This window comes from Rhynchophorus ferrugineus, unplaced genomic scaffold (assembly GCF_030347505.1).
Source record: "Rhynchophorus ferrugineus isolate W39M unplaced genomic scaffold, kcgeb_rfMv2 rfM1, whole genome shotgun sequence".
NCBI lineage: Eukaryota > Metazoa > Arthropoda > Insecta > Coleoptera > Curculionidae > Rhynchophorus > Rhynchophorus ferrugineus.
In genome coordinates this window covers 91375257-91447345 of record NW_027472580.1, presented here as the reverse complement: position 1 = coordinate 91447345, position 72089 = coordinate 91375257, and the positions used below count along the sequence as shown (strand labels likewise).

The 72089-nt window shown below is 32.7% G+C and overlaps 6 non-coding genes across 6 annotated transcripts; 1 reads left to right on the top strand and 5 right to left on the bottom strand.

The window, feature by feature from the left end:
• Positions 1 to 38092: 38092 nt before the first annotated feature.
• TRNAL-UAA (transfer RNA leucine (anticodon UAA)) lies at positions 38093 to 38176 on the top strand. Its single transcript has one exon. It is a non-coding gene; the product is annotated as a tRNA-Leu (tRNA).
• Positions 38177 to 52874: 14698 nt separating this feature from the next.
• On the bottom strand, positions 52875 to 52958 carry TRNAL-UAA (transfer RNA leucine (anticodon UAA)). The gene has a single exon. It is a non-coding gene; the product is annotated as a tRNA-Leu (tRNA).
• A 1810-nt stretch (positions 52959 to 54768) lies between these two features.
• On the bottom strand, positions 54769 to 54852 carry TRNAL-UAA (transfer RNA leucine (anticodon UAA)). The gene has a single exon. It is a non-coding gene; the product is annotated as a tRNA-Leu (tRNA).
• Positions 54853 to 55555: 703 nt separating this feature from the next.
• On the bottom strand, positions 55556 to 55639 carry TRNAL-UAA (transfer RNA leucine (anticodon UAA)). The gene has a single exon. It is a non-coding gene; the product is annotated as a tRNA-Leu (tRNA).
• A 702-nt stretch (positions 55640 to 56341) lies between these two features.
• TRNAL-UAA (transfer RNA leucine (anticodon UAA)) lies at positions 56342 to 56425 on the bottom strand. The gene has a single exon. It is a non-coding gene; the product is annotated as a tRNA-Leu (tRNA).
• A 704-nt stretch (positions 56426 to 57129) lies between these two features.
• Positions 57130 to 57213, bottom strand: TRNAL-UAA (transfer RNA leucine (anticodon UAA)). The gene has a single exon. It is a non-coding gene; the product is annotated as a tRNA-Leu (tRNA).
• Positions 57214 to 72089: the final 14876 nt, after the last annotated feature.

The window sequence follows — 72089 nt, the reverse complement described above, 5'->3', positions numbered from 1 at the left end:
TGTCTTCTGCCGCCTTATTTTTCAAATTGAAGAAAAATTAAAAAAATGTGTCCACACTTCGACATAATGATATATTCTAAAAAGTGAAGTCAAAAGAGTCAGCGAGGCTTCAACATGTAAATCCCTTTAGATCAATTTGTAGACCTGATAAAATGTTAGGTGGTTAGATAATATAGTATTATGGATAGGTCCATGAACGTCATGCACGTCAACTATATTATGTCTATCTGTGCCAAAAGAGTCAGCGAGACTTCAACATGGAGTTGGTTATAAATATGTTCATTGCATAATAACAGTAAAATCATGCACAAAAATCAGATCATCTAAGATTATCATCTAAATCTCTTTCGATTAATTTATAGACCTGATAAGATGTTAGGTGGTTAGATAATATAATATTATGGATAGGTCCATGGAAGCCATGCCCGTCAACTATATTATGTCTATCTGTGCCAATTGTGCAAACTGAACGACGTATTGAAGCAGAACACAGCAGTTACAATTCGAATGCATCCTACTTATCAGATATAGCGTCTTCTGACTACAATTTGTTCAGATTGATGTAGTATGGTTTCGTTAGAATACCGTTTTGAAATGCTGAAAAAGTGCTAAAATATCCATCCATGTCTAAACCAACATCCTTCTCTCCACTCGGTATCGGCATATTATCAGAAATATGGAAAGCAGTTGTTGAAAATGTATATTAGTTGACGAATATTTTGTTTGCAATAAATTTTTTTTGAAAGCTAAAGTATGATCAGAATACACGCAAGCACGTAATATATATGTATATGTATATATATATATATATATATATATATATATATATATATATATATATATATATATATATATATAATGTTAGCAGATACAATGGTAATATAAAAAAGCTCAAATAAATGAGTTAATATTGTCGGATTGTAGATAACGAAAACATCAAAGAAAAAATAACGAAAATACAAGATAACAAACCCGAATAATAGCAGTGATAAACTAACAAAATAAAAGTCAAAAAAGATACGGATTTATTACTCCGAGGTTTATTTATATGTTCCTAGGATTTTGTTAAAAAATAAGCTGAACCGAAATAGATTTAAGAGCGGTTTAGGCAAAAGAGATAAACATTGGCAAAGATAACAGATTACCTATCTAAAATAAATAAAGATCTTGAAAAGAACGTAAAGCTCTGTGATTTTTGAAAAAAAAAACCCAACTGAAAATCTTATTATGTACTTATGTACTTATTTTAATGTCGAAATTTTATGAGATTAATAGAATAGTATAAAAATAAAGATAAGTATTTGTGATAAAGGGGAATAAATTAGCACACAATAATAAGATAATTTCTTTTCGAGCATATCAAAAATTTCTATAAAGTTTTCGTAGGATTGACACTTTATATAATATTTGTATCCTAAAGAGGAATTTGTAAAGTTACTGCAATATTATTACTGATTATATTGTTATCAAATTTTCGTCTCTATATACAATGGTTTAATTGTTAATCAACATTTTCAACCAAATATATGGATTATATAGAGATGTAAAAATAAAGAATTTGTTAACTGGTCTAGTATATACTAGTATTAGTATGTATAATCTATTGTAATTCAATATGCAAATACAAATAGTAATATCACATCAGAAAGCTATGTAAGAAGAAAACCAGGTAAGAACATAAAAGATTCTGATGTACATAAATCCAAATATTATGTATTTAAAGAATACCCAGTCAAAATGAATACAGCATACAGAAAAAAAAGTAAAAACTATTTGTAAAAAATGTTCGTTTTTGAAAAATGTTTGGTGCTTTAGGATTTTTTTGAGTCTTTATGGGGTTACAGTTCATCCAAAAGCTATAAGTATGAATTCTGAAAAAATATATTTGCAGTACTGTTTCCTTGTTACTTTTAATGCAATAAATATGTTTCTATAAATTTCTGTGACTCATTTATATATTTTGGTAGTATTTTATAAAACGTAAAACAAAACCTTAGCCGTTAAAGAACATATATTAGGCTTAGGAGTTTTTAAAAACTTAGTTTAAGAGGCAACATGACACTCACTCTTAGTTTTTCTTCAATTTCCCAAATAAAATATACGAAACGCTTAAAATAATAACTTTCCTATTTATTTTGTTGACTACTAAAACAAAAAAAAAGTTTTTTAAGCACTTTAATTAGAATGGTATTTAATAGATTCTAAATTGATACAGAAGTTCCTAATTATTATAGCATAGAAGAGAGATAAGAAATTGGAGGTTTTAAATATGTAAAATCATCGTAGGATCATAGCCATATTAAAACTAGGATCCTGAACAAACTGCTAAATGTTAATAATTTTAAAACTAATTCTCATTCACATAGTTTAGATGAAGGTATAGTGCTTAATTTAAATAATTTTGTATTGTAAACATTCTTATACTTCCAGTCTGTGAAGAGTATGTTCTTCAACTAATAGCCAAAAAACCTCTGTGTAAACCTTTTGGTCTTGTATTAAAATGCAACTTCTTCTCCCAACTCCTAATCTTTAGTAAATCAGTATTGCTACTATATCAAAGTACTACTGCTTTACATAATACTATTATCTTAAAATATTTGAATATATTGAGTCCTGATGCCATATAGCTATAAAGGATTTTGCACTTGATTTTACAACAAATTTTAAACTTTTTTGAAGAAGTCAATACAGCGCTTTATAATTTATATTTATTCAGGTTATTATTTTTAGCTGAAGACGTTCTTTATATCTCATTTTTAAATCTAATATCATGCCTACATAATGGCATTATTTTTGTTTTATATATAAAAGACTTATTTGAGATTAGGCTTTTTAGAATTTGTATTTTACCAAACCTTCTCCAGGTTACCGAGGCTTGAACACTGTTAGAGTGGGACATTTATAATATTGACGTCTTTCAGATGCTTTGCTCAAGGCAACCTCTAGATATTTATCTCCAAGATCACGATCGAATATTGTCCTATACACCATTTGTAAAGGTCTGTAGACTGCTTGCCAAGCTTATGGACATATGTGAACGAATTTTTCACATACTTCTTGGACTAATATTTAGATAAAACAAGCGCTAATAGGCGACTGATATTGTTTGAGACCAAAAAAATTACGACAGGCGGTCAACAGTGATTTGATGAAGAATTCCTGCGATAATGATGTCAGTGAATTCGTTAAGTAAGGAGGCTGTAGTAGAGATTGAGGAGGTATCATTATACACACATATATCATCATGCTGATGAGTACCATAGCATAAACTTGATTGGAGATTAGTTTGTTTAATCTAGTTTTATCGGTTGCGCGACGTAAAACTAGTCCCTCCTTTACATTACTATCGAATAAACTAGACAGGTATATTAAAATGACATCACTTTTTTCAATCAAAATTCTCAGAAATCTGCATGGAAACGATTCTCCAGGTATATCCTCTTCCTATTACCACTTATTAATACCTGAATATAATCTACCTGAACAACAATTAAAAGAGTCTCAAAAGATATTCTTTTAAGCAGGTATAATTAAGAGTGTACCAGAAATTATAAAACAATGTATGGAATTTTTCACACCAAGAATTGTTTTAAATTATCTTTCAACATTAATTCACATTATTACATACTGATATAAATTCTGAGAACTATTTTAAAACCATTAGTATTTTCATGGGGCAATAACATCATCTATATAATACTAAATATATTACTTTAGAAAAATAATTAACCAAAGGAAAGAAAAAGATCTGTTTCATCTGTTTCACTGGTGTTTGGTAAATATTTTCAAGATGCATATACAAGGACTACTTCAAACTGTTCTCGGGTTTGCAGTGCATGATTTCTTGGGCTTTGTGGACGTACCGGCGTAACATATTTCACTTAACGCGCGTTACCCGGTTCCGAAAATTCATCGATAGCTCAATAGTTGTTTCTTCACGGGTTACCGAGTCGTAAGACCCATCCACGCTATTTTCGGGCTCCCGTTTTATGACAGTTCCGAAATTTGTTCCACTTATAAATAATCGTCGATTTTACAAGCGATATCGTACGGCCATTTTACAATTTTCACCGCAACCGACTGATTTACGAGCGACACCGCATAGTCGTAAACCCATTTCCCTTGATTACTTGTTACTGTATGGTCTAGGATGTTTAGTGAATGGTTTTTTCTTCATGATGATTTCTGGAAGACGACACAAAAGATCGTTGAGCATCGGGACAGATGCTGTGATACTTTGACGATATCAAACCGTTCAAGGAGATAAGTTTCACTTTTAACAAGAAATTCTATTGTTTGGTGACATTTTTTCAGGTATATTACAGCATTATCTTCCCAGAATATATGTCTGAACTAATTTATGAGTTAGCCATTTCTTGCTTAGATAGCTGAATTTTTATTAATTGGTCTATGTCAAATTTATTAAGTATACACTTATTTATTTGTAATGATTCAGCTTACCTTGTTGATACTTTTAAAATAAGTACACTATTCTTATTTTTTTTTAAATTAATTACATCTTTCATTAGGTATATTTAGTACAATATTAATTTACAAATCAATTTATAGTTACTAAATCTATATATAACTAACTATAAAAGTTAACTAAAAAGTTAATAATACACCTATACCTACACACTTTGTTTGGTTCGCTTCAATCTTCTTACTTTCTGCGTATGGTCCAGTTGCTATGTTACCTCTACGCTGCTGTAATTTAGCGACCTTATTTCGTATTTTTAGGTAAAATTTGGATCACTTAGTATATTTTAGTGCAACTCCATATACATGTAATTGAAATTGACATAACAGGTCAATTGAAAAGTTCCCGACCTACCAAAGTAAAATATTTTTTGGAAAAATTAGTTTTTTTTCTCAACATTATTCCCTTCAAGGGTCATGCACTGATTCTAGAGACCCTCCAACTTTTCGATACCATTTTTATAATACGATTTGTCCTTTGCTTCAAAATAGGCCTCAGTTTCGGCTATCACCTTTTCATTTGATGAAAGTTTCTTCCCAGCGAGCATTCTGTTTATATCTGAGAACAGGAAATAGTCACTGGGGTCCAGATCTGGAGAATACGATGAATGAGGAATCAATTCGAAGCGCAATTCAGGGATTGTTGCCATCGTTTTCACTGACTTATGAGACGGTACAGTGTCTTGGTGAAGCAGGATTCCCTTTTTCTTCAAATGCGGCCGTTTTTCGGCGATTTCGTCCTTCAAACGGTCCAATAACGCTATGTAATATTCGCTGTTGATGGTCTTCCCTTTTTCAAGGTAGCCGATGAAAATTATTCCATGAGCATCCCAAAATACAGTCGCCATAACCTTGCTATCTGACTGTTGCGTTTTTCCATGCTTTGGAGGGGTTCATCGTATGACTCTCGATTGGACTTCGGAGTGGAGCCATGTGTTGCCCATTGTCACATATCGACGCAAAAACTAGGGTTTATTACGCTTGATTATTTTCAAACACTGCTCCAAATCATCAACTCGTCGTTGCTTTTGGTCAAAAGTGAACTCGCGCCGCACCCACTTTGCACGGAGCTTTCTCATACCCAAATATTTGTGAATGATATGATGTACACAGTCAGGTGATATATTTAGTGTGTCTGCTACTTCATTCAATTTTAATTTACGGTCATTCAAAATCATTTTGTGGATTTTTTAAATGTTTTTTTCTGTAACAACGTCTTTTGGACCTCCACTGCTTTCACCGTCTTCGGTGATCGTTGCGTCATGTCTAAACTTAGCATACCAACACTTGACGGTTGATTTTTCTGGGACAGTGTCCGAAAACTCGGCATCAAGGCAAGTTTTTGGTTCAATTAAATTTTTTCCCTTCAAAAAGCAATATTTTATCAACAGGCGAAATTCCTTTTTATCAATTTTTTTTCACAATAACAAAGGTTGCTTTACTCAAAATGCTATATTTCACAAACTAATGATCCGACAGCTGTCAAATTTATACACTCATCTTTTGCGGGTTAGTGCTAACTAAAAAGATATGGATTTAATTCTTGTAGCGCCATCTATGTGTCATGTCGGAGACTTTTCAATTGACCTGTTATTTAAAGAATAATTTATCTCATTCATCGTAATATTCATGTAAAATCAACCTTGTTAAATTAATTTAACATATATGATCAGTTATAGTCTAATTTATGTTTGCCTTAATTTATAAAATTTTTTGAAAAATATTTTATTTATTAAAATGTTAAAATGTTACGTTGGCCAAAAAGGTGTTCTTGAAAGGCAAGGCTAATATGCAAATGCTGTTTACGCCTACATCTTCATGTTTTTTAATCTCTTTTAAATCATTCGTTTTAAAAATAGAAATAAATACATTTAGAAATATAATAAATTATTTTTAATAACTTAGTATTTTATATAAAAAAGACAACGAGTGTGCCACCACATGTTTGAATATCCGGGTTAAAATAGTTTTTTCTGTTACTCGTAGGCGTTTTTTAAAAATATTTTAAGCTATATTGTCAAAAGATATTGGAGTGAATTATTTTAAGTGATATCATCAAGATAGGGCTGCATAACGAGATGTTTTTTTTAGATTTTAAAAATTCATTTCGATAGATTCATGTTGGAAGATCGGCAAGATGTTCACGGATGGGAACAAAAAGAAGTCATTGGGTGCCAAATCAGGGATGATCCATCAATTTGATGTTTTGAGTGCTCAAATAGTCTCTTGTTTGAGCCGACGTGTGAGAGCTCGCATTGTCATGATGAAGAACAATCCGGCGTTTCTTGCTTGTTTTCCTTATTTCACAGAAGACTTCTGGAACACAAATGGTTGTGTACCAATTAGAATTTACTGTTCTACGATCCTCTAGAGGCACTGTTGCAATATGACCAGTTTTCCCGAAGGAACATGCCACCATTTTCTTTGAAGTGCTTCGTGCGCGAACAACTTTTGTTGGATTTGGTTCATCTTGGAACACCCATACAGTCGATTGTTGCTTACTTTCGGGCTCATACGAATATATCCATGATTCGTCACCTGTCACGATTTTATAAACGTCTTTCGAAGCACCGCGATTGAATTTCTTAAGCATTTCTTTGAACCAATCGACACGAGCCTTTTTTGTGTGATTGTCAAATTGTGTAAGTTCAACGCGAACATAACTTTCGCAAAGCTAAGTGTTAATCTAACATAGCATATATGCTGGTGGTACTAATGCGTGGGGATGCCTCAATCTCACAATAGGTGACATGATGATCTTGTTTAATTATTTCGTACACAGCATCGATGTTTTCTGGCACAACAGCCGACTTTGGACGACCTTCACGAAACTCGTCGGACAGCGAACTACGACCACGATTTAGTTCACTAAACCACCGATAAACGGTGGTTTTTGATGGAGATTCATCGCCAAAAGTCAAATTAAGTTGATTGATGCACTCTTGCTGTGATAGTCCACGTCGAAAATTGTAAAAAATCATCGCACGAAAATGTTCACGATTTAGGTCCATTTTTTGCCGAGACGAAACTTTCAACTAAATATAAAATAAACAAACAGCGTCCGTGCGACAAAATGTTCTGAGAATGTATATCCTCAAAAATGTCAAACTTTACGATGGAACCGTCAGATGGACTCACATGACAACAGTGTTGCCAATTCCTGAAATATAAATAGTGACCCTCATAATTAACGTATTTTTTTAGCGAAAACAAGCATAGAATGTTAACAATAATGATATTTTTTATAGAATGTGTTTAATTTGAATGAAGAGCAGTTGATCGGCCTTAGATTTTCCTTATTCTAACAATCTTTGAACTACGAACAACGACGTCGGTTCAAATCCTTGCGGTACAAAGAAGCCAACCGCTGGCAAGTAGTTAATGATGTCCCCACACGTGAGAATTTGTCGTACAGATTCGAACGCGATTCTGCAATTTTACAATGGGGCGACCGTATTCGAGTTGCGTTCGGTCCGCGGTCGCGAAGGGAATAAACTAGACTCGGTATCGGGCGATCAAAAAATTGGTTATTGGATGCTGGACACGTTTTTCGTTCACCTGTGCGTTGGTATTGTCTCGGTTATAAGCGGAGTGTTTTAGCGTGTACCAATTATCGACAGAATTGAAACTTATTGCGATTCACCATGCGCCGCAATCATTTTTATATTATATCGAATAAATATTCATTAAAACTCAATAGTACTATTAATTATATTTACTTGTGGGTATATTTATGGTTTAAAAATATCTGGGCTGACTATTAAATAATAATTTTTTAAACTGTGACGAGAATTTATTTGTTAATAAAGTTTCATTCAGTGATTTTTTATATTAAAAATAGGTACTTGTTCTATTTCTGGACATATAATATTATGAAGCTAATTAACGATTATGAGAACTTGTTGTATGTTTCATGAATATTACAGTAGTTTTTGAACCATTATTTAACATATTTTTATATCACTTTTTTTAAAACTAATTTCCGTGCTATTTCGTGAACAGATAAAAAATATTAAAGAAAACTTTGATACCTGAGAAGACGAACATTTTGCATAAAACTTTAGTAGATTCCAGAAAGATTTTTTACCGACACCATATATGAGGTTGGTCTTAGTAAAACAAAAGATTGTAAAAGCTTTTCATAGAGATAAAGTGCCTAGGAATGAATTTTGGTGTAAAACTTCGTTGGAAAGGGTATAATAAAAATAAAAATGACTTGAATTAAATTACAAAAAAATTTTGGTTATTTTGAAGAACTACCTGTTCAGAATGACTTGCTGCCTTACAAGCAAATTCTAAAACTTATTTGGACCTATATTATAGGGATGTTCTGTGATAGGTTATATCAATATAATACAAATATTTCAGAATAAAGTCCTAAGAGGATGTAGCTAGATACTATCAGAACAAATACTTGCACCGAGACTTTACGATTACAATTAACATAGAGGAAATCAAGAAACTCGCAACTTTTATCATCAAAGCGGTTGCATCATCTTGGATAACGTTGAACTATGTCTCAGACTCAAAAGAACCAAACCGGTTGATTTTATGTGATTGTATACTAAATGGTAAAATCTCTGAAAACTGCTACTAACTTTTCTTTTATTAGAGACCAGGTAAAGGCCAATGATATATCCTAGATAAGTACTTAGTTTTAAGTCAGTGTAGATTATAATAGTATCTTGTAGATACATTCTAAGTTAGCCGACAACTTGTAATAATATATTAATAAAAATTGTGAAAACTAGACTAAAGGAAAATATTCTTCATTTGAACACCAAAGCAGCAATGAATGAAGAAGAAGCATAGATATCATTGACAGAACTTTTTCAACATTCTTAATTACCTGGCGATCCTTAAATTGTACTTTCTTCACGGCCACCTTCACTTTTTTCCTGAAAACATATGTGATGTGAGGGAAGTGCAAGGGAGAATGGTTTAATCATAACACAAAAGAGATAAGAAAGTGATACCAGGGCCATAAAAAATTAATATCAAGTACGCTTTGTGTATCAAATGAAACATGAGATTTAGGTAAATTTCACTCAAAAGCTCGTGATGATTTTATTCAAATATGAATAGCCGAATTATTTATTATGCTGTTGATTTTGGTCGATTCCAAAAAAAAAACAATATTTACTTTGAACCAACTATTCTCATAAGTTTGCATGATACATTTATCTATTAAAATTTTGTTTATGATTTTTTAGAATTATAATGCTATGGGTATCATAACCATAATATCGATTGTCCTCCGGCAATATCACTATAATAATCATCAAGCATAAATAAGTAATATTTATTTAACACACAAAAGTTTCCTTTTAAATGGATCAAAAATCGGGATCGAAAATATCAAAAATCGGAAATACTAAGAGAAATATCAAATGACCTTTCCTTCATATTGACCTGTAAGTTGTATTGTCTCCAGGTTGATGTAACATTTCTTCATGTTTTATAGACGAAAGAGTAAGTTAATATAGTAGTTAATCTCTTTGAGCATGGATATATTACGATATTAAGTTTTATTTTTTAAGCTTTAGTTCTTTTATGGTCTTGTTGACTCCCATATCTGTTTTTTTTTTCTGTAGTTGTGTACAGAGATCATCATATATAAAGGAGTAGTCCTGGAACGCTATAATGCGAAGCTCCAACGACATCTAAATTCATATTATATTCTATTCATATATTTGAATTCGGGTAAAACTTTTAGGTAAGAGTTTTTATGCTTTCATTTTCTTTTTTTAATAAACATGATTTACTTTTAATTAAGAACCGCGCAGCTTTACTAATGTGATCAAAAACTAGAAATACCATATTTGGTTAGTATTTGAACTAATTTAAATTGAATTTGAAAAATACTATTTTCGTTTCAATTTCGTCCCTTTCATGGTATTTCCTCATGGATTCAAAGTACTTGTACCAACATTTTTATTGGTCTTCGAGAACAGTAACAGTAGTTAAAGTTAGTTTCTAAAATAACCTGAAGAGTCTTCAGTGATTCAGTTTCAATAATTTTTAAATTAATTCTAAAACTATGTCCTCAAACCGATTTTTTTAGTTATAAAAAGTAGATGGGTTAGAAACGTAGGGCCAAAGGAAGCTATTGGTTTTGGTATATATTTGGAAAGAAGTATGCTGTTCTGCTGTTCTGTTTATTATGTATTATTGGAGTTTCAAGAATCAAACTGACTACTAATCCAACGCTGTTAAAATAAACTTCCTCAATTAATTACCAACGAAAAATGAGAATTATATAACCAACGAAGAGTTGCACGAATTTGTCCAAAATTTCCCCTCAAAACATGAAATAAGGTTGTTAAATTACAGAAACGTAGAAGCAAAGTAAATTACAGCTACTGGACGACATATGGGAAGTAAAAAGATTGAAGCGAACCAAACCATACGAACTTGTGCATAAGGGTTACCCTTGACTTTATTTTTAACCGACTTCGAAAATGAAGGAGGTTCTATGTTTAGCTGTATATTTTTTTTAATTTAGCTTATTTTAATATATTTGTATATCTTATTTTAATTTTTTTATTGATACGTGTTGGTAACGTATAAGAAAACAATAATAATATATTAGTTTGTAAATTAAGACTGTACTATGATATAAGATTGTACAAAGAGGTAATAAAAAAAATGTTTGGAATATAAGAAATTTAGAGAATTTTAATAAGGTAAACCCTATAGTTTTATGAATAATTGTTTATTCCATTGTGGAATGTAAATCATCTTTATTTTTCTTCAGTTTATTGACTCTAAGCTTGTTTTCGTCTTGGCTATACTACAGTACAGCTTTATTTCATATGTATTAACCAAATGCCGGATGTCGAGAAGAATAACGTGGGTATTGCTAAAATGCCGACCGTGATTCAATCTCTTGTTACGTCTTTTAAATCGGTGCTTCGACTATGAGGTATAATTTGCTCGGAATACCGTCCGGAGATATATAATTTGCTTCTTTCATTGTCCAGATAGTAAACAATTAGAACTGGCCAGTTCTGAACCTGATTTCTTGTTTGTTTATTTTACTAATCTTCCTTTTGTCAATTATATAAATCTGTGTTTTTTTCTTGTTTGCATTCTCTAATTTTTTCAATTATTTGTTCATAAATAAACGGTTTTTACAAATCTGCTCCAATGTTATGTTTTTAAACGCTTATATAAATGTATTTTTAAGAAATTAATACTAACAAATAACTAAAAGGATTAAAACGTTTTTTAGTTTTTAATTTACACTTTTCTATTGTTTTGAAAATGAATTATATTTACTAAAATGTTGAATATTATAAGTTTGATAACTTTTTGGAGTCCTACAACTTGTTATGGATCCAATGAAGCAATGTGTGCCATCTCATGTAGTTGGTATGTGTCGGGTGCTTCTTTTATTGTTAATATGTTTCCCTGATTCAGATGATTTGTTAAAGTGTTAATTATCTTGTAGTACCAGAACGCTAGACTTTTAGGAATACTAGTGTACAAAAAAAAATCACCAGTTATTTGGTCATGGAAAAGCAGATCAATGTTTTACACATTTTTGTTTGTTTACAAGAAGATATCTTATAGCAATTACAATGTAATAAAGATTTTACAGAAAATAGAGAAAAAGTAATGCTTTTCTTCCTGTATATTTACTATGATAAGCTTATGTAATGTTATTAAAGATGTAAAGGAGGAATTATATTTTTTCTTTATAGAATATGTTGTTTTCGTATCAGTCTTAACAAGTTCATGTCATGCTAATGATAAAATAATCTATATTTTATTATCTTTATATTAATGGTATATAAATATTGCTTCAATTATTTTTAGGGGCAATCCAGATCAGAGCAACCGCGCTCTGTTTACAAGGTGTTTAGATTTTCCTAAGTAGCTTTTTCTGACTCATAATATAACTATGAATCATTCCATTTTTAATTTTAAGAACTTCAATTATTTGATATTTGGCGAACTCAGAACAAGTAAGAAAAATAGTTCTATTGTTTTGAACTGCTAGTAATTATAAGGTTTTGAAGACATAGCATCATTATATTAGAGGTGATTCTGTAGATTTTATTGACATTAGCTTCTAATCAATTTCATTATGCACTTTTCATTAGTAAATATATTTCGTAACAAAGCTTCAATCGTTTGTTGTATTTCAAATAATAAATGTATTAATTTAGGCGTTAATAGTAAAATTTAATATTTAATTCCTTATTTGTTGGTGAGTATTTTGTCCTCATATGAAATATAAGGCAAATTAGAAAGCAGTAGATTAATGAACGCCACGGTAGACAAATTAAATATGATCTATGTGTAATGGTGAGATTCCAAAATATTGCATATAATCATAATTTGAAATAAATAAATTTACTGATAGGACAATTGATAAGACAATTACTGTTTTTAAGATTAAATAAGTAAAGGAATAAATAAGTAAAGAACCATGCATCTTTATTTAAAAATGTAGGTAAAGGAATTATTATTTTTTCATATAAGACTAATATTTTATTATGATTTATTATTATGTATATTTTAGCTGACAAATATATATCAGATAAAAATTATATTATTACATAAATTAAATCACGAAAATATGTAGATAAAGAAACTAACTACATAATTATCCTAGATGGAACAAATAACATAGAAGAAATTTTGAATTATTGAGGTTAATTTGGTAAATATTGTTAATTACTGATAAATATTAAGAGGTTTAACGATTAATGAAATAATTTATGTAACTATATATCAACTTATTCTATGAATCTTTTATCCATTATTTTAGTTATTTACTTTATAGTCCTAAGTTTTGTGTTTTGTGAAATCAGTAGTTATAATATAATCAGTAGCATATTGTAATAAATAAAGTGCCCAATTGTGTTCGTTACTGTTTTAGTTAATTTACAAATATGTATTACATGATTTAATATTCCATGTTTAGGATCGTAAAATAGAAATAAATAAAAATCATATATACTTTGAAGTTGTTTCAGTTGTGAAAATAAACTTACTCATGATACTTTTGTTATAATGTTCAGTGATGTAGTAATTTAAACTATAAATTTTTTCTAGTTTATTAAAACGTAATGGAAATTAGATTTAATTAAATGCCACTTAATAAAGGTTACTGAGTGTTAGTTCTTGAGATAGTTAGCACGTATTTTAATATACAGACATTTGTTAATGTAATTAATGTTGTATATCAAATATCTTATATTCAAAATATCGTCAAAATAAGTTTCAGTAGTATTAACATAACATTTTTTAGTTATTCTTCTTACTCTATTGTGTGAGAAACATGATTAGCTTTATAAATTTCGATCACAGGTCGATCACTAGTAATTAATTAGTAGAATACTTCAAACATTATTTTTGCATTTTGCCCAATTCATTATTTTCCTTCCCATTCAGTCGAATCGAATTTTTATGGACTTCAACAGAATTACCTCGTATTAACCGAGCTTTTTTTCTGTGTGTTTTTTTTGGCCCATTTCGAACTGGACGCGTTTACGATGCACATTTGGTTCGGGATAACATAACGCTCCACTATTTTCCCGCAGGATTTTGCATAGTAAATAAACTTTTATCGATTTGGGCGTTATTGGATGAATATTTTGATTAACAGATGGGTGCAGAGACACGCAGAAAATTTTAGTATAAACTGTAAAAATGTAGGTGAGTGCGACCGTGGCGTCATCAGTTGATAGTACATTTTATAACATATTAACATATAGTTAAATTGTTTATATAAAGCCATCTGATTTTTTTTCTTGTTTGTTATTACACTGTGTGCTCTGTTAATACCAGGTATGCTTTTGACATTGGTAGGTATGATGATATTAAACCACTGTACAAAATTAATTATTTGAAACCTTCTATGATACAGGAAGATTACATCGATTTTAACACCATATATTTTCACCCAACGTTTTAGAATTAGTGCCAAAGTTTCTATCAAATATGGAATTTAGTATTCTTCATTTTCATTGCAAGAATGAGTATTTAGTGTCGGTTTCGGAATGCGATTTTGTAAATTAAAATGGAGCATTATGAAGAATAATTAATTGAATTTTGTGAAGTTGGTTTGAAGCAACTCTTGTATGTTTTAAATTAGCGTTGTTTCAACAATATAAACAAAATCGTTTTACTTAAAGAAAATGTCCATCGAGATATTAGAGATAACCTATAACCAAAAGCTAAATTTAATTATTTTGTGTAAAAGAGCATTGTGCTTTAAACTGCCAAAAAGCTGATTAAATATGAGTAGAAAATATGAAATGGTAAGGTAAAAATAAAAAACTAAAAATGTGTTGATAGCGAGTTTCAGTTATAATATTTCAGTAACAGTAGAGGCTGAGGATTCAATTAAATATTTATAAAAATAATATGGCATTTTCAACACGAAATGTTCTTAAGAAATTATCATTAACTTTTAGTTCAACTTCTATGATGTTGCCTCTTCTTAAATTTTTCAGTAATTGAATATTTAATCTGAATGAACATGAACAGAATGATTCTATTCCTTGTATGCATATAACATAGTGTATGCTTTGTGTAGTTCTCATTCTTATTCTCAATTTGTTTAATGCTCCTTTTCGCAAAAGATTGGATTAATCTTTTTCAAATGAAGTTTCATTCTATGTAAACAAATCACTCATTAATGAAACTTCTACTGATTTTTGGTAAATTAATAGATAGAAATCATACAGTACGGCTAAGCTGAGATTGATGAGGACATAGATCGAGTCGAAACTTTCTTTTCTTTGCCTGTCAAACAGTGAATTCGTAATATTGAAATGGGATATTCAGTTAATTTGTGTAGTATATTTTCCCCTCTTTCTCTATCGCTGTTATGGCATGTAAATGTCTGGAAACTGTTGATTCATGAACTGCTAAGCTATCTGGAAATTCTTTGAGAGTTTTTGTCTAATAAGTATTGAAACTTCTGTGGTAGTTTAGGTCGTTCTTTGTCAATGATATCACTTTTAAATGATTGAAACCAAAGCCAATGAGAGCGATATGATGGAATAGCATCACCACACTTTTTCAAAAGTATTTTCGATGGAGATTCACAGCAAATTTATTATGCAGCAAATGTAATTTCGAGCAAACCATAACTGAAACACTGTTCATTTATATACAGAGAGATTTTATTAATTATTAACAGACAAATATCTAAACCATTGAATTGAAATGTTGGGTTAGGCTGTCGCTGATAGTTGTTTAAGAAGAGCATTAATGTTTCGAATTTTTACCGGTAGATCTCGCTGATCAACGTACATTTAAGCAAATAATAACTCCTATTTAGTTTTAAGGGGGACTTTAGTAACTTTCGATGAACATAAATATCACTATTATTGGAACCGAGCTATTCTATCTCCGTTTCTTGTTAATTAGAACGCATTAAGAGAAGGAACTTTTCTTGGGTCATGTTTCTAAGTATATAGTTAGCTGGTGAGTATATAGATACAAAAGCAAATGCATATTTGAAAATAAAATCAATCGTTTTGAAACTAAAGAATAGATATCTTATTGATACAACAATTTGCTCAATAGATAGACATAGTGTATAGTTTACGTAGAAGTACATATTTTAGTTAGTGAGTATATAGATACAAAAGTAAATTAATATTTTAAAATAATATCAATCGTTTTAAACGAAACACATATATCTTCGTGGTTCAACAATTAGCCCCGTAAGCAAATAAATGTTTTTATGATAATTATAAACAAAATTCTATAACTAATGATATTTCATCAATTAACCTAGCCGTACTACGTTACATCAATAAATTCTCATCGATAATTTGTCAGCAACTATCGGTCCCGACCTCAAAACCTTTTTACGAGTGACCATTTGCGTATAGATCGAACAAATAATCAACAATAAAAAAAATACCACCGCCGGCCTCGAATCCGAACTATTGGCGAACGCCGGTGGTAGTTACGGAAATGGGTCTGAGTAACAGGAGCAAAATGACCTCCCGAAAACAAAACACGTACACACACACATACACATCTAAGCGCGCGCGGAAAAAACGGAAAATTTAAACCTTTCGAGCCGGGCCGGAGTAATTAACGTACAGCCGAATGACGGTAACGAGGAACAAATATGTTTAAAAGTGGGCGAAAAGAACAATGCCCGACGAATGGCGGGAAATTGTCGGTCAGCGGAAACCGTGAAAAGAAAAATGGTGTTCCGGTGCTTTTCGATGCGCCGCTTTTGCCAATTAAATTGTGAAACAACGGTGGAGCTCTCGAGTTTGAATTTGCACACTGAACTAGTTTAGCAACCGAGTATCTCCGATGACTGTTCTTCGAATTGTAATTTCTGTAGGGTCGATAACTTTTATGGATCTCTCTATGTATAGGCATATGTAAATTGAGTTGTTTATAGATTTTACCATTTTTAAAAATTTGCACTAACACTGCTGTTACTTTTTTTACGAAGGTTTATATACCCTGAAACATGCTTTGATCTGTCACCTGATTACTCACCAAATATTATAAGTCAACTCAAATATTGTCAACAGAACTAAACCACCTTCTTTGTATAACACCAAAACTAACTGACCATTATTTGGAGAAAAACTAGACAGTTTAATTTCCTTAAATTTACTTCGCGAAACAGAAATAGATATAGAAATAGCAGCAAAAAATATAACAAAATCTATACAAGAGGCCGCATGGGACGGAACACCTAATAACGTGACATATCAAAAGTTTAATTATATTTCATCTACAATTGAACAAAAAATTGCTGAAAAGAGAAAACTGCGAAAAACCTGTCAACGTATCAGAACAGAAGAAATCAAGACAGACTTCAACAAGGCAACAGAAGAGCTGACTAACTATATAGCAAGCTTAACGCCAACTGATGCAATGGAATATTCTCTCTGGAAACTAACAAAAAGAAATTAAAAAACCATAATCCACCTATTATATTTTTTTTACATGTTTTAAGGTCTCCTTTTACCAACTATGGGTTTATCTGGACTGGACCTACAATCTAACGTGGGTTCCGAACTACGGTCCTCGGCATTAAGTCTACCGACTGGCGAGTGAACTGATGATTTCTAATCCCAGATGACATCCGGTCTTACCCAGCCTGGTTACTGGCGTGACTGCGATCATTTTTCTTGTCGAATTTTACACTCTTGCGTGGGACAATCACAAATATTAAACAATCACAAACATAAATTTATGCAGCTATAGCAACAGTAGGAGGATGGTCCTGTTGCCTTTACTACTGCACCATCAAGCCGGCTCCTATTGAAATTGACAACAATACCTGGATTAGAAATGATAAAGATAAAGCAGAAGTTTTCTCTAAATATTTAAAGACAATACTTAATCCGTAACAGAAGAAAATAACTTAGTTGACTTTCTTAACACTCCGTTTTAAATGGATCTGTCACATAAGAAATTTGCTGTTAAGGAAATAAAACAAACAATTGTTAAAGAAATCAATGCTAAAATAGCTCTTGGTTTTGACCTAATAACTGGAAGAATCTTAAAAAGCTATCAGAAAAGTGCATCAAATTCATAACATTCATATGTAATGCCATGTTAGGACTTAATTACTTTCCTAGCACTTGGAAAGTGGCTCAAATCATAATGATTCTTAAACCTAGGAAAAAAATCAGTATACGTCTCCTCCTATCGTCCCATAAGCCTGTCACCTGTGTTCTCTAAACATTTTGAAAAACTATACATTAAAAGACTCAAAATAATCACAGAAGAGAAGAAATATTATTCCCGATCATCAATTTGGCTTCCTTAATAAACACGTAACAACAGAACAAATACACAGATTAGTCAACCAAATTAACAAAATCTTAAACGATAAACAATATTGTTCGGCTGCATTTCTCGATATATCTCAGGCCTTCGACAAGGTGTGGCACACTGAATAACATGCTAAATTGAAAAAGCTTTTGCCCCATACGCACTTTCAACTGCTGAACACAGACATTTTATTGTCAGACAGGATGACGAATACACTGACTTACACCCAATATATTCCGCTGTTCCACAGGGCAGTTTTCTTGGCCTATTGTTAAATCTATTGTATACAGCCGACCTCAAGAAACACTACTGTTGCATATGCTGACGGTACAGCAATTTTATCATCACAAGAGAATCCAATCCAAAACGCAACAGCTTGGGCTTAAACTAAACCAAATGTATTGGCTGTTAGGGCGTAAATCTCAATTATTAGATAACAGGGTTTTGCTGTATAAGTCAATAGTTAACCTATTTGGACCTATGGTATTGAACTGTGGGGTGTAACTAGAAAATCTAACATGGCTATCCTCCAGATGTTCCAAAATAAAGTGTTACGAGCTCTCGTTAATGCGCCATATTACCTTTCCAACATACTGATTCAGCGCGATATCCTCTTAAAACCTATAATTAGTGTGATTCAAAGTGTTTCAGTTAAAGTGTGTGAAGTACTCTGAAAGACTATTAGTGCATCCCAATGCACTCGCTATTATACTATTATGATGCGCGTAGTAATCCATCTCTTTCTTACGTTATTCTTACCAGTCCTTGTGTTTATCTCCGGTAATTGTACACTGCTACAAGCTGATATCTGAAAGCTTGAGGTCCTTCAAGTACGCAAAGGTATTTGATTAAGATGTGACAATAATTGTTCAGTTGAGGAACTAATCGAAAGACCGAGATTATAGTGATTTGAACAATGAGTTGGTGAAAGATTTGTTTAAAATATATTTAATACAATGTTCTTAGTCGTTGCGGACTAACTTCTAACTTGTCTTTATAATAGCTTAACATAAATCTAGGTATATAGGAGGACTCATCGGTCCTAACTTAGTCTATAGTCTAATGATGTTGATGCATTAGCATTGCTATTTCTTTTTTTCGATTAAATAAATCGTTGCACTACACTAGACAATATTAAATGTTTTAATACTTTTGAGCCTATTCCTATCTTGGTGCTATTTAAAAGTTGCAAACTTCAATATTTTCATGATAATGAGGGACTTCTCGCGCTTCCCAGTGATTCTTTTGATTTCCTGAGTGATAATCGGTATTTGAAGGTCTCTGTGTAAGAAATCCGTCCTATGGAATCTGGGAGAATTTATTGTGCTTCTTAGGACTTTGTTTTGGAAAACGTGTATTATATATACATTTATTTTCACGGAATATACCCATAATTCAATTTCGCAGGTCCATATAGGTTCTAATAGTTACTTGTATAATGGTAATTTATTACATACTGAAAACATGTTGCAGCTTTATGTAGAAGCGAAAGCTGTGACAACGATAGCCGTAGATACTCCTTTCATCTGCAGTATTACTCATTCCAAATACTTGGACTTCTGCTCTTGTTCTGAGTAGATCTCGTTGAGATTTACAATTGCAAGCGATCCATCAATTCATCGTCAACTTTTTCTCATTAATTTACAGAATATATGTTTCTACAATGTGAACTCAAGAATCCTCCTCAAGAATGCTGAATATAGGTATCAGAGAATATTATTAATAGATCACACTAGCATCTGACTCATCGCACCAGAGCTCTTTTAATATGTTTTTCTAATAGTTGCAATATTATGCCTTAGATCTTAAACGAATTCGTCAAATTGTTCTGTACTCACGCATAGCTTATGGAAAGACTTATTACTTATGTAATATTCTTGACGAAGTCAAAGCTGCTCAAAGTGGGAGTCTATATACGCAGTCAATAAAAGCGATAATTGTACGCTTCTCACATTTATTACATTCCTCCGTAAACTGATGCGAAAATTTTATGTGTGGAACCGCGATTTGGTCTAAATATTCCTCCAGCCCAAATAGGCTTCAAACGCTCATTATCAATTTAGAGGAAAAATCTTCAATTTCTGCGGCACTGGACGATTCTGGTTGTTTTTGTGGCGTATATTTATCCATGATAAAATTTGGACGTCTACACAATCTAACGGTTAAAGCGACACTGAGATAAACGTCACATAATCGAGATGGGGCGCAATCAAAATGGCAGCGGGACTTTTACCTCAGCTGTTGCAATAACTGTCTTTGCTTGGTTTAAATTTCATGAGTATATATTTATCAGCATGAGCATCCAAGGAGGGGGGGGGAGAATTAATTTAATTAAAGAAAGCGACCAGAAAAATTTGTAGAAGTGAATAGTCATATTTAAATAAAAAAATATAATTAGCGAAGTTAAGTAGAATTTTATTAAATTTTTCTTCTCTGTTTACTATTATTATGGTAGCCCATTACAAGATAGTTTCTTATGGGAACCAAATGGATTTCACAGACTTATTTTTTATTAATTCATCTTATCTATACATTTTTTTTCTATTTCAAATACGGTCCTCGCCTTTTTTCCTCAATACCATAGTAGCGTAGCTGCACACCATCGACGCAACTACTACATCCAAATAGATACCTGCTTTGAGCGCGGCCCGATACCATCTCTAATTTATTTCGAATAAAATTATTCTTTGTGTCAGCAGCGGGTACGTACCAATACGAGAAACGAATTGTTCTCCTTTTCCGTTCTTTCTTATTTTTTTAATCTCGAACAGTCCATCTAGAAGGCTTTGTGTTATTTCAGGGCAAATGGCATCGAGTGGGACCTTTGCCGTTTATATTTTCTTAGGGCGGAATTGATTTTTCTCGTCGATTGAATGGGAACGAATCAATCGGAAATCGGTCGCGTTTTTTCTTTCTGTCCTCGGTCGGAAGGCGATCGAACCGGAGATACTCTTGTCTTTTCGGGGGGTAGATTGTATCGTTACATATTAAATGGCTATTTGGGGGCAATTTTTTCGGGGCGGTTTTTTTCTCGGATTGCAAAGCGACTAGACGATGGCTCGGGATGACTTACAAGGGTCATACGTTCCCCATTACAAGAATTGGTTAGATGATTGATAACGTTTTTGAATTGAGCTTTTAACAGTTTGTGTTATTATTAGCGTTGGTTGGTTGGTAGCGCTTGGTTAGCAATTGACTGTTTCAGTCGCTATTTTTGGTCCGGCTGATTTTGTTACTATTTACTATCGACTGCTTCAGTCGTGTACTTTCAGTTATTATTTTTGGTTCTACTAGTTTCATTCGACAGCTTTTTAACGTACTGGCTCTGTCATCATAGCCGCGACCTTGACAAAAATGTACCCAATTTATGTTCTCATATATTTATATGCTATATTATACATAATTTTATGATTTTTTGGCAGTTTGCTTGTAAATAACAGAAAATGGTATATTAATATAGCAGTATATGGAACTATATTTCTCAATATTATAATATTGTTAAATGTAATATGGTAAAAATGGTATATGATGGATTAAACACACACAGAACTTTTGAATATAAAAGTACTTATACTTTGTTTAAAATGAAATTATTAATTGCATGTTAGTAGTTTTCAGTAATTATTTCTTTCCGTTTTTTTTTAAAGTTAGTATGTGAAGGAATATGTACATCTTCGTATCATATAATATTAACTGCTCCTAGCAATTATCTCCGTCCATTCCTCTCTCACAATTTATACAGGAAAGGGTTCCTGTCTACATCTTCGTCTGACATCACGAATTGAAAAAAAAAACAGTCGAACTGCTCATTTGACTGAAAATAGTAATTACTATTTTCAGTCGCTATTTTTTTGACTATCGACTGTTTCAGTCGTGTAGTTTTAGTTATTATTTTTGGTACCACTAGTTTCATTCGACATATTTTTAACGTACTGGCTCTGTTATCATAGCCGCAACCTTGACAAAAATGTACCCAATTTATGTTCACATAGATTTATATGTAGTATTATATATAATTTTATGATTTTTTGTAGTTTGCTTGTAAATAACAGTATATTGTATATTAATATAGCAGTATTTGGAACGATATTTCTCAATATTATAATATTGTTAAATGTAATATGGTAAAAAGATTAAACACACACATAACTTTCGAACATAAAAGTAATTATACTTTGTTTAAAATGAAATTATTTATTGCATGTTAATAGTTTTCAGTAATTATTTCTTTCCTTTTTGTTTAAGTTAGTTTGTGAAGGAATATGTACATCTCCGTCTCATATAAAATTAACTGCTCCTAGAAATTATCTCAGTCCATTCCTCTCTCACAATTTATACAGGAAAGGGTTCCTGTCTACATCTTCGTCTGATATCACGAATTGAAAAAAAAACAGTCGAACTGCTCATTTGACTAAAAATAGTAATTACTATTTTCACTCGCTAGTTTTTTGACTATAGACTGTTTCGAGTTTTTTCTGTTTTGTGACTATCGACTGTTTCGACCGTTTTCAGTCGATAGTTCCCAACGCTAGTTATAATACACTTTACACTTTACAAAGTGGGAATTTAAAGGGAAAGGTAGACTATTATCAGATATTATTTTTGAGAAATCTAGTGTAAGTAGAGGGATAAGTTACACCAGTAAATTTAATAGACATTTATGAAAAAATAAATGGATTTGTGGATGTACCAATAAAAATGCATTGTACGGTTCTCTTTACTTACTTTTTGGTGGCGATAAAGTTTGGATGGGAATAGAGGTCACCGAATAGAGCACTTATGTTTGAATATAAAAGGACATGAATACTCTAAAATTAATTTTCTTAATCGTATGGAATTTGCTAACTGCTAACGTCAACAAACACTATGGCTCTATTAGGTTCTGAAAATTGGATATACAGAGACATTGTGAAAATGTGTCGAAGAATAGGTATGTTTTATCAAAAATTATCAATTTAATTATATTTTCTTCGGAGCTTCTGAATTGGTCTCTCGGGGGTATGATGATAGTGATACTTTCTAAAACACGTGGATATTTCATGAACATATAAATTTTTCGGCTGAACTAGATGCAACTCTAAGTGAGCACCTAAAGTATGCTTTAGTATTTAAAGACACCTCCTCAGACATACGAAAGACAGAGCGATGTGTTACAGTGTGTGCTTGAAGTTTGTCATTGAGGAAATAAATGATTCTTCATTTTTGGCGATCATGGCAAATGAAACAACTGATGTTGCTGCAAAATTATAATTCGTAGTTATTTTTATACGTGTTGGCATAGGTAAACCTATTGAGTACTTTATCAACTACTTAATTCCTAAACTATGTCATGCAAAAACACATTTTCATACAATTCTAAGCGTTATAGGTACTTTAATTAAAATTTCTTTCAAAAAACTCATCGCACATAGCTATGATAGAGCAGTGATGATTAGCAGCCAACATGCAGGCGTTCAAGCATTAATTTAAGAAAATTATCTCCTTGCTCACTATGTAAGCTGTTATTCGCACCAATTAAATTTGAATATATCTAAAGCTGCTTCCACATATAATCCATTATGTGTATTTTTTTGGCAATCTATAAGACATTTCTCGCTTTTTTATTAATTAATGTTTTAATAAATAATTCACCACGACGAGTAGAAGTATTAAACAAAACTGTGAACAGAAGAATCATCCACGGCGCTGCAACCCGTTGGAACTTTAATACACGACTACTAATGTTGTGTACGAAAATAGAAACCATCTCATTGGGTGTATAGATGAAACAGAAGATCAATTCTGCAGCAACACAATTTGTAATGCGGCAGCCTCTATTCGCCGTACATTATATGATTCAATTTTCAATTTTTGGCTAAGTTTATTCCATCATGTGATGCCCCACGTAGATATCCTTTTTAACCAACTGCAACAAAGAAATATCGAACCTACTGGAATAAGACACACTATTTATACTTTTGAACGCAGTATTATGCAAGTTCGGAATAATAGTTGACAACATCATATATGAAGCATCAGATATAATAAGTCAAGAGCCACCAGAGAATAAACGCAACCGTCCAGGCAACAGTAAATATTATCACCGAATGTTTGCTTTAGTGGTGTGTGATGTTATAATATACTGTGTAAAAGATCGATTTCATTTTAAAGAGAATCTAGTAGTTCCATCACTTCTCTTTTCGGCATACTTTGGAGAGAATATTGCGGTAAATTTCCCTGGATAAACCCACTTGCGTGTGTTCTTTTTATTCCACAGCTGGTAAAGACCGATTACGAACTGAAATGTCAGTTATTTATTCAAGATATGATTGCAGAACATTAAATGATACAACACTTCTTCTAACATTTTTAATAGCAAATAATGAAGGAGACAGATAATTATTAGAAATCGTGGTAACAACTGCCATGACAACGTCAGAGGCGAAAAGGTGTTTCTGAACACTAAATCCCATCAAAACTTTTCTCAACAGAAATTCATTGGTCGAAGATCGTTTATCATCTAATTCCATGCTATATACTGAAAAACAGTTTATCTCTGAAATAGATAATTTTAATGATAAAGTGATTACCAAAATTGTGAATAGAAAGTAACCTATGATGGACTTAATTTATAAAAAATAGGTAACTGAACCTTAAAATGATTATGAGGAGCTGGACTGATTATTATGATGTATTAAGATTATTCCGATTATATTTCGATTTTTCTATATAGATTTGAGCATTGCTTCTTATGTGCGAGGCCCGAGAAACATTGTGGATGTTTCTCTTTTTTTACGTTTTTTCTCTTACATCTTAGGAACTAATGTATCCCGTTGGATTTTGATTAAGTTCATTGTTAATGAATAAAATTACTTGGAGTTATTTGTTAATGACAACTCAATCAGTTCTTCGCATTTTTCTTTACTAAACCCAGCCTTTAGCTAGGACGACCAAGGAAGATGAAAATGGAAGAAAGACAATCGATTCTGATTCTTTGAGACGAGATTAAATGTTCCCAGATCGTTGGAAATTGAGTTGAACAACAAAACAAAATTCCAATTCGAAAAGGGTAATTTTTATTTCGACAGGCCCCGTAATTTATCTCCCAACAATTTCATCACGAACCATTGAAACTAATTCGTTTATTTCGCGAGAGTCGTCGAAAAACTGATTTAATAAAGTCGAGCATTGTTTAATAATTCAAAAGACGGCTCGTGAATATAATTAAAACATATCACCTGTTGGAACGGGATTAATATAAATTATTTTCGCTCTTGGAGAGTGGCGGCAGGCGGGGCGCGGGGGATGTCCTCGGGGGGCGGAAGGTGTGCAGTTTGTTCGTCGCGTGATTGATGATGCGAAAATGACCCTTTTGGGATCGAAAAAGAGGTATGAAAGTATATATATTATATTTATCGGCGTATGTTCACTATTAGGATTGCGAAAGAGTAATCCACATTTTCAATGGGTGAATGTAAAATATTCATAGTGATCTCTAAAGGATGCTGTAAACCAAACTTCTATAGGTCATAACAATCCATAATATTCGAAATTTTTATATCCAAAATGGTTTTGTCAATTAACAATATGATAGTTATATTAATAATTTAAAAATTTTACATCATGTGCAATTAATATTCTTCTCTTTCTTCATGTATAAAGTAGCTCCTCAGTCTTCTTGATTCGGTAGTGGGTTTTCCCCTCATCTTACGTATTTTTTTGATGTCCATTTCTTCTCTCTGTCCTTCCCATCTAATTCCCTTTTTCTCTAAATGTTATCCGTGTAATGCGCTATAAGTGCCCCAATTGCATGCTTTCTATGAATATTCCACATATTCAATATACTTATATCTTACTTTTATCTCTCTTTGTCTGTAAATTACTTTGTACACTTTTTGTAATTTTCCAAGTAAAAATTCATGTTTTCTTAAATTTGGTATTCATTTCCATCTTTTGGTTTGTTCTATTTTTACATTTTGTTCAATTTGAATATTTATTACTTCTGGCTCATAGACCATGACTTTCTTTGTACTTTTATTCCTTATCATTCCATATTCTCTTAAACACATACTCTATCCATCACTTGTTATTATTACATCATCTGCAATAGCTCCTCCCTAAACTTCTAGTTTTGCATGCCCGTTAGGTAGTCCTGTTTTACTTCTTTAAAATTTCTTTAAACAATACAAACAACAACTATGAATTTTATTGCATCTGTTTCCGCTGTTCATATCATTCATTGTTCATTCGGTAAAGTCTCAATGGTTCTCCAAAATTTTAATATTAGGGTATCACGGTATAACATTAATAACCCGCGAGAGGGTAGGTTCAAATAATACACATGGAGTGACACTAATTGCCAAAATAGTGGCGACAATTGCAGGTAATAGTACTCTAAACTCTATTAGCCCACCTCTACTTTGTATATTTATTCACTAATATCATAAAATATTGAGAACTTACAATGTTATATTATATGGGCGCTTGTGAAATAGTATTTTAGTTTGTTCATTTGGTCTGGATGGCTAGAACTTTAAATTTGGTAGAAAAGCTAAATTCAAAGTAAGCTTTCAGAAGACTGTTCTAGAAGATAAAAAATCGTAGAGGACGTGTGTTTATATTTGGTGGAAATAGTCAAGAAGTTACTGGATATTTTGGACTTTTTGGTACTTATGTACTTCCTATAAAAATAATTTGATTTATATAAAAATAGTTTCTCTTAATTTTTTTTTGACAAAGCTTTTCGTGAATTTATGGTTCTTTTTTAGTTAAAATGGTTTGTTTAAATCTGAAGACATCTCTGGTTTTGCTTTTCAGGATGAAGTACCGTTTCAAATAGAATGCACAACTTTCCTGGGGATCCTGCTCCATGTTAGAAATGGATTTTAGCAATAAATAATGAAAAATTGATGGGAATCTCTTGTGAGGTCTTAAGTAAGGACAAACGGGTTTGTAGTGTACATATTACCCAGGCTGATTACAAACCGAGAGGTGGAAGAGCATTGCCTAACAGGGATGCGGTTCCCAGTCTTTTCTTTCCAAGTCTTTTATAATGTTAACTATATAACTGATTTGAAAAATATAACATGCCCCCATTTTAGCAGTGGTATAGGAAAAGGAAAACTTTAATACAAATATTTCAGGAAACGTTATTGAGTTGTACAATGGAGTTGAACTTGAGTATCGCTGCAATATGATAGATGTAATGTAATTTAACAAAGCCAGGGACTTTTTTTACGTTGTCGGTAAATGATGTCTCGAGTGTTCTATCTAATTCCTTGATTATGAATAAAACAACAAGAAGTCGGTCCAATATTTTATAACAGTAAATGTTAGTACTTTTCAGCACGATCAACTGCACTGAGCATTCTCAACGAGACGTGACTAGAAATATAATAATTAGGTGTTGTTTGTTTTGGTGGATGAGAAAATTGAATAGAATAGCAAACGGCAAAAATGAAACACCTTTTATTGCAACATCTAAATATAACACAGCTTATATGACTTACTTACAATTATATACTCACAATAAATATTTGTCAAAAAAAAAGATTTAAAAAGAGATTACAAGGTAAATAGTCTTCCACATATATATTGTACTGTACTCTATATTTGGCTCAGTTATATTTAAGATAAAAATCTTCCATATACAATATTTTGTAAAACTTTGTATATTTAAAAGTATAAATTGTTTTTGTCAATTTTTGTATATTACGTTTTAAAATATTGTTGGTATAATATATTGTCATTAAACATAAAATATTCTATTTATTTCTACTATTATTACTTTTGTTATTATTACTTATATTATTGTTATTAAAATATTTTGAATTTCCCGCTACTCATATTATCAGTATGGTTGCAAATAAGCGCTACACTTGTTCACAGTTAATACATAGGAGATTCCCTTCTAATATCTCTATATTTTCTGACTAATATCTTGCATCAAAATATGTTCTTCACAGCGTTGTTTTCTTTAAAAAGTACTTACATATTTTCTATTATTGCTTTTTCTTCGTATTTTATCAATTTCTTATTTTGCTTTTGTTAATGAGTGTAAATCGGCGTATATTGTATTCACATGCAACCTGTTCATATACCAACAAATATTTTTTTATAACATCTTTATTAGATACGCTTAGTACAATCTTAATTATTATTATTATTACAATTAATTTATTACTACTTTTCCTATGTGCTTGGATTAATTAACAAGCAAGACGAGTGCGAGAAAATACATCAGTATGTATTCCTCAATTATAAAATTATAATTATTTATTAATTGTTAACTTATAGCTATAATTTACACTAATAATACACACTAAATGTTCACACAAGTTCGTATGGTTTTGTTGGTTTCAATCTCCTGACATCCTGCGCGCTGTCCAGCAGTTGTATAGCTTCCACGTTAGTATGATTTAGTAATCTTCTTTCGTGTTTCAATTGATTTCCAGGTCATCGTGCAGTTCTTCATTGGTTACATAGCGATAGGCATTAGTAATCAATCGAAGAACCTTGTTTTGACAGCGCTGTATAACTAACTGATTTGGATTTTTAGTGCAACCCCATATTTGCACCCCATAGGTCCAAATTGGCTTTATAATTGTATTATAGATCAACCTCTTTGATTTTAGATCAAGATGGGAGTATCTTCCGACTAACCAGTATAGTTGTTTTATTTTGGTTCTAATGTGTTTTACTTTTTGTCTAACGTGATGCTTCCAATAAATATATTCAACAAATATGAATAAAATTATTATGCCGTAGAGCAATAATCCGAAGTACCTTGGGATTAATTTTGATTTTAACTTTGTTCTAAGGAGGATGTTCTGTGAGAACATAACACAACTTACAATTTACATCAACATAATACAAGTATTTCAGAATAAGGTCCTGAGAGGTATTATTGGTATACCCAGATACTACAAGAACTAATTACTTACATTACTTTGGATTATCTATTATATTCTCATTCAATTATATTTCCTCTGCTGTACCTTATTTTTCATAAATTTTATTATCATCACTCTACTGTACATTTGCCCGAACATATGGGTCATGTTCTCTTTTATATTATACATAAAACTATTAGTTATAATTTACAAATAATGTCTATTGAGAATAATAAATAATATTTTAAAAAAATTAAAAGCTTAAAAGAATATTTAGAAACGTGAATACTCATACATCAAATAGTTGGTTCTAATAATTTTATTGGGACGTCGAAAAACGGGATTTTTGTTGAAACTTCTTGGAATAGCTAATAGGAAATTATTACAGGCGCTTATAATCTGATTCGGTAATTGGTTTAACGGTTAACGACCGGGATATTATGAATTTATTTACTGGTCTGAACATATGGCGCTATTAAGATAGAACCAGAACAGACAGATCTGGACTAGTGCTCGACGGTTTCATGAGACTCCGTGCACAATTAAAAACTTCGAATTACTTAAAAGACATAAACGATTGGAGGATATCTGAAGGGGGGCCTCGGAGCCGTCAAGTGCCAACGGAAAAAATATTTTTTTATGTTAACGTTGAAGTTATGGGCTATTATATCATATCTGTGGCTCTATTTTTCTTTTAATTTTTTTCAGGTACTTATTGGTGGCCTGTTGATAGATACATCCGATATTTTTGGACTTGATGCTTGTTCTTCCTTTCGGATACATTTTTTATTATAATAAAAACTTTTTTTTTAATTGATGCGCTTATTCAGCCTTTTACACATAATTTTTTTAAAATGTTTTACATCATTATTGTTTTTATTATATTTTTAACATATAAGGTTTTAAGCTCTCGGTAAATGTGTTTTAATTGTTCTAATTTGATGGATAACTACTTTATAGAACCCTAGTTTAAGTTAGTTTTTTAACCTGATTTTAAATATCATCATTTCCTTTTAAAAAGGAATTTATTGGGTATCAAAATTGGGTAATAGAATGAAATTGAGGTGATTTTTGGACAATGTCTTAAATAGGACAAACAATTTTTAATTAATATAAAAATATATAAGTATTTTATAGATTAACATTTTATTTACAAGTACATCATATTTTCATCTTTTATTTCATATAATCAGAATTAACTTTCTTTTAATTTCTTATGGATATTGGCTAATTTCTACTATCTAAATAGTGAATAAATATTATAAGTGAATGAAACATTATAAAAAAAATAAAACGTGACTTTTCAAGGAATCTTAAAAAGGTTCGATGAGATTTTTAGGATCAAGGGTCAAATAAACGACGTAAACAAAACGTTTTTGATTATGGGACTATGGTGGATTTTGTTAAAAATGAGCTAGAACGAATTCCTCAATTTTGTTGTAAATATTTCCAACAGAAAAAATAAATGTAAATACTATTGAGATCTATAAATTATGTAGGTTTTGATACTAGGACATTATGATTAAACAAATTCCAAATGGTTACAAAGAAATTGTTATAATATTTAAAATGCATGTAAAAAATTACAGAAAGTGTATGAAACCGAAATTTTTAAATGTTGCACTAAAAAGTTATATTTTAATGTTTGACATGAGAAATTATGGTACTGACATTATACACACATTCTCCTAAGCCAAAGAAATTATTTCAACAAGGAATTTAGTAATATATATTTGTATGTAGCTGCTGTAACTGAATCAATTAACATATTGGTGAAAAGGCAAACTATCAATGTAAGTAACTCTTAAACAATCTAAAGTGTTACATACGATAATTTTCTTTCTCTATATCAAATAGTATTTTACCATTTAGTATTATTTCGTTAGAATTTACGACACTCATTACTTTTACTCTTTACACAGAATAAATCTGCTCTCGAAGTCTATCAAACACTGTGGCGATTTTGATGTCAATTACAAAGAATGTCCTGGAGGAGCAAAACAAATTGGAAGACTATGAGTTGGACGTAATTTATTTTAGAAAAACCTTAGTGATTTTACTCTAGTAGTTTCGGAACAACTAAGGAAATATTAATTATTTCAAGTTCTCAACATGACACTTATGAGTTACAACTTAGTTATGGCACATTAATATTTTCTATTAACAGTAGACTCATAACACCAAAGTCTAAAAAATCGTACTTCTTAAGATTAACGTGGGATTGTACAAGTTTTCCTAATTAACTTAAATCCCATTCCATATTTCTTCACTATCAGTTCAACCAGGACATTAACTTCGACATACATATCGGTGTAAAATATTGTTATATATATAATCATTTACGTGCATCCACCTCTACCACAATGATAAACAAGCCGATAACCACCGGCGTGTATTTTCTTCTTTCATTAATCTCCCTAGCTCGTAACTATTCCCTCCTTAACGATACCAAATTAACTGGAATATTTCAGCATACGCATTCTTCGATTGCCTCCCGACAATAACACGATTCGGACTCTTGTAATTTCAGCCGTCAATACCGAAAAAGGACTCTAATTAGCCGCCTATCGACAATCTTTCTATTTGCCTCCACGTCGAAAACCCTCGTTTCCATTCGGCCGAATTAAAAATTCAAAATAAGAAATCAATCCTAATTGCTTCAACTTGCCGGTTAAGACGACGCTAATGGTCCCGACTGAAAGAGTAATCGCTTTCTTGTCTTAAATTGATGCTGAAAAAATATTTTTAATTATTTATTGTCATATATTGTGATGCGTTTTGATCTAATCTGTTTTAACATAATGTCTTAAAACTATTAGTCATGTATATATTTTCGATGTCTATAATGTTGTTTCCTTGACCTAAAATATTCGGTTCCATTTAGGTTTCAGATTAATGCGAGGGTATTTGGCATTGAGCCCGCAAAATTATTGCCACTGACTTGCTGTAGTTGTTTTTCACATATATGGATATATACTAGTCAATATAGTTTATAGTGTCTGTTCTTGGGCTACTAATGCCATACAAAATCATATACCTATTAATTACCTACTCTATATTTGTAAAATATTAAAGAAAATGTGTCGATAGTGTATTTGCTAACAATATTGTGATCATTATAGCAGGCAATAACGAAGAAGCAACTGGAAATTTGTAAATGCAACTAACAATTAGGCACTAGGTGTACAGGAAAGTCGTTACCGGTTTTGACAAATATGTAATTCTATTCCACTGACATCAAGCTTCCAAGGTATATATGTTATATTTTGTGAAAGTAACACCATCTCTTTGAAAATGTAAAGTTTAGTGGCTGAAAACGTGCATTTTCTGCACGCTCTACTTAACTTTAAAAGTGTTAATTTTACTCTGTTAACTTTAAAAACATTAGAGGCTTGGTTTCGAAAATTCAAAAGTAGTGATTTAGATATGAAAGACAAATAACGTTCGGGTAGACCTAAAAAGTTTGAAGACGCGAAACTGCAACATTTATTGGATGAACACCTAACCCAAGCTCATAAACAATTGATAAAAGCGTTAAATGTGGTCTAAAAAAGGATTAGCCACCGCTTACAACCAATGGGGAAAATCTAAATGATGGGAGGATTGGTGCCACACTAATTGATTGACAGGCAAATATAAAATCCAAAGTCATCGAAAAGTGACAGTTGTTAGAAACTGATTTATTTTGAAAACCCCGAGTGCAAAAAGCTATGGCTATCACCTCGCGAAGTCAGCCGATCAACTTCAAGGCCAATTCCTTTTGAACGCAAGACAATGCTCTGTGTTTGGTGGGACCAGAGTGGCGTGGTGAACTGTGATCGCTACCGACAATACATAGTTAATTTGATTGATTCATTGATTGAAAAGCGTCCAAAATCTTGAAGATCAAGCACATTTTTTCGATTATGTTCATTAATTTCTCATATCCTTCAACTCAACTTGGAACATCTCTTCGAAAAGTCAGAGCTAACAAGTTGTGCTCATTTGATAAAAACCCAAAATACTTACGTGCATCTCAAATCAATGATGTTGCTGTAGATATTGTTAGGAAGAAGGCGGGGAAGATGGACTCAGCAAGCGTTTCATATAGTATTACCTTAATTGTGCAAGCAGTATTGAGTTCCAAATGCAGTTATCTAGACGGATCTATAGATGTCACAACATCAAAATTGTTATATTCATATCAGATGGAATCGACATTTGAATGAAATCAATTAAAATCTTTGACTAGGACCAATAAATAATTGCTCCTTGAAACAGTTAAGTTCTTCTTTACTGTTCTGATATTTGCTAATAATAGCCTTATATTCTCTTATACATATATATTGAGGCTTCAAGTAACCTTCATACATAGGTAATAAAGAAAAGGCTAAAATATTAACAACTGATGAATGCTCGATTTAGCTCAAGCAGGTACACGAATTTAAGTACTTGATATCAGTAATTGGCCAAGCTGTTATTTCTCTAAAATGACGCAAGCAAAAAAAAAACAGATATATTACAATAGATAATAAAATCGGTCTCTGTTGAACGCTTATTTTGCCAATCATATATAGCTCTGAGACATGGACACTCTCATAGTCTGTATAAGTCTGCAAGTCTGCATAAAGTCTTTTATACATAATGTATAACACTAATTATACATGTTTATCTTCGAGATCATATTAGAAATGAAGAAATTTGTATAAGATATATACTAAATAGCTGTGCAATTCAGACATTCAGAGACACACAAATTCAGAGACGCAGCTTATAATCGTATGGTCTGTAATTTATTAATTGCACATCGTTGGTTTTAAATTTTAATATAAATGTAATTTAATAAGTCTTTCTATGTTTTATTTTCAGCACAGCATTCTATACGTCAGTATTCATATATTCTATTCAGTATTCATTCTATATCAGAATGCCCTTGCTTATTAAATATTCATTAACCTTAAGTTAATGCCTAATTATAAATAAAAAGTTGCATTTTCATGTACTATACATACATTAAATAAAGCAGTGTTCAGTGGCGAAAATCATATTAATGTATAAAGTTAGAAAAACAAGCTAAACAACACTCAAAAGAGATACTTCAAAGGGAATTCGAGAGTCCAAATATAACTGTTTAGTATGCTTTACGTTAGAGGTGTGTTTAAAAATTTTATACAAAAAATTAAACCCACTGAAATTAGGACGAATTTTATATATAAATATGTATCAACACTTTTAAACTTGAACTGTCCTACTGAACGTAGTCTACATGGATGAACAGAATATTATTCAGTACCCTGGTTTGCTGAAATCACAACTATTATCCCCCCTAGTAACTATAAATAAAATCGAACGTAATTTTTTGTTTGGCTCACCCTATAGACGTGTCGTGCGTAGCGAATTAGCATGTTCAAGACCGCATCTACTTCAGACAGGGGTGAGCGCTATATCCCGTATTTTTATTCCGGCGCTGGGGTGTCCTTTATCTCGTATAGAGTGGGGCTTACGAGAGGGTTTAAATAGCACCATTAATTTTTTATAGAAACCGAGATTTGGTACCTCGCCGAACAAAACAATTCGTTTTTGGTCTATGTGGGGTCGTGATGTTTTGTCAATTCAGTCAGATGAGTTTTATATAAACTATTCTCGAATCACTGTAGGATTTAGTGTGTCTCTAAATGTAATCTGGACGTTTTTTTTTGGTGGATAATAAGGCTAGGCTGATAGAAATTTAAAATTTAGACTTTTTAAAATATTTGGTTAACTAATTAAAAATAATTTTAAATATTATACATTCATATATATTCATATATATATATATATATATATATATATATATATATATATATATATATATATATATATATATATATATATAATTTAATATAATTTAACAGGCCTCTGAGTGAGTTTTTAGGTTTTTTTTTTGGAACTGTGAAGTAAAACTTCAGAGAAATTGGCTTATGTATTTTAATCAAAATAGTGTTCATAGTTATGGTAGTTACAATCGGCTTTTGGGGCAGTTCAAGGATGGACTTAATTTTTTTGCTTATTCTTAGGAAATAAATGTTTCTCATCACTAACATCGTCATCATTATCAATCTACAGTGGGCTTTTGTGGAGAGTGTTTACATCTTAGCTAATATTCTGCTGTTCACTTTCATTAATATAGTAATTTAAATCAGCAGCAAGTGGGCCAACGTTGCTTTATCAACAGTATATCTAAAATTGTCGCAATAATAATTCGGGAGCTTACTCTCAGAAAATCATAGAATCTTAACGATATAACTTCTTAACTAAATAACTTTTAAAGCATCCGAAACTTCAAAATTTCCGAATGCTGCACATGAAGCAATGCAGCACATTGAGTTAACAAACAATGAATTCCATCATTAATTTACAACAATCTGAAAACGCGCCTATATTGCTGTTAATCTGATAAAGGGAGAAAAATCAACAGATTTCAAATATCAACAAATTAGTTTTCTGAGCTCATTATCAGAAATAGTTGAAATATTATTTCTCTTGAGTCTCACTGAAGCTGCAAAAATGGAAAACATCATTCAAGCTCCATATCGTCTAAACATATTCACATCAAACTCCAAGAGGATTTAAGTATAATAATGAGAGAGTATTTATATCTTAACTAATATTCTCCTATTCACTCTCATTAATATCGTAATTTAAATCAGCAGCAAGTGGGCCAACGTTGCTTTATCAACAATATATCTAAAATTGTCGCAATAATAATTCGGGAGCTTACTCTCAGAAAACCATAGAATCTTAACGATATAACTTCTTAACTAAATAACTTTGAAGCATCCGAAACTTCAAAATTTCCGAATGCTAAGAAGCAGCTCCTTGAGTTAACAAACAATGAATTCCATCATTAATTTACAACAATATGAAAACGCGCCTATATTGCTGTTAATCTGAAAAAGGGAGAAAAATCAACAGATTTCAAATATCAACAAATTAGTTTTCTGAGCTTATTATCAGAAATAGTTGAAGTATTATTTCTAGAGTCTCACTGAAACTGCAAAAATGGAAAACATCATTCAAGCCGAGCTGTTTGGTGTTTAAGTCAAGCTCTGAGGATATCAGGCGATATAAACCCACTTTGACATAACAAGAACACTATGGGAGTAGTCTTCTTGGCCCACAGTAGGACCTGTGACAAAATGTGGCGTCATGAACTAAATTTTTAGGCCTTAAACTTTAATATTTCTAGACACAACAACATCGTTATTATCAATCCATAGTCGGTTTTTGGGAAGAATTTTAGTGCCGCAGATATTCGAATATTCCTCATGAAATTTCGCTACATAAATTCGTTTTTTTATGGTGATTGCTGCAGATTGTAGAGTTGTACGAATGTATTTGATCTGGCCTCGGACAATGTCAGTGTCCTATTTTGATCGCTTTTTATGATCTTGGTGTCATTTTTGGAGCTGTTCGTTGCGTCTTGCACCCAAAATGTCGATTTCGCACAGAACTATGGGAGGAATTCACTTTTCCTTCAAGAGATATGCCTAAACCACTATACGGAAAATTTGCAGTGGTTGTCGCATTTTGAACGACTGACTTCATTTCTGATACGATGTCGGTTCAACACTGCTGTTTTTCTAACACATGTAAGGTTTGCCTTAGGCAAGAAATCCTTGAGCTTACAGACGTTGTAGTGAATGTAACATGCTTGTTCCACTTTCCAAAGCTACACAGATGAATTGGCAACAAGAGGCGGATTTTGGTCCTGATTGTAATAGTTCCTGGAAGAGTTCACATGCACCATCTTAGAAAAGTAAACCCTCGGCTTGGCTTATTACTTCATCGGTAGATGCTACTTTCTTCTGTTGTATTTCAGATCATAAATACTTAATGAACTGCACTTGCTCTAACTCGATACCATTGAGGTTTATAATTGCAGGGGATAGTCAGTAGTTAATACTATAGTCTTTTTCATTATCTGCAGTGCGAATTATATCATGGAAAATGCTACAAGCCTCAACGCCCGTATCACAGAATATAGTGTTTGCATTAGCGAACATTGCATCGCTGGAACAATTTAAGGCATTGTATTTGTTTTTATGTATGTTTTTAAAAGTTTTTCACACAATAGCGTCCATTGATATGATGAAAAATTAATACCTCAAATGGATTTGACAAATCACTTTTAATTATTCGGAATGAACCTCGATGCAGAACTTCGCTGGAACGAACATATAAAGAAGAAAAGGAAAGAACTGGAATTGAAATATAGGAAAATGTACTGGGTAATTGGAAGAAAATTATCAGTATATAATAAATTGCTATTATATAAGCAAATACTAAAACCTATATGGACAAATGGAATTCAATTATGGGGATGTTCTGCAAAGAGTAACATAAATCAAACACAAATTTTTCAGAACAAAGTCCTGAGAGGTATTGTGGGTGCACCCAAATACCATAGGACTGATTACCTATATAAGAGACCTTCAGATAGCCACAGTAAGTCAAGAAATCAAGAGAATTGCAAGGGGGCATGAGGCAAGACTCCATTCTCAAACGAATAATGAAATATTACAACTACTGGGTACCACCAGAACAGGACACAGACTCAAAAGAATCAAACCATCTGATCTTGTGTAGTGTTGTGTAGTGAGGTGCATATATTAAAAACTTCAGCAGTAACATGTATAAACATTATTTCGCCAGAGACTAAGATAGTGCCGATGGGTCCTCCTAGTTATATACCTAGATTTAAGTTACCATAAAGACAAATTGTAGGTTAGGCGGAAACGACCAGTAACAATATATTAATTAAATAATAAAGAAAGAAAAACTTTTAATTATCATCTTGACCAATGAATTCTGCTTTGTTATCAATTTAAGTTCTTAAAGTTCGTACACTTTCAAATAATTTTATTTTTAATGAACTCTTAATTAAGTAATGAAGTAACTGTCAACAGTCGGGTAATAATCTTGGAGACCTTAAAAACACATTCAGGTTGGCCGAGCGGTCTAAGGCGCCAGATTTAAGCTCTGGTTCTCGAAAGGGAGCGTGGGTTCGAACCCCACACCTAAATAAAAATATTCAAAAAAAAGTGGATAAGGAATAAGCAATCCTATAGCATGTCCTGTTGGTTAGAAACATTATCTATACACAAATATTAAATATTTTAATGAAATTATGTAAAAACAACAAACATTGATGGGAAAAGGTAAATTACAATAGCATTTGATTAGGCTTGTTGTTTGTAAGTCATACTATTTATTAATAATTAATTGCAGTTTTATTATAATTAATAACTGTTTCAAATTGTTACTAGGTAAATATAAATGAAGTGTTTCGTTGCTTTTTTTTGCAATTTACTCTTTTCAGAAATTAGCTAGAAAAAAGAACAGTAGATCAGATGGCTGATCAATATGGTCACATACTATTACCATTTCCTCCCTATCACTGTATGTTTAATCCAATCTGGTTGGGGGGTCCATATCTATATGGGGGGTAAGACGTTAAATAATAATTATTATAATAGACATCAAGAACTGTTTGGATATGTGGAAGGAAGCATTGTCGACCATAACATCATCTGTTTGGATGAACTCGATAAGACATTCAGATGAAGTAGTTGATAAATGGTGAAATCATGAACAGGTTTTAGACATATTAGAAATTAACACTTTAGTGATTGAATGGGATAGTGACTCGGAAAGTGAAAGTGACTGAAGGAAATTTAGAGGATACCTGATAAAACTGTGCGATGCTGGAAGTTCCTAAGAAAGAGTGATGATAGTGGAAACAACTAAAGGTGTGCACACAATTAATAGAAACTGTAAAAAATGGTATTCTAGGGCGTGAAAGATTTGTGTGCACAGTTATGATTGTAATTGTTCAGAATTAAACATGAGCTTTAGGTTAGAATGTATGGGGAGATGATGAATACTAACTATTTTGTAGATATGGCATTAGGCAAAATTCAGTAATTAAATTTATCAAAAATTGTGTACACAGGTAGTAACAGAAGAAATAAAAAATACAGCCACATCAAGATGACTTGACAAGTAAACACAACATCGAAGGACACAAGAATTAGATGCAAAAAGGTCTCGAATGAGAGTAACATACATTACTTTGATATACAATTTTTAATTAAGTGGATAAGGCTTCAGGGGGATACCACTTAAAAAACGCGCCTAGAACTCATGGGTGAAGTGAAAAAAAGTTCAATGTAAATATAATAAAACAACTCTAACCTACAACTATTATATCTAATGTCTGGTAACATTTTTGTTCATTTATTTTATAATTATTTTATAAAAACTTATAATAAACGAACTTGTATACTCACATCATAACTATGTCTTTATATACTTAAATACTAATTATACCGACAAAATTCAACATAATTATATTTGTTACATATTTGAGAGATTAATTTTATGACTGAAAAATATATCCGACCATTAAAACGCGTAAATGTTCAAGATAAAATAATAATTAAGTCTATCGGGCAGACGACCAAAAGAAGGTATTTTAATGCAATTTTAATTAACTCTCTCTCCGAGGCCCATCCGAAAACGGCCAGGTCATCGTCCTAAAATCGGTTTAGGCAGAAATTATAGCTTAGAAAAAAATAACAATAACAAAACCACACCCCACTAAAACAGCCCCAAAACTGATACCTTTGTAAGCCATCGTGGGCTAGCATATATGTAGGAGATCAAATTAAAAATCTATTCATACTACATGCCCCCCCATTGATCCCATCATAGTGTGTTAAATTAAAAAAACTGCCACTTTCGATATTGTTACCGTATCTATTGCGTCGAGTACTCTTCGAGCGAGGCCCTCATAGTCACGGGGATTGCTACCCCTTTATTTAGTCCACTCAGGGGTTGATACGTACCACGAGGTGCGTATATCAATAGAACGCAGCTGCAAATTCATGTATGTAATGAGTTGCGTGATATTTAATTTAGTAGATACTCATTTTTTTATAGGCAACATTAAAAAACAGTACACTATAAACTACATATGGGAGAATAATTAAAATAGTTATAAGTTAATTTATTCAATATATTGGATGGTGTTCATAAATGTCTGACTAAAATATTGTTTAGAACATATTCTTGTGTAATCAATATATGACAGATTCAGTCAAAATTCATTCAAGTCAAAAACCTTAAATTACTATTCAGTCGGCCTTCATTAGCAAAAGTTGTTTGGAAAGTAATTATTTAGGCTGTCGCTGAAGCAGTGATAATAGAAAACGGTATCCAAGAAGAGGTTTTTGGATGTCGATCCTTTCAGTTATGTTGACTAGCAGTATATTTGAAACAGTCAAAAATTCATTTCGCACAAAATACAGATGGCGGCGTATTCTCTGCTCTATATCGTCCAAATATATTCATGTCAAATTCCAAGAGCAGCTAAGTGTAATAATCGAATGAGTATATTTTGGAAGTTGTAAATTAATTCCCAAAAATTCTTTCGTAAATGTTCCCAAACTGAAACCAATTTACTGATTTGGACATTTCCCATTAAGTGGCTACAAAAAGTTATACATACATTGAGATTCATTATGACTGTCTAAAACTATCGATCCAATCCAGCAAGATACTGGCACTCTTCCCTCTTATAATCAGATTAAATAAATCGCCAGTCTCATTAAAATCACTGTGTTTCCCAGAAAACATTCTTCTAGCATCAACAATATTTTTATTATTTCAATTTTTCTTTTGTCATCGTACTATTATATTGTACAATTTGCATATTACATATATATAACAGTAAAGCAGTTCCTTCTATCTATCTGTACCTATAACTATACAGACTCAAATATCGCTTAGTTAAAATTAGTTATATTAAAATGTATGTTTGACTGTAAGATATAGTTAGCTTATGCTGGTCAAATGGTTGCTAATTTTTTGGGGTTTTTGAAGCCTATCCACTCTTATACCATTCGAATTTAACTTGTAGATCAAATGAAATGAGAAAATGTATCTTCTTTTGAGACTATTCAGGAATCTATACGTTTTCAAATGTCTTGTCAGTAGGAAATAGAATCAATAGTCAATCCAGATGGTTAATCGATTTAGAAAATCTACTAGGATTGGATGACTTATATAATAAAATTCTTGTAGATGCTCGCTGAATTTAGACAACTGTTTTCAGTTTTTTTTTTAAATCATTACAACCCAACACTTTCACCATGATGTTTATAGAATAAATAGAGGATAAATAAAGTCGAAGAAGTTTCCGATGCTTCGTAAGTTTGGCACAATGGCCTGAACTCTTTTGGGAAACATCCTAACCTTCGTAAGTTCGTTGCAAGAATGGTATTAGTAACGATAAATAATCTCAATAATTTTTCATCACGCAGCTGAACAGCTGAAGGCTGCTTCAAATTTGATCTATAGTACTCCTCTTTGAATTCTGATCTTGCATGATGAGGAAGCTGTTGAAATATTCCAAAGTTAAAATGACAAATTGAATACTTAGTCTGAAGCTTGGCGTATCAACCTCAACAAAAGTACGGTTGTACATGTAAGTTTGATCAATAATCAGAAGCAATGCTTACCACGTAGAATAATCTATCCATTTTGCTGATTCAGTTAGTATTTCAGAATGATCTTAGATAGACTCTACTGGAAAGTTGATGTTAAAATGAAACGAGAAGAGCCTAACGTTAAACTGAAGATAATGTATTGGATACTTGACATCCCAAGTTGTCCGCGTATAATAAGCTGCCCCTATATAAGCAAATCATGAAACTCATTTAAGCCTACAGCATTCAACTCTGGGGTTGTGCTAACAAGAGCAATATCCAAGTGATCCAGTGTTTCCAGAATAAAGTACTAAGGAACATCGTTAATACTAATCCTAGTACGAGTCTTTCACATGGATATTGTTGACTAAACTCCAGCCATATTTTCCACGAATAAATATTACTAAGCCTCGTGAACGTTGATGCTATCCAGCTCTTGGACAACATAAACCTAACAAGAAGACGCAAGAGGATGAAGCCTCAAGAGTGCTAAGTGGATTATTGCGTGTGTTCTGCCACATGTTAACTTAAGGTACTTAGAGTACTAGAATACAAGGCGAAATAGTTAATAATCTACTAGTAGGAAGTAGTGATATTTCAGTTTAAGTATCACGTAATAATTTAAGTTAGAATAAAATTGCTCATTAATCTATTCAAAAGATCGGATTTTAATTGGACTATAGAACTTGAAATGATAGCTGTAAGTTAATAATTTAAACAAATCGTTTACTTAATCAAAAGTTGTGTTACAAATATATATTACAGAATTTTCATGATATTTTGCTTTTTTAATATTATTGTTCAGAATGGAATTAGAGATTATTGTAGATATATCAAAACAATATTTACAAATGTAGAAATTTGTTTTTAAATTTAATTTATTGAATTTATAGAGCCCTTGACATATCTTGTGTTAATATTTTAAATTTTATATTAGCTTTAATATAAATTAATATTTTATATTAGTCAATATTGTAAACAAAAAAAATTCAAATCAATTGGTAACCAACGCTGTCAACACAAAATTCTTGGATTAATTACCAATGCCTATCGCTACGTAACAAACGAAACACTGCACGATGACCTGGAAATCAAATGGATCCAAGATTTTGCCTTAAAATACGAAAAAAGATTATTACTAAATCATACTAACGTGGAAGCAATACAACTACTGGAAAACACGCAGGATATCAGAAGATTGAAGCTAACCAAATCATACGAACTTATATAAAGTGTATTCCTTTAGTGTACATATTAATGTATTTATCTGGCACTCGTCTTACTTGTGAATTAATTGAAGTACAAATGAAATGTAGTAATAAATTAATTTATAATTAAGATTGAACTAAGCATACCTAATAAAGATGTTATCAAAAAAAACTGTTTCTTACTTTACTGAAGATTATATAACTGTTAATTAAATCTAAATAACCATAATCTTTAAGCTGCTTCTTGATGTATAACGCCGGTGAAATCGGCGCCCCATATTAGTTTATATGGAATATCACTTGAACTATTAGACATCGAACGTATGTCATTTAAATCGATCATTTATAACCACTTTACGCGTTTTGTTATCTCGTAAGAGTATATGATTAATTTCCACCTTATTTAACACAAGAGCTATTAAAAGATTATGTCACACTTATCGCTATTTGGAACTAACCGAAGACGCTCGATTCGGTCGACAATTTCTGGGTCAGTTCTGTTATTCTACATGCGAAAAAGTCGAGTGATTTATTTCAATTTTATGTCAATGTACCCTGGCTTCGAGGGAACAAACGCGGAATCCACATTGCATCATTGAATTTATCGTTTTGAACGACCTACTGAAACCACAATCGAACTGGTTCTGTTTCACAATTTTATTAATTGATGATTTAGATAACAAATTGCGCACTAATTAAATTCGTTTCTGTGACTGTCTAGAAATGTCCTCGACTTGACGCTGTTTCTGTGGTCGATACGCTCAGATAACGGTTTCCGTTGAAGTCGTTTGTCCGAAGTGGTTACCAGTATTACTTAATCCACTAGATTTCTGACATATATACTATACATATATACATATATCCTCTGATATATACAGTTTGTCTAAAATATTGTAAATTTGTATTTACCAACTAATATTTATAATTTATAATATATATATATATATATATATATATATATATATATATATATATATATATATATATAGTAGTTGCATGTCAAAAATCAAATGTTCTGTTGTTTTGGTATACCAGTTCTTAGTATTATGTCATGAGAACGATACCACTTTCCTGAATTTATAACTGAGGATATATTTTAACAATTACTATATTAATTAGCACTAATATTTAGCACTTTATTATTTAGCATTTATTATTATTAGCACTTATCTAGCAATTACACAACTACATGACTATGTGTCCTATTTAACATAGCAGTGGAGTCTTTCCTCATATCTTATTGTTGATTTCTTAATTTCCACAATGTCAGTTCGAATTTTCTATTTGGAGATCTTGCTGTAATTTTTCTTGTGGTACCATTTTTTGGTACTTCTCAGGGCTTTATTTTGAAGTACATATGGTTTAGTAACATGCTGTTGTGCACAGATAATCATTTCAGAATAATTTTTTGCATTTCAAACCTAATTATGGAACTCTGTGTCAATATTAACCTCAAAATACGTAGAATATTATGCATTATTATTCACTGTTGTTCATCAGGCGTTTAATTGTATGCGTTCATCTATAACTTTGATTTTTTCTCTATGTTTGCACTCAAACTGAAGGCATTCAAATACACTCGTTTAGGTTTACTATTTACAAAGCTCTGCTAGTTATCCAATGTAGCAATATTGAACTACAACAGACTGTCTCGATAAAGTGATATTCACTGAAAATTTATATTATGAATAAATATGAATTGTTGAATATGAATCAATGCTTAATTGAAATTTTATTACGATAATATAATTTTAAATTAAGCGTAGTAAAAAGGTAACATCTTCATGGATTTGTCGCTAGAATCTGGTGTTACAAAGTTCGCTGGGTCAGTTAGTGTTGAATAATGAATATTCCATTTTCAAAATCAAAACGTAATTTCTCTGAGCCCCTGCCCTGTTCAATATTTACATGGCTGATTTCCTTTCCGAGCTTTTTTCACACCCTGTTACAATCCCAACGCTATTCGCGAGAGACAAGTCCAACTGAACCAGGCGATTGCGTGATACAAATGTTGGCGGCTGCAGATAAAGCCGTGCAAAATTCAAGCTATTCTGTTCCAACGCAAGAAGGAGTTCCGCGCCTCTCGCCTACAAAATCGATAAAATTCCTAACCACTGGCTCCAGAAGGTATCATAACTCGGTTTTCAGTGCGACCACAGGTTTCAATGGTCAGCCCGAATCCAGCACGCTATTTGCAAAGGCAATGGCGTGTACAATCTACTCTTCCCACTCTTCTGCAGAAAGAATAAACTCCCAATCCTCCAGAAAGCGACTTTGTACAAAATGATAACGTATAGTCTACCTCTTCGGAGCACAGGTATGGTATGGGTACGTCTTTGAGAGACAACTTGCACTACTTCAAGTGTTCCAATTCAAAAAAGGCCGCGCGTTACTCAATGCCCCATGGTTTTGAGGGCCGCCAACGCTCACCTGGAATTAGGCATCTCGTTCGTGAAGAGTTTCATGAATATGCTCGATGTAATGTCCTCCCTAGGGGCCTTAGAATACGATAACATTTTGTTAAAATCCCTAGCCATCCACAAATCTCAGTAGATAACCAACTACGACAATCTCAGTCGTAACCCACGGTCTCTGTCGCCCGCAAAACACCACACTATCCCGAACCTGAAGCGACATCAGCAAAAGACCATTTGGCACTTACCAGATTAAATTTTGTATGATCTAGGACCCTAGGACAGGCTGTACAAAGACAGACCCAATTGTTGTGGCATTCTTTATCACTTAAAATTAATTAAATGTTCAATAACACCTCGATCGGTGTCAGATCATTTATTAAGATAATAGCGATACGGCGGAATGAAATACGACCGTTGATCTACAAATGCCAAAACGTTTCTTTGACATTTTCGGTCAAAATCTCGTTAGAGACTTTTACTTTTCGCGCGGCATCGGCCCATGTAACTATTGCGGCATTTAATAGCCGGTTAGGAATAATCGACGTCGCAGTGACGGCGACGTGAGGTAACCAGAATGCCGACTTCGGCCCGAGTTTTCGTTGCGAAAGCTATTTTCGTTCGGTTTCCCCTTTTGCGGTCGTGATTTTGTTTAACGCTAATTGGACGCTGGCGTTACCCCATATAAAGTCACTGACAGCGCTTTAACTATGAGGAAATCCATGGGGCGAGTCAAATTTTGTCTTCGGCATAGTATAATTACGTTGGATTCAGTTCGTGCGAAATGGTCATAGTAAAACACATTTTTATGGTAAAATTAGTTTTTTTTATTCAACATAATTCAAGGATGATACACTGATTATCCCTCCAACCCCAACTCCAATCCTCCAACTTCTCGATACCATTTTGGTAGTACTATTTGTCCTTTGCTTCAAAATATGCCTCAGTTTCGGCGATCACCTCTTCATTCGACCAAAAATTGTTCCTAGCGAGCATTCTTTTGAGAACTGAGAACAAAAATAGTCGCCGGGGGAAGCAAATCTGGAGAGTACGGAGATTAGGAAGCAATTCGAAGCCCAATTCATGAATTTTTGCCTTCGTTTTCACTGACTTGTGACATGGTACATTGTCTTGGTGAAGCACCACTTTCTGTTTCTTCACATGCGGCCGTTTTTCGACGATTTCGTCCTTCAAGCGGTCCAATAATCGTATGTAGTAATCGCCGTTGATGGTCCTTTCTTTTTCAAGGTAGTTAATGAAAATTATTTCATGTGCATCCCAAATTACAGACACCATAACCCTGCCAGCCGCCTGTTACGTTTTCCCACTGTGTGGAGCGTGTTCATCATGTGTAGTCCACTCAGATAACTGTCGATTGGACTTGGGAGTGAAATGATGGAGCCATGTTTCATCCGTTGTCACATATCGATGCAAAAACACGGGTTTATTACGCTTGATCATCTTCAAACACCTCTCCGAATCATCAACTCGTCATTATTTTTGGTTAAAAGCATGCTCCCGCGGCACTTTGCAGAGAGCTTTTAAATACCCAAATATTGGTGAATGATATGATGTACACGTTCAGTTGATAGTTTTAGAGTGTCTGCTGTTTCATTTAATTTGAATTTACAGTAATTCAAAATCATTTTGTGTATTTTTTAAACGCTTTCGTTGGTAATAACCTTTTTAGGGTATCCACTGCGTTCACGATCTTTGGTACTCATTTCACCATGTCTAAACTTAACATACCAAACCTTGGCGGTTGATTTTCCTGAGGCAGTGCCCGGAAACTCGGCAACAAGCCAAGTTTCTGCTTCAAATATAGTTTGCCCCTCAAAGAGCAATATTTTATCAACACGTAAAATTCCTTTTTATCATTTTTTTTTCACAATAACAAAAGTTGCTTCACTCAAAGCGTTATAATTCACATACTAATGATCCGACAGCTGTCAAATTTATACACGCATCTTTTGAGGGTTAGGGCTAACTAAAAAACATATGAATTTAAGTCTAGTAGCGCCATTTATGTGTCTGGCTCCGGACTTTTCAAATGACCTGTTATTGGAGCCAATCCACATTTATTAAGTAATAATTTTGATAAATTATTTTAAATACATTTTCATTTAATAATTATCGGTTTTTTTCTTTAATTGATTTTATGTATTCATTATTCTAACATTAAAACCCATTTTGATAGCATTTAAAACTACTAAATATACAGTCATCGCCAATGCGGTAGGCCGCCTCAAGCTCATTTTTTTGTCAGCCGCAGTTGTGATCGCCACATCCTTTTTATTGGATTTGCTTCTATTTTGTTCGCGACCACCGCCAGATCAGTCTAATACAGATTTACGATCTATTTTGACACTAATTCTCGCTTTTTGTGCCACGTCCCCTGGACCCCCGTCGAACAGCCAGCCACCACCCCTGCCCCAGGTCGGAATAAAATTTCCATAACAGATCCGGCGGCTTTCATCGTTTACATATGATTTGTGTCAGTTTTTTAAAGGATCGGACGGCTTAAACATGGTTGTTCGGTGTGCGTGTATTTTGATTGGGTCTGAACATTGTTAAATACATCATTAGAAAGACATATATTAGGTACGTGGAAACGTATAGTCTGCGACAAAATTTTAGCACACTACAAAATATTCATTACAACTTTTAATAAAAACTAGACATTCCACCACAATTTATAAAGTTAATCATTATTCTCTAATAATAGAGCATAGGGAGCAACTTAACTAAGTTTTAACAATCAGTAAAGTATTAATAAGTTTAAATTACTACATCACTCTGCTTTACAACCAAAGTATCATGATTAAGATCATTTTCGGAACTACAACAACTTCAGAGCATTAAATAAAAGTACATATGAATTTTATTTACTTTTATGTTATAATCATAAACATGGAATATTAAATGAAGTAGTACATATTTGATTTCAGTTTATCCTATATATTCCATCTCTAGGCAAATTAAGTAGTTAGTTTCGTATTATTTATATATTTTCATTACCGCATTTATGTTTTAATATAATTATTATCTTTTGTGCATATTTTTCACCTAAAATACACGTTGAAAAGCAATAAATTGAATAAAAGACCAGGTTTATTTGATAAAAGAATAATATCTTGACTTACTTAAATATCTAAAATGAAATAATAATAAACCGGCTTGGTGGCGCAGTGGTTAAAGGAACACGGCCCTCCTACTCTTGCCATAGTTGTGGGCTCGAATTCTACTGGGGCATAGATGTACTTTGTGGTTATGATTGTAACTGTAAAATTGCTTCCTCATCCACCGTATTTTCCAGATATGACCACCAACGACTATTTCCTGTTCACAGATCTCAAAAGAATGTTAGCTAGCAAGAGATTTTCGTCGAATGAACAGGTGATCGCCGAAACTATCGATCGCCGAGGTCTATTTTGAAGCAAAGGACAAATCGTACTACACAAATGGTATAGAAAATTTGGAGGGTCGCTATAATCACTGTATCACCCTTGGAGGGAATTATGTTGAAAAAAAAACTAATTTTGCCCAAAATATGTATTTTACTATGGTAGGCCGGGGACTTTTCAATTGACCTGTTATATATAATAGGTAGCAATAAAGCCCTTTTTTTTGGAAAAATAAAACCTTAAAATTATATCCCACTGGTCCCTAGTTTTTTTAAAAGAACCTAGAAAATATATAAAATCAAGCACTTCTCCATTGTAACAATGTTGAGAACGAGCGCAGATCTAATGAGATAATTAACATGACAATGTTTAAAAAATAATTAGGTTAAGTAAACAAAACTGCTAAATAAACACGGCGACATCTAATGTAATTACGGCGCTTTAAAAAGTTGTTACATATACGACAGGCGGCCGTTCGTCAGTTGTTCTTTTTTCCCTCTTATGAAAAATCCGTGGAATGCCTCCCGAACGACGCATTTTTCATGAAAAAGACGTTTTTATTGTTATTCCGCAACATAAAGAACTAGCGAGAAAAGATGAAAGGGACATTCCTCTGTCAGCTTTAGACCGTTTTCGAGCTGTTTATAATGTAAATTTTTCGACTTGGAGAACGACGAGATGAAGAGGAGAAAAAACAACATTAACTATGCACTTTTCCGTTAATACGACAACAATGTTGGAACTTTTACCAGATGTTTTACATATTTTTAATATCATATTCCTTTTAGATATAATGATTAAGGCATTCTAGTGGGCCCGATGTGTCTATACAGCTCTATTACTGAATACTTTAGAAAATAATTGAAGATTCTCCGATATAATGTATGTTTTGAAATGTTACTTTTTATGTTAATCAGATACAAAACTACCTTCTTCATTGTTTTTGAAAATAGTTTAATTTCAAACACCAACAGCTTTTGTTAGACTATTAAATTGCTACAAACTAAGTTAGACAAAAGTAAGACAAAAAACAACATCAACATCAAAAAACAATGAGAGATTGGTATATATAACTATATACATATGTTTAATATCATATTCCATTTGGATATAATGATTAAGGCATTCTAGTGGGTGAGATGTGTCTATACAGCTCTATTACTGACCATTTTCTATAAAACTATAGTGAGACATCGTTTTTCCACTAGTTCAAATCTATTTCGTACATTTCCTTGAAAGTCCCTTACCGTCGTTCTCTAATTTCTTCTGCCGACTGAAAACCCGTACGAAAAGACAAGACTTAAGAGAATGAGACGTATACGAATGGCAAGATGTATTACAGCGATGCAAGGATTCTGATTCAGAGTAACATAACATAATTTTTTTTACGAAAGTAGCAATATTAAAACGTTGGTTGCATCACACAGAACTATGATATTGATAAGTCTCTGTTACTTCAATTAAAAATGATATAGATAGGTATAGCAGTGGGAAAAACACTGCAGAACTCAAATGATTATATTAATAGTTAGCAAACGCTTGAGATACACGAGCGGGAATAAAAAATAAAGGTATATAACAATAATTTTGTAAATTAAATTTATTGATCAATAGTGTACACAAGCTAAACATTTAACATTTTTCAATGTACTCACCTCCGTGCTCTACACACTTTTGCCACCGATTTTGGATGCTTGATATGCTTCATAAAAAGTTTGCGAGCATATTCCTCTAGTTCTCCATTGCGTTCAAATAATTTGCATGATAACCATGATTTCTTTCAGTCAGGGTTTCCAAAATAGGATTTCCAAAATCTCTTTTTTTCCTCATACTGAAAAAAGCTGTGTTTGTTAATATTTTATTCACTCGTTCAAAATGTATTCAGACAAGATATAATTATTACTACAATATAATTGTGAAAATTAAGGAACTAATAATTAAAACAGTTCAGTCAGTATTCGTCAGAATGGAGAAATATACCAAAAAGCAATACTTAACAATAAATTAAAATGTATGATATAGATAAAAATTATTGCTGTGCCCTTATTATGGTAAAATCGAGTTCAAAAGGTAGCTTAAACATCCATTATTAACAATAAAATAAAACATCCATGATAATCTCTTATCTACAAAATCAAGCTTATCTTGTTGGTCTACAAATTGTATTATATTATTTTGTATTAATGTATTTTCTTAACATCCTTGTTGAAAAGGTTATCTTGGTTAAGAAGCCTTAAGCCAAAAACCATTGTGTCAATTAAATGGAGCCCTTCAAAATAATTATGTTTTTTTATTGATGGCACTTTACAAACAGATTTTTAAAGGTTAACAAAATATTTTCCTGTAGTATAATCACATTTACCTTCAAGCTAATTTTGCCATCGCCCCATTTGAACACAATTTGTGTTTAAACTGTGGACAATATTTTCATGATTTCTTCTGTTGTATTCATGTAAATAATAATATATATGAACACAAAGGCTTTATATAAATAATTGTATACGTACCAGCTAAAAACAATATTTTTATATCCGCACATACACTAGTGTAACACTTTTAAGGACGAAGATACATTATAATCAAATAATAGTGATTATAGTTAAGACACAAAAATGTTAATTGTATTTTATCAGGCACACAAAAATTGCCACGTAGGCAAATTGAGACAAACCATGGCGTTATAGAAATGAGCCAATCAAATGCCTTTGTAAGCCAATTCTAATGAACCAATAAAAAAAGTGGTCTCAGAGTCGCCATTGAATGGACCACGCAAACCATTTCCTTGGTATCGCCTAATTAAGTAAAACCTTTATATATACTTTATGGCATGTATATCTTTGAGGCTTGAGATGGCTGTTGAATAAAATGACATGTGTCAAATCATATTGCATTAGCAACATCTCTTAGCAAAACCGGTGATGACTTTTCGATACACCTGGTGATTCGCAAAGTATATCACTTTTTGAAGTGATCTTCTATATCTATATAGAAGAAATACTTATTGTCCACTAGGCTTGTTTAATCACTGGCCTGGTTGCTGGAGGTTATATACTTGACTATGGGGAATCACAGTATATTTTATCATTTTTGATATAATGAAAAATATGTTATGCAGAGAATGTAACAGGAACTGTAACCTCATATCCATTGTTCTCTCGAAATTATTGTCATACAGAATACAAATAGAGTAGATAACATATCCGTAACAATTAGTCCTGTTATACATTTTCCGAAATAAATATTTGATATCCTTGCAACCTAATATCTTTATAATAACTATATAACGTATCAAAAGGACAAAATTAATTATATTGTCGAGATCAGCGAAGCAAATTGTTTCTAAAACACTAAAAACCAAACCGAACAGCTCACTAATTTATTCTGGTAGTCGAAAACGCAGAACCATAAATCAGTTTCGATGGTCTATAATTAAATAATGGTAATAAAAAAAGCGGTTAACAGTACAACGGACAAGGTGATGGCCAAAAATTACTTTATCCTGTGCATAATCATCAATTTCTCTTGCCAATGATTGAGTGATTGATTGATGTATCGATTGATAGACTGATTACTTTGTAACGTAACGAGTATATCTCCCGTACTCCGGGAACCTTTTATACATCTTAAATGTATGTTTTGATTTTTTCAATTTGTTTTTTTCTATTATTATTCTTGAGCCGTCAGATTAGGCTTCTCTTAAATCATTTTTCTTTAATCATTCTACAACACATTTAAGAAAATATGTTGCTTATTATTATGGCTTTAGTTATTACATCTCACCAGTCATTTTTCAGTAGAGAAATTTATGTTATTTCTAATGAGAAATAAGATTCTTCGACGTTGAATCTAAAGTTGAGGAAAATTGAATTTAATAATCGTTGTGGACAATTTTTTTTCATAATTCTATTTAGATTTTGTGACCAAAATAGAATATTACTGTAATATTCCGATGTTCTTTTATGTTGTTGAGGCAACAAATAGTTTTTATCATTTTTCTAGATTTAAAGTTAAATTCAAACAGAATAAAATCTGGATTGACGTAGTTATGTATCCATGAAATAAAACAAAAAAAGCTGCTTTTCATGTACAAATTGTGAAGATAACAGGATAGCAGTGAACATAATTATCTTTTGTTTTAATCTCTTGATATCAACTATTAATATATTAAACTTTTGAAGGTTTTCATTTTAAAAAAATTGCGCAAACTTGTCAGGTGTGGGGTTCGAACCCACGCTCTCTTTCGAGAACCAGAGCTTAAATCTGGCGCCTTAGACCGCTCGGCCAACCTGACTGCATTTGAAGGGCTTGAAGTAAACTAGAGTTAGTCCTTTTCAGCAAATTAAATTACGTACACAGGGGAAAGAAAAATTTACATAAACATTATACAATATAGTATTTCTTGTTGTATGTAGACAACACTGCTTCCGTGTAAATACTATGAGGCTGTAGGTTATGTTTTAGTATTGTACGCTTTGTTCTACAATTTTTGATACAAATGATCAATGATATATGAGATCTCTTAGACTTTGAGAGTTAGTTAGTGAGAGCATCCGTGACTAAAACGGCTGAATTGTTTCAAATTTCGGGAGAGATAATATCCACTGTACTGGCAGCATATACAAAGCATGACAAAACACCATAAAAGAAGAGAAATAATAAGCGAAACTCAAAGCTAACTGACAGAGACCGACTAACATAAAAACGGATTGTGGTGAAATAACATAAAATTGCCGTGACAGCAGAACCGAACACTCTTTTTGGTAATATTATTTTGTCGAAAACAGAACGATGGGAGCACCACAAAGCTGACGGTGATGAAAATGTTGCGTGTGTGAAAATCTTTATAATGGAAATCAACGCTAAGCCGCGAAAAAACTGGTGTAACGATCATAAAACCTGGATATCTGCACTTTCATTTATTGTCTAGTACAAAACCGAGATTGCATTATGAATAAATATGTATTTACCAGCATGCTAGTTGCAAATAATACAATTCCTACCATGATCTATCTAAATTTTGCCGAATGTCCTTGTATTAAAAAACATATCGCAATTCAGATAAACCCACCGACTATCTGTTTCCGTTGTTCACTTTATAAAAGAATGACTGTTAAATGATTATGTCATTTTTATAGTGTACAAAAATGTATTTTATCTAGTCCGAGATCGTTTTCATAGCAACTAAACAACGTGGCTTCTGTCTGTATACGGGAAAATATTTGGTGATAAAAACGAGAACTGTAGAACATGTGGGTAGTTTTATGATATACCAACGCTGCACCAGTCGTCCTCCTTCTTATTTCACTATGCACGGTTAAACTTATTTAACAAATTTAAAATAAATTTGTCGTCTTTATTATGGGGCATTATAATTAACTATGATATTTGTAACAGTATCTGTACGTACTACGGAAAGCGGTTATAGTGGATTGTAGATAACGATTGCGGTTATTCTTGGAACAAGCGATAATTTATATATAGTAGAATGTGTGTGTAAATAAAATATAGGACCTAGCAGCATAATTATTTGTCTATAAAAATAATGAATGCAGTCCTGACGTAAGGTTGATTTTTAAAGACCAAGTATGTTTGAATGACATTTATTTTTTTCTTCGGGTACCAGGAGCAATTGTTTGGAACTACATGGTGCTGTAAACTTTTGTTGTCAAAGTTGTCAGGAGTGGTACTAAATGATTAAAGATGGCGAATTTGGTGTTGATAGCGAAATACACAGTGGAGGTCCGATGATATATAAAGGAGTGCGGAATTGTTTGAAATGGAAAGTTCAAACCATACTAATACATGATGGAAAATCACTATAAATTCACACTATCATCACTAGTAAAAATAAAAGTAAAAATGTGATCAGATTAGTTCGAATAGGTGTAAATAACAAACAAATGTTATATGAAGAATTATTTTAACACAATACGGAACTCTTGGTGTAATTAAATTCGCGATTATCATTCCCAATTTTCAGACTTGCAAGGTCATACCGCAATTTCTTAGAAGTATATATACTTAAAAATATTTAATATTGGAGAATACATATTTTCAATATTGTATGAATATTTTTATTTAACATAAAAAAAGTGAATAACTGTCAGGTGTGGGGTTCGAACCCACGCTCCCTCTCGAGAACCAGAGCTTAAATCTGGCGCCTTAGACCGCTCGGCCAACCTGACTATATATCGAAGGGCTTCAAGTATATTAGTCGATTACGAATTGTTAGTTAACTGGAGATTATATTAAACTCGATTACTTACTCAAAAGAAAATTAAAAATAGACAAAATTTAGTAGTGTACGGGCATTAAGAAGTTAAACCGACCAGCTAAATTTTTTGGTTAAAGCCAAGAAAACAAGGAACTAGATTTTAAAATTTTAATTGGTAATAAGTCTTGGTATCATAGATGTTCTTCTGTTAGTAACTGTTATATTATTGTATTACGTTATATATTGGTAGTGCATAACATATAATTTAGTAGTTTTCATTGGAAAATTGGTATTGTATCCAAGAACATAGTGTATTCCTCTCAGTCATGCCAATAGACAGTTAATGAGCTTTACGAACAGCTAAAGAGCTATATTCCATAGTGCTTAAATAGATTGTATTTTTTATGATTTAGCACTGAGCTACTCTATAAATATGTGAGAATCAATAGATGAACAAACTATTAAACAACAACTATAAAATAACACAAAGGTTTCAGAAGATATAAAAAATAAGTTAAAAAAGTGGTTAGTATTTAATAGTAATAATACATCCTTTTTTGATCAATAATGCTGATGTAGAATTATAATATTAAAATTTTTCTTCGAAACAAGAATCTTATTAAATTTATATTGAATGTTTAGTTCACCGGTTCATTGTAAAAAAAGTAAACCATTGTCAGGTGTGGGGTTCGAACCCACGCTCCCTTTCGAGAACCAGAGCTTAAATCTGGCGCCTTAGACCGCTCGGCCAACTTGACTACATTTCGAAGGACTTCAAGTACATTACTCGGTCACCTAATGTTAGTTAACTAAAGATTGTATTACACTCGATTACTTAATTAAAAGAAAATTAAAAATAGACAAAATTTAAAAGTTTACGGATATTAAGAAGTTAAATCGACCAACTAAATTTGTTGGTTAAAACTAAGAAAATAAGGAAATAGGTTTCAAAATTTAATTGGTAATAGGTCTTGGTATCATAGATGTTCTTCCGTTAGTAACTATTATATAACTGTATTATGTTATATATTGGTAGTACATAATATAAAATTTAGTAGTTTTCATTGGAAAATTGGTATTGTTTCCAAGAACATTGTGTATTCCTCTTAGTCATGCCAATAGACAGTTGATGAGCTTTACGAACAGCTAAAGAGCTATATTCCATAGTGCTTAAATAGATTGTATTTTTTATGATTTAGCACTGAGCTAGTCTATAAATATGTGAGAATCAATAGATGAACAAACTATTAAACAACAACTATAAAATAATACAAAGGTTTCAGAAAACATAAAAAATAAGTTAAAAAAGTGGTAAGTATTTAATAGTAATAACACATCCATTTTTGATCAATAATGCTGATGTAGAATTATAATATCAAAATTGTTCGTCGAAATAAGAATCCTATTAAATTTATATCGAATGCTTAGTTCAACTATTCATTGTAAAAAAAGTAAAGCATTGTCAGGTGTGCGGTTCGAACCCACGCTCCCTCTCGAGAACCAGAGCTTAAATCTGGCGCCTTAGACCGCTCGGCCAACCTGACTGTATTTCGAAGGGCTTCAAGTGCATTACTCGGTCACCTAATGTTAGTTAACTAAAGATTGTATTACACTCGATTACTTAATTAAAAGAAAATTAAAAATAGACAAAATTTAAAAGTGTACGGATATTAAGAAGTTAAATCGACCAACTAAATTTGTTGGTTAAAACTAAGAAAATAAGGAACTAGGTTTTAAAAATTTAATTGGTAATAGGTCTTGGTATCACAGATGTTCTTACGGTAGTAACTATTATATAATTGTATTACGTTATATATTGGTAGTACATAATATAAAATTTAGTAGTTTTCATTGGAAAATTGGTATTGTTTCCAAGAACATAGTGTATACCTCTCATTCATGCCAATAGACAGTTGATGAGCTTTACGAACAACTAAAGAGCTATATTCCTTAGTGCTTAAATAGATTATATTTGTTATGATTTAGCACTGAGCTAGTCTATAAGTATGTGAGAATCAATAGATGAACAAACTATTAAACAACAACTATAAAATAACAAAAGGGTTTTAAAAAAACTTAAAATGTAAGTTAAAAAAATGATAAGTATTTAATAGTAATAACACAAACCTTTTTAGATCTATATGCTGATGTAGATTAATAATATTAAAATTGTTCTTCTAAATAAGAATCTTATTAAATTTATTTTGAATGTTTATTTCTGCCGTTTATTGTAAAAAAAGTAAAGCATTGTCAGGTGTGGGGTTCGAACCCACGCTCCCTCTCGAGAACCAGAGCTTAAATCTGGCGCCTTAGACCGCTCGGCCAACCTGACTATGTTTCATTATAATTAGGGTATTTTGCTCTTCGGCACACACATTTTGACAAAATAAACATTCTAGTTAATATTTCTACTCGTAAATTGCACTTATTAATTTTTGCACACATCATGCTTTTGCATTTTTTCGCAATGCAAAACAGACATATACAGATTTTGTGATTTTAAGCTGTATTTTTGAACCACTTTTCTATTAGTCGATATTGTTAAGTTCTTGTATATTATCTATAGTTTTTTATATATAGGGATATCTGTGGATAATGGAGATAATTGTTGATACTATTAAATATTAAGTTGTTGGAGTTTTATTGAAAATATTTGTCTGCGTGTTGGAGCTGTACTTAATGTTAATATAAACACTGAGAGCGGCAGAGTAGGAAGTGGGTGCCGAATCAAGTTCACCTAATGTGTAATCAAATTTATGAAATGTATAAAAACATGATATAATACAACTCTTTCAAATAATACTATTAGCCTGGAAAGTATTCATAGAAAAGTTAGCGATAGGAAGTTCTTTGCGGGCTGTAAGTCATATACTGCCAGGAAAAAAGGGATTTAAATGGTGTAAACTAATCCACCAAGAGGTCTAATGGAACTACATTTACAGACACAGCTTTTAGGAGTATGCCACTTTTGAAAGCATAAATAAAATAAAAGAAGGTGCTAGGGGGGCTAGAATTATGAATAGTGTATATGCAATTTAAAAATGGAAGTAAATACAGGACTGTGGACAGGAAGTGGTTATGATTATTTGGTCGGTAACACGTAACTTAGCATAGGCTAGATTCTATGAAGAAAATCGATTTTTTTTTGTAGAAATTCTAGAGTTTGTCTGTATTTTCTCCTGTTAAGGAGAACCTTAAGAAGAAGAGAAGTTTAGAGTTACCTCTAAACTCATAGTGAGCACACGGGCTTCAAGTCATCAGCTGACCGACAGTGGCACAATCTCAGTCGATTCAAAGCTACGATATGGTGACGAAGGGAAGGAATGCGAAGAGAGAAAACAAAATCCGCTTTAACCTCAAAGTGCCAGTTATGGGTTCAACGACGTTGTACCTCGTTCTTTGTGACACAAGGAACGAATGGGATAAGGTCAGTATAAACACAAATATTCGTGACGGGGGGAAAAGGCTACCGATTTAGCCGCACTACCCGCGCGCTCATTTCCAAGTATTACATCGTAAGATGGGATCCACAGTAAACTTTCTCTGATCCCATTCAGCTTGTCGGTTATCAGGGTATTGTTGAATTTCTGTCCCAAGGAACACTTGAGAGCATTTCGGTAGTCGGTCACGGTTACCCAACATTTGAAGGATTGTGTTGTGATGTAGAATAAATATGTGAATATCGCGAGTATATTGAGTTCAGCGGTCAATACTGAACCTTGTTCAGGGAGCCTGAAAGGGAATGTTCGGTTGTCCGTCACAAATACTGCCAAGCGAGATTTGGAGCCATCCGTATATATGGGCTCGCGGCCAGGGTAAGAGTGGAGATGTTCACATTATTTGGACCGAATAAAATAAGCACAATTTTCTCATTCATAACACTGACGTAAATAAAAGTTTTATTATTGCAATTATTGCATTTAAACGAAACATGGGTAGTTCAAAAGGGAACATTGGGCCTCTCTTAAAAAAACACTAATAAAGTGTGTCAAAACAACAAAAGTTGATGGACAAAGGTAAAAGTTAGAATAATGTTTTATCAGGTTTTTTTAGTTCTAATAATGTTTAATAATCCATTGCAGATATATTATTGTTCATAGTGGAAGCCGTACGATTTTATTCCTGGAGTTGTTAGTGTTTGGTTACTCGGCAAATATATATATATCAAATGTATGTGATTAAACTATATTACCTTTATTACAAGCAGACCTGAAAAATAAATTAACTGCAGAAAGAGGCATTGTTTACAATAACGCCTTCAGTATGGAAAAAATCCTCTACGCAAAGAAGTGGAAGTTGACAAATAGTGGAATTGTTCACAAATGTTTGACATATTAGTATGAAACTTTTTGTTATGGATTTATGGTCCACTGCTGACAATTACCAACACAGGGAACGAAAAGCACAAGAGCGGAAAAAACTAAATATTTTTATATAATTAATATAGGATAACTGTAAAAAATCTTGTGGAGTGTGAAACATTTTGTGTTTGGCATAGATATGTGTAATTTTAGAATATACATGAGCATTAGGTTAGAATTCATGACGAGACAATTAATAGCAACTCCTTTACGGATATAGGATATTCATTAGGGATAATGCAGTTATTAATTCTAATCTTATGAAGAAAATGTACACAGACAGTAACAGAAGCAACTAAGGATTAATACAATTATATAAAAATGACTTAAAAAGGAAACACAGTAACAAGCACTAAACATTACTTGAATATACAATCGTTAATTAGGTATGTAGGAATGTTCGCCACGTCGGTCGGTCGGTCGAAATGTGTGGCTGTCGATGCGATTGTTTGTCCGAACACTCACTATTCTTTTTGGAAGGAATTTGAACGAGAACTATAAACACTAGTTGAAGAAATACTTAGAAAAACTGCATGGTACCAATCCACCGGCGTTGCCAACTTTTAAGCTTGTTGTAGGTAAATGCGTGGTGGCCCAAAGGGTCGTGGCGGTCGCCATATGTCTAGTGGAACTGCCGTGGAACGTACCTCTATGTGATGGAGGTTCCGGAGTGCACCCGCAATTACGCTATGAATCGCCTAGGGACTGCTTATGAAATGGTGATCCCAACCTGAGGGGGGGATTACGGTTTTTTTTACGGGATCAGCTGCCATCAAAGTTGTAGCAGGACGTTGTTCGTCTTGGAGCGTTTCGATTTGTTTGAGCGTACCTATAAGTATGGTGCCCTACGTGTCCCGTTTCGTGATGCAAGTGTGTTCATGTGTTGATTTTATTCATGATAGGATTCTGTGGTTTTCGTCCATCAGGATAGTATCGTGGGATGTCGTCGACCATGTGATGTTGATGGGTTCCATTCCTCGTGATGTCCTTCCATGCACGTGTCAAGCACCTGTTGAGTGGCTTATGTTGAGCTGATTTACCTGTTAGGCACTTTGATCACGTCGGGGTCATCAATTGTAGTAATGTTCGTCTGGTCGGTCGGTCGAAATGTATGGCTGTCGATGCGATTGTCCGAATATTCACTACTATTTTTGGAAGGAATTTGCACGAGATCTAAAAACACTGGTTGACGAAATACTTCTTTATGTCGTTATTGAATAATACATGTGGTCGACGGGAGAACTGACAGGATATTAGGTTAGGTAAAGGAAGTACGGTAACATTGGAGAAGTGGTACCGTTACAAGGGGGTAGAGAAAAGAAAAAATAGCGAGATGTCCTCGTGGTCTTTTATAGCTTGGATCTGCATGGTACCAATCTGCCGGCGTTGCCGACCTTTGAACTTGTTGTAGGTGAATGCGTGGTGGCCTAAAGTGTCGTGGTGGTCGCCACAGGTAGATACAGCTGCAGAGGATCTTCACTAGATAAAAAACGCACTTAGAACTCTACCTTATAGGTGATGTGGAAAAGAGTTCAAAGTAAATATAATCAAATAACTCAAACCTATAAACTATTGCGATTGTTTAATTAACTGTAGTTTAAGCCTCACGATAAAATAAGCATAGGATGTACCATAAGGTGAAACAATGTAACATAAATTATATTATATAACGTTATTTTTGTTTCAATATCTCATTTACATTAGTAGTTTGTTATGTCAGTCAAAATAAATCAAAACCTAAATTTGATGTGTCACATGGCGACATTGTGAGCTCATAAAATTCGTTGACGTATATTGGTTGTTTTATTGAACGGATTTTAATTGTATGCATTTTCATTAACTAAATTCATACTGCAGATGTAAAAGAATCACCAACAGATGCAAATGCATATAATTATGACAAATACACGCTAAATGGGGGCCATTATTACCTCATAAATATGCGCATGTTTAAGCATATAATTGGAAGAACCAAATAATGGTTTTTAATTCCTGCCTCATCTAACCCCTTCCCCCTCTCACTATAATGAATAATGGCTTTCGAAGGTAGGATTAAGGTATACTGGTCTCGTTTACCACACGTCCAGCCAACGAAAAAATTAGGGAAAACGCGTCGTTCCGCACCGGATACCGTTTCGGTATCATAATTCCGTTTTTTCGACAACCTCTAATGAATACCCACGGTTCGCGTTCCAGAACAATATAATCGTCCGCTTCCGGTACCGGCCGCGATCCTCGCCCTCCATTGGTCGACGGCGATCGGTTCCAATCTCGCCGGTCGGAAGATGGCGTGACGGCCGCTTCCGGTACCGCCAAAATGGCCGCCTCGAAAATGTAGACGTCATTCCGGGCGCTGAAATGTAAATTATCGAGGTACGGCCGTACCATCCAATTAGACCATTTAATAAACTGGGCTTTCCTAGAACCTAGAGCGCGGCTAAGAAGACGATATATGTAATTAGTGACGACGGTAATAACGGGTTGCCCGGACGGTACCTCTTAAATTTATCTGCTTTTAAATAGTTCTTTATGCTGTTGATTGGGCAGCCATAAAATGTTGTTATTAACTTTTTGGATGGGCCATCGTTTCGATTGAATACTTCAATATTAACATTAAATCGACTTAAAAAGATGGTAGATGTGATAGTATATTAACTGTTCACTATAGAATCGCATTTTGGAAAAAAATGAGGCAATATGTGTTATTTAATTTTCTCTAAAAATATTTTCTACGGTTCATTTGAATATTTCTGGTAACATAGATCCTATCATCGGTTCTATTTCGCACTCTTTCAGCATTTCGAAACTCGTATTTATTGATCGTAATCAGAGAGTGCTATACCTGATGAGTACTTCCTATTCAAGCTGCAAAACTCTTGCATAAAATGACGTTGGTAGATATCTGCAGTAGCAGTTTCATTCAATTTTTAGCAGCTTGTGATATGCTACTCCTTGCTCATCCCACCATATGCATAGGTAAGAATTTATTGGTATAAATATTCAGCTTGACTGTCGATCCGAATGACTCTACTGGACTTATCAATAACATTTTGCCCTTAAGATTTTTGTAATATATCAAGTTTTCATCGTCACTTACAATACGTCGCAGAAAACTATTCTTCTTTAGCCTGACAAGCCAATGAGAGCTTAATTTTCCATTTTTATTTATTTTCTGTTTCATGAAAACGTCTAGAAACAGTTAATTCATCAATTTTTAAATTTTTGTGAAGTGATGGACTTTTGTGAGCTTTCCTTCATTAGAGTCTGTATACACTGAAAATACTATTATAACAAATGGAAAACAATTTCATGTAGAGAAATGTTAAAAGTATCTGTTATGGTTAAGTTGTTTACTCCGCTTTTCCATAAGTAAATGTTTCGCATCAAAATGTATGCGAGCATTTAATAATTTTTATCATGTGATGACCAAATGTTGTGATAGCACAGGAATTGTTTAAACCTTTGACCCCATTTTTTCAGCCAGTCTGCCAAAGTCTCTAACGTCTAATGTGTAGAGTGTGTCTCTAAGTGGGTCAGATCCAAAGTGAGTTTCTTTTCCAAAAAAGTAATAAAGGGTCATCGATCAAAATAGCATTTGTATCATTGGTGATTAGTGATCGATCTTGGATGACCCTTATACCACTCTCCCTTTGTTCTTGATCTCATTTTTGTAGGGCAACCAAGTCCTCTAATAAAGGTACAACAAATTAGTTGAAAAAAATAGCAGCGATAATGTCAATACTTCAAAACCTACCATTGCAATGGGATTTGCTATAATTACATGTAGCGTTGGGGAATACTGTATCTAACAGTTCACTTTTCTGATGTGAAAAGATGTTCACTTTAAGATGTTCCTACTATCAGAAAATGGTTCTAATATAGGGGATTGACAATATAATATGAATACCTGATATATACGCCCTTATTTTTTAATATTTTGGAAAAACAACATCAATTCTTCTCAGAATAGTTATTATCAGGAATAGTAGTAGGTTCAGGGTAGGTTTCTAAATAATTTTCAATAAAATGTTTCACCCATTACTGTTTCATTACTGTACCAAAGCATCCGCCAATTGTTTCAAAGATATTGTAGTGGGAAATATATTCTTCAGCAAAACACCCTATAATGACTCAATTATGTTGAGGTCTGGCCATTGTGCTGGCAAAGAAGTATGGTTGATGATATTTTAATAGTTCTAAAACTAAAACTGAATCTTTTTGATTGTATGTTTAGAACAATTATCATCTTGAAATATAGCGACTATGAGTTTCACAGTCGCAGCCATGAATATTATTTACTCAAGTAAGTATTGAATTTTACTGTCACTTTTGCCGTCGTCCTTGATCTCTATCAGTTAACTATAACAGGTTATTAAAAAGTCCCCGGCCTGATACATAGATGGCGCTACTAGAAATAAATCAATGTCCAAAAATGCGTATATAAATGGATGAAACGTGACTCCATCATTTCACTCCAAAGTCCAATCGACAGTCATCCAAGCGGATTGCACACGATGAAGCTGCTCCAAGGCGTGGGAAAATGCAACAGTCGGCTTGCAAGGTTATGGAGTTTGTATTTTGGAATTTCTTGAAAAAGGAAGGACCATCAGCAGCGACTAATATATAGTGTTATTGGACACTTTTAAGAACGAAATCGCCAAAAAACGGCCGAATTTGAAGAAAAAAAAAAGTGCTGCTTCACCAAGACAATGCCCCATGTCACAAATCAGTGAAAATTATAGCAAAAGTCCATGAATTGGGCTTCGAATTGCTTTCTTATCTACCATATTCTCCAGATCTAGCCACCAGCTAAGACATTTTCTTCGAATGAAGAAGTGAGCACCGAAACTGAGGCCTATTTTGAAGCAAAGGACAAATCGTACTACAAAAATGGTATCGAAAAGTCGGAGGGTCGCTAAAATCAGTGTATCACCTTTGAAGGAAATTATGTTGAATAAAAAGAACTAATTTTACCAAAAAATGTGTTTTACTATGGTAGGCTGGGTACTTCAATTGACCTGCTAGGTTTCGCACACTATTCGTCTTCGTCGATGATGTTTTACCATTTGAGAAATACATACCAATACATTTCCAACATTCAACAACATATATTGCATGGTATTGATATTATTTTGTCTATTATCTTCTCTAATATTCTTCAAGATAATAAGGGATTATTAGTATTAAATGAAGAATATCCTTTCCGTTTACAAAAAAAAATTGTTATTAATAAATATCCACTTTTAGATTTGCTTCTTAGATTTTCAAGTATCTCAAAATACAAATTCGCGTAATGGTGCTATCTCACTACATATAAAATCCAAATATTTGGTTTTAGTATTTCGCAATACATTTGACGCAACCACAAATAATATAAACCGACGATAAGGGCGTATAAAGGCGATTTTATTACCACTTCCTCCCTGAATATAACCGCCTATAAACCCGGAACGACCCCAAAACAATATCATTCCGGTCCCCCTTCTCACCCCGCACAGGTAACGCCACTATCCGCGATAACTTTCCAAATATTTTATAAAATAATTTCCTTTCCGTTCGATAGATTGTCGGAAAAACAGAAATATATCCATTTCCTTTAACGACAGTCGCGGAACAATGGCCAATTTCCCTCCGTTTTCCCGTCGTTCCCGAATTGTTCGTCGGCAAATTACCGGGAAGTCGGATCCGGGAAAAAGACGACCGAGACGGCAGCCGCACTATTTCGCGTTAATTCTAATTCAAATGGACCAGTAAAAAGTATTTCAACGGCAATACTATGCAGCCAGGCGCCGCACGAGGGGGAGAGGCAGGGGATAACACAGCTGGGTCGGGGTTTAGATGGCGTCGGATGGGGGCGAGGAGGATAGGGTGTATTCTGGATAATTTAAATTGGATAAAATCCCGCGGAAAGAGAGCTATAGTTATTTAATGGGGGCCGGTTATTTTCTTTGAAAATATTTTTTTGAACAAATACACATGATGCGTTGTTGACAAAAAGTATTGTATTTATTTTTTGCGGCTTTAATAAAATAATTCCAAAAGAAACGAGATAATGAAGGCCCCCTTTTGCCTATAATTTCCGTTAGAGAGGTAATTATTGATGATATTAAATAATATAAGTTGCTATAAGATAAATTATTTAATTTTGTGTATGTTGATGAAACTTGGATATTTCAAAATGATTCATTGGAGCACTCTTGGTCAAGACAATAACAAAAAAGTGTAAAGACAACAAAAATTGATGGAAAAAGTTAAAAGTTATAATAGCATTCGATTAGGTTTTTTGTTCATTATATTCATTAATAATTATTTGCAGATATATTATTATTCATGTAAAGAATAAGAGTGGTTATATTATTGGAGCGCAATTAATGTGTTCCTCCAAATTCAAGAGCGTCTACCATGGAGAAATGAACCATAATATGTTTTTGTTATGGTTTAATAACCAATTGATAAAATACCTAGAGAAACCATCAGTTATTATTATGGACAATGCACCATATCATAGCACACTGGTGGAAAAAATCCCTACAATAGCATCAACAAAGGCTGTAATGAAGGAACCGCTTTCAAAACATGAATTCAGTTCTAAAAACTGAACTATTTCAAGTCGCATTATTTTTGCAATTCATTTTTTTCAGAAATAAGCCCGAAAAAAAGATATGCAGTAGATCAAATTCCTTATCAATATGGTCACATAGTATTATGACTTCCTCCCTATCACTGCATATTCAATCCAATCGAGTAGATATGGGGGGACTTATTATAATAGACATGCTGGTCGAGAAGGACATGCCATCAAGAACTTTTTGGATATGTGGTAGGAAGCATTGTCACCCATAACAGCTTCGGTATAGATGAATTTGATAAGACCTACAGATGAAGTAATTGATAAATGGTGGAATCATAACACAGCTGTGTCGGGGTTTAGATGGCGTCGAACGGGGGTGAGTAGGGGATGGTGTATTCTGGATAATGTAAATTGGATAAAAGTCCGCGGAAAGAGACCTACAGTTAGAGTGATGGGGCTCCGGTTACTTTATATGGAAATAATTTTTTGAATATATACACACGATGCGTTGTTGACAAAAAGTATTGCATATTTGTTGTAAAATTCTCTTTCCATTTTAAGGTAACACTTGCAAAAATGTTACAATACTGTTATATATATATCTCCTGCCGCTCTCCTTTACACTCGGATATCCAGAAGCGCGCGTGTATCTTCCTGAGTTTCTTATTTCCAGCATTGCCAGTGTCTTCCCATACTTTCGACAGCCTAAAATTCTTTTTAGTAACCACTTGTCTTCCATTCATATTGCATGCCCTGCCCACTGTAAACTTTGAAGTCTGATGCATTTTGAGTGTGGGGGTTCTCTAAACAGATTACGTAATTCCTGACTAGACCTAGTTATCCAGATGTCATTGTCTCTAACTGGTGCCATTATATTGGTCCATACCTTTCTTTGGAAGACATTGAGCATGGTTTTTGTTCTTCATTTTGGCCATTTGATCATTTCGTCATGATCCACGCTTGGCTTTCGTAGCTTGCCATGTGTTTTATTGCTGTTTTGTAGACTCTGAGCTTATTACTACGGTGTAGGTATTTAGATTTTACTACATGGAACATTGCGAAATAAGATTTATTGACTATGTTTATTCTTATACGAATTTCTCCATCTTCCATAGCCGTTGAGTTCTTTTGCTATGATTTGTGAATTTTCATTATTTCCCTTCTGTAATAAAGTATTCGTTTTAATTGTGTTAATCTTAAGGCCGCCGTGTTGTTGGCTTGTAGTTTTAGTTCTGAGTATGCTTGGCTTGCCGCTCTTGCCCTTCGGCTCACAATATTGAGGTCATCTGCATTGGCAACCAACTATAGAGTCTGGCTGGTTCGTAGATCTCCTTACTTTAATGCATTCGAGATATTAAATTCGTTAGTTATTTGATTTTTGATTTTATACATCAATGTCGTGTTCCCAGGATTTTCGTAGTACTAGTTTTGCTGTAAAAAACTGGTTCATCATAGGCCAATGACGCCTGAAACCCGATTGATATTCACCAATTGCATTTTTTACAAAGGATTGTAGGTGTTGGTTAATAATTCACGTGAGAATTTTGTGAAAAAACAAATAATTTTCAATAAAAATTCAGAAAATAATAAAATGAATTTGAAAAACTGTTAATGAAAAGTGTCTCTATATAAAAACTGTCTCTATATAAAGCAATAGTTTTCCCATTTTTTATAACATCTTACATTATAAATGCTTAGTACAATCTTAATCTATAAAAATTATTAATTACTATTGTTGTGTTCTGCTTAGATACACATACTAAGATACACAATATACAAGCAAGATGAGTGTGACATAAATACACCACCATACATTTCATAATCTGTACAAATATTCATATTTGCATTTTTGAGAATTGCTATTTTGGTTAATTGTTTTGAAGAAATCTACTTCCAAAACCCGTTTTAGAAACCTATGGTAATGTCGCTCCAGGATATACCAGTTATCAGTTCTAGTTTCAATGATTTAATAGTGACGAATTTGGCAATAATGAGAAAGAACAGCCTGAAGGAGCAAAAACCTTCGAAGATGGTGAATTACCGGACCTATTAGATGAATACCCAGCTCAAATACTCAAAGATTCTTTGGATGGCTCACCACCTGATGAATCAACTTTTTCCAAACGAATTGACTGAAAATATTGATTCAATCCACTTATTAACTCAACATAGCTCTTTCATTGTTTGACAGGCTAAAAATAATTGGCATAAAATCGTGGTGTACATATGGTGGGACACGCAATGTCATGTTTTGTATCCCAATGCCCGTCCACACTTTGAAAGCTTTGTAAAAGATAAATTTTGCTTCATATATTACCCCAATTTTTCTAAAAGACCCTCCTAAAAATCTGTAAACAATTAATATCGGTACCCAATACATGAGAAAATTCGAGTCATCAAATTAACCATCAAAGTTATAAACATTGATATCAGTCCACATTTGTTTGGGCTATGATTACGCCATGAATCGACGAAATCGAAGAAATGGAATTAAGAAACTGTACAAATTACTCCAGATGTTTGACAAATTGCTGATATTACCCTGATTCCAACACCAGGAAAGTAACTAAATTAAGTAAAATTCTTCAAGCGTATTTAACAGCTACCGGTAATTATTAAGACCTTTGAAAAACTCCCGTTGAAAAGACTAAAACCAATTATGGAAAGAAAAAATATATCATAGAAAAATGTCTGGTATAAAATTGTAGCTATAATTAAAAAGTCGTGCGAGTTTTTTGACATGCGAAACTCCTTCATAAACTTCGAAAAATATTACCGAAGCTATAGACTCAAGCCTTAAACGCTTTACATTTCAGTGAGAATATTTAGAGTTTAGGAATAAAGCTACCATATAATAAAAGAAAGCAAAGCAAGTGTACCATAAGGAACTGAGACCAATTCTTTACCAACCTTGCACATGTGACTACAACAAATTTAAAAGGAATAGTTAATATTTATAGATGGAATTCTACTTTTGGATTTCTTTCTTTTTGTTGCTATTGTTATATGTGATATTAACTTATTCTCTGGTGTAATTTTAAACTATTTTGTTGTCTCTCTATCACTCTCAACAGATTATACTTTCTATTCGTCTATCTTTAGCTATAGATCCTTGTGTTACTAACTGTTAGGACTACTTTATCATATTTCTTTTATAGAATATTTATTTTTGACTTTTATTTCTTTTCCATGATCTTCTTGTTTAGAAACTTCTTCTTAACATAATAGTTTGAGATTTCTATGACCACTTATTAAGGAAGTGATCGATCTAACATGATTGGTAATAAAACTTACAGATGAATTAGGAAAAAAATTAGGATAAAGCTGAATTTCTTTTTGTTCAGTAGAGTGTAAGCTGTAATAATATAATATCTATATAATACCTTATATCGAATGAGAAATTAATTTTCTTTAATTAATATTTAATTTCATTATTCTCGGCAAATTTATATATATATATATATATATATATATATATAGTATAGTAAAGTTGCATATATTGTTTTGTATGTATACATCCTTCATAGTTGGTATTAATCAAATCACAAGTGCTCCTTTCAAACTTCAAACACTCATAAACGGACGACACAAAGAACCAAAAATGAATGAACCAAAAAAAAACAGAATTCCTTTATTCGCCGAACAAATATCGGTAATAAATCATCCAAACGACATGACAATGCAGCTTTTTAATCCTATTTTATAAACCAACAGACGCATGTCGTCCAATTAGATATGTCCCACAGGTTGCGCAACTGAGGAATTCTTCTACCTACGGGCCGGCTACTTCCTCCACTAAAGCGATGCGGCGGTGTCCATATACACACGCACTGACCCAGTTCGCGTCACTGGTCCTCGAAACAATTCGGTTTCTTGTTTTAGTGTTACGATCTAGTTTACTTGTGGATTATATCTCGAGTGGGAGGCTGGATATTTTAACGTGTTTGAGCATTGGCAGATGCTCGTTGTGGCTTGGCGTTTCGCGATAGACGATGCAAGTTTCTGACTGGTTAATCTACCATTAGACGGTTAAAGTATGTCAATTACTTCAGCTTTAGTTCGCAGGAGCTTTCAAATGAAATACGAATACTTAATACCCCCTGATATTGTACATATTATTATGAAACACAGAACAGTTTATATCTGGTTTATAGACCCCATTACACGTTAGTAGTTTTACTATTAATACTATTAATATTAGTAATGTTATCTCATTTACAATAAGACCATTACCAAATTAAAAAGAAAATATACAAATAAAATCAAAACACAATTGTAAAGATAGCAGGTGCTCATGAACAATTAATATAAATTTATGTCACAAGATTAAAGATATACAGTCTATTCAAAACAGTAGTAACAGTAAGTAAATCAATATGTGCCTGACGAAAGTTGTAAATTTACTTCACACGTGCATTTTTACAGTCAGACACTATTTTCCTTCTCATTTTATTCTATTTAAAAAGAGATCCTGTTAGAGAAGTTGGAGCATGTAACCGAATTCCAAATATTATAATTATTGTTCTTTATGCACTCAATATTAGCACGCTCACGGTTTCTAAAATATCTCAAAAAATAAAAAACAATAGAACATTAAATTCACCAAAAAGAGACCGTCTTTGTGCGAAAATGATGACGAATTAAGATCAGCTTGATGTTAGCTGTATCAGAGATCAAAAATTCGAAATGTATAAAAACAGAATGTAACGTAAATGTTACGAGCAAAGCACCATATCATAGTACACTGCTGGAGATGATACCAACAAGTGCATCAAAAAAGGCTGCAATTAAAGAATGGCTTATAGGACATAAAACAAGTTTTGAAGAAACCATGTTACAAAATGAACTATCGAATTGTTAAAATCGGTAAATATAAATGAAATATTTAATTGCATTTTATCTAATTTACATTTTTATAAATAAGCCTGGGAAAAAAACACTGGTAGATCAGATTGTTGAACGTTATGGCCACAGAGTCTTCCTCCCTATCACTGCATATTTAATCCAATTGAGTTTATATGGGGCATTGCAAAGAATTATTACAATAGACATTCAGGTCGAGAAGGGTATTCAAACCAGAACTGCCTGGATTTATCCAAAGAGGCGTTGTCGAAGCTAACACCTTCAGTTTGGATGAGCTTGATTAGACACATTGAAGAATAATGTGACAAATGGTAGAATCGTGGGCAAATTTTTGATAGATCGGGAACAAACAGCTTAGTTGTTCACTTGATTAGTGTTTCTGAAAGTGAGAGTGATTGAATAAAACTTGATGAATGTTGGTTTATGATTCAATGCTGCCAATTACCAAGACAGGATCATGAAAGAAAAAATAACTAAAGATCAGTTTATAATTAATATACTTTAACTATAGGAAATTGTATTATAGAGTGCAAAGCTTTATGATCATGTATGTTATTGTTTAGAATATACATGAACGTCTGTTTAATATGTATGAGGAGAGAAAATAATACTCACTGATTTGCAGATCTGGTAAATGCATTAAGGATAATGTAGTGATTAAATGTAGTTTTATCAAAAAAAATGTATACAGGTAATAACAGAACAAACTAAATAGAAATATAGTAATATAAAAATGACTTGACAAGCAAACATTGCATCGAAGTAAACAAGAAAAAACAAGAAGTAAAAGGTAAATATGCTCTCTAATGAAAATAAAATGGAGACGTGGATCCAACAAAGACATGAATCAAGTCGATCGCCAACTGTGGTTAGATTGGATGAAGAATATTCGAAGTTATGTAGCATCAACTTTACCAAACCTAAGTAGACACTCTCTAGTTGTAGAACTCTATATAATTTTTATATATATTTTTAAATCCCATTATATTTAAGCTTGGTCTTAAAGGTATTTTCATTCTCAATCCTTTATTTACAGGATGGTTAATACAACACTCTCACTAAAATGATGATTGCCTGACAACACTCTACATGCAGTTCTAACATTGAAACAATTACAGATTATGATAGTTTAGATTGTTGAACAATGATAAGCTTGAGACGTCTAAAATTTTCTCATAGCAAATTTATATTATTTTAATTATTTTAGTGCATTTTCTGAAAACATTGGACTAGGAATATATCTGTATAAAAAATATATCTCCAAATTTAGACTAGTTAAAAACATTGAACTATATAATGTTTTATCCTATTTTCTAAATGGCATACTTGTGATATTTCTCTATACCATTTTTTTACTCCTTGACGGACGAGATTAATGATTCAATACTAAATATGTGGTCAATTTTTATTCAA